The sequence below is a fragment of the Nuphar pumila genome, chromosome 12 (assembly GCF_984573655.1).
Source record: "Nuphar pumila chromosome 12, dmNupPumi1.hap1.1, whole genome shotgun sequence".
NCBI lineage: Eukaryota > Viridiplantae > Streptophyta > Magnoliopsida > Nymphaeales > Nymphaeaceae > Nuphar > Nuphar pumila.
This window is the reverse complement of record NC_143260.1, coordinates 106,399,871-106,471,959: the sequence shown is the minus strand read 5'-3', so window position 1 is coordinate 106,471,959 and position 72,089 is coordinate 106,399,871. Positions and strand designations below refer to the sequence as shown.

The window sequence follows — 72,089 nt, the reverse complement described above, 5'->3', positions numbered from 1 at the left end:
GGACTTGGGTATGGTTTTTCTTATGGCAAACTTGATCCGACCTGGGTCTAAACTTGATAGGTTCAGACTCACCTGGGTTAGAACCAAATCTAACCCGTTGACACCCTTACGGATTTAAACATTCTTGGGTATTATTGCATTATATTTGGAAACACTACCCCTTGGAGGGAATTTTAGAAGCATGCCTAGCTTAACCTGTGGTTATGTCCATTCTCATACGTATGTTGCTAATGAGACCCTACAACTGCTAATGAGATGGAGGACATTTTCAAGTTTTTTTTATAGGCAAACTGGGTTAGTTAGACTCCACCAGTAATACAACCATAGGATTTGAACTTGCAACGTCCCAACACTAGGTGACTCTTGCCAGACAACACAGGATCAGAGACCTAGCTACTCTGGCTCTGCCTGCAGTACATACAGTTGCTGTCCTGACAGCATGGGCTTTTCCGTGCTCTCAGAGAATCACCATGGATCTTGCCAGTTTCACTGTATTTCTGCATTTTTTTTATTGCTCGAAGAAACCACATTTGAGATGGAAGACCTGGTCGTGCTTGCTCAACTAGGTCAGGGTGAGGGGTCTAGATAAAATCAAGATACCCAAGCTTCTTGCTCAATTTCTTTAACTAGATAGTAGTTAATTTCTTGGAATATGCCTAAGGTACAACCAGCTAGCATTTGCAAAATGTATTCCACTCGAAGTTTGGTTCGGATCCATGTAGAACCAGACCCAAACCTGATTTGAGGTGTCCGTACTGGGTTCGGACCTGAATTCAATTGAACCCACCCCAAAAAAAAATTATACCCTGATCCTATAAGGATTACATGAACCAAACCTAAACCATACCCGGTAAAATAAACTTTTATCATGAAAATAACATATCTTTGTCGGAACTTGGGTTGATTCCGGGTCTGGTATGAAATTTCACAAACCATACCCGGATCCATATATTAATTGGACTCTTTGGGTCTGGCCCGAATTGTCAAACCCAACCCATTGACACCTCTATATTCCACCGATTGGAAGTTTGCCACCTAGTCTGTTTGCAGAAGTCATATCACCAAGTTATCATGTTTGGCCCAAATGAGAATCATTCTCTAACCATTGTGGGAAAACCGTTCTCGTTTGCCCTATTTATTACATGCAAGCAAATGTGAAAAAATGGGGTAGTGAGATTTGAAATCAGATTGGGGGCTATTTTGCTGGCTTCTCATCTAACTCCAAATCACATTATTCACCTTCTGATTTAGAACCATATGATTTTGAATCACTTGATATGGAATTCATGCAAACTTGCCCTGCATTTGGAGGTGTCGACACATTGGATAAAAAAAAAACTTTATATTAACAAAAGCAGGCATGCTAGATATTATATGACAGGTTATATGATTGGTCATTCAAACTTAAATTGCAAGGTACATGTGAGGGGTCCCAAGGGGGGTTGGCTTAGTGTGTGGGGCCTCGGCTGCTAGATAGGCAGTCAAGGTTCGATTCTCATGGGTATCACCAACTCATAACATAAGCCTTGGGGCAGGGGTCCTAGCCTCAGAGTATTACGATGTCGGCATGATGGCCAAATGTATGACAGGCTCAGCCAGCATGACCAGGTCTTTGTGCGGGGTGCAGTTTCTTCGGGTTATAAATCCAAAAGGGTACATGTGAGGGCGTCAAGATGAAGACACATGATCAAACCCTGTTGGTGTTCGGGTGTGTCTCCAGCTTTATCGTAGATGAGGCATGTAAGGCAGGGTGGTCATGTTCGTATCCAGAGTTTTATTGAAATTAGATCAATTTAACATTTTCCTATTCATTTCATTAGTTATATAATGTGTATAAACATCCTATTGCTGGTGTGCCCAAGCTTCATTGACCTTCTTCTGGTTTAGTTAGAGTCAGGGGTGTAGCTAGGATTCATGTGAGCAGGGGGCAAACAGGGGTGTAGCAAAAAAAAAAAAATTGGTGTGATAGTCTGGGATTCGGGGGGCAGCGCCCCCGAAAATTTGTTTTTGAAATAAAATAAAAAATGGCTACAATTATTAATAAAAATTTATTTCATATGGACAAATCAAACTATTTGCTGCAATCTTTCTCAACCTCAACGAAAAGTTCTTAAACAGTATCTAATGGCAATATATAATACTAGTGCAATAATTTGAAGTTCATAACAATGCATAAATTTTATTTATGACAAAATAAATCAAAATACAAAAGTACCAACTAAAATGGACCCCGACGGTTACCCACAGCATAAAATTCATCTATAAGAGAATCTATAACTAAAGTCATAGTATATTCTCGTTTGATGTACAATGTCATACAGTCAGCAAGAAAATCGTCGTCCATTTTGTTACGAATTTCCGTCTTCACATGCTTCATCACTGAAAATGCTCATTTTGTAGTCGTCGTAGAAACTGGTAATGTCAATACAAGACAAAATAATCTAGTTAGCATGACATAACTTTCTGACCTTCCACTTGTAACCAACTTTTGATACAAATCAGGTAGAGTAGGTACTTGAAATCGAGGATCAGAAACTACATCAATCTGATAATGTTGTAACTCTGCTTTCAAATAAAATATATCTTGTGGTGTAAAATCTTGAGGATAGAACTTCTCTACAAGCTTGCAAATATCAGCTATATTAAAGGATTCAAATGAGTTTCTAGGATCCAATGTCACACTGAGAGAAAAAAGTTCGACTGATATGTCATTAAATCTAGTATTTAACTCCACCAACAAGAAATCTATAGCTTTATTGAAAACATCAAAATGATAGTGATGCTCAACTGAGGGATACTCATAACCACAGGATCGACCAACCATATATGAACCACTGAAGTCAGGTAGGCAAATATCATTTATTGAACAAAATGATGTTACCTCTTGAAGGAATTCTTCCCAACCATCTTCTCTCAAAGCTTGAAGCATAGTCTTTGTAGTGTAGACAAATCTCATAGCAGTCAAGATATCTTGATTTTTCTTATAAAGGGCCTGACATAAAATATCAGTAACTGCAAATATTCGATTCATCAAATGCAAGACAAATACAAATTCGAAACTCGTAATGAAAGTGTATGCACCATCAACTTCAACCTGAGATCTAGTACTTGGAGAATTTTCAATCAGGCACTCTAATACTTTACATGTTGCAACGTACATATCCATCAAGCTCTTTACAAATTCATAATGAGAACTTCAACGAGTAGCTCCAGCTCTATGCAAGTTCCTAATCTGATTAGCCTCACTTCTTGTCGACCGTTTCTCAGTTTCTAACAAATGCTTAATTTTTTTTCTATGTGCAGCTTTTAACTCACCAACACGCTTAGGTGAAGAAGTATGATGTTAACAAAATTATCCAAATGAGAAAAGAATTGCCAAATGTCATGAACATCCTTAGCTGCAGAAACCAATGTTAATTACAAACGATCAGCAAAACAATTAACATAATATACATAATGACAATCCTTCAAGAATAAAGCTTGGAGCCCATTCCAAGCACTCCGCATATTACTAGCACCATCGTACCCTTGTCCTCGCTTATTCTGAATTTGAAGGTTGTGACTACTAAGAATATCAGAAATTTGATTTTTCAAATTCAACGAGGTAGTATCACTAACACTTTTAATTGCAAAAAAATATTCTCTTAAAATTCTCTCTTCATTGGAAAACTTCAATACAATGCACATTTGCTCTTGTTTAGATGCATCTCGTGTTTCATCAACAAGGATACAATATGGTACATCTCCAACTTCATTATGAATCATACTTTGTACTCGGTTTGCCATAATGTGCAAAATCTCCCTCTGGATATCTGGAGAAGTGTATGTGGCATTTCTTGGACCATTAGCCAAAACAATTTTACCAACATCTGCATTCATTTTCAAAATAATCAACCAGTTCAATAAAATTACCACAATTCAATGAAGATAAAGATTCATCATGGCCCCCAAATATGCAACCTTGGAGCGCTAACCACTGAAGAGCTAACATTTAGGTTCTTACTCTCAAATGAGCTTTCTGACGTTCCTCTTGGGATATAACATCCATCACTTTGTCAATGTGATGACCTGGTCTCATCAAAATCTCTGCATTTCTTACACATACATTATGATATGAAGACGCTGAAGAACCGACATGGGTAAGAAAAGCACATTTTTCTCCTTGACTAACCCTTTTCCAATTATTAAACAAAACCATTGTCAATGCTGAGAGATTCAAAGAAGGGCTATTATCAAGAAAAAGAAAGCAATAAAAATAATAAGCTTTATCTTCTGTCGAAGAATACTCTAGCCAACAAAACTTATCATACCAATGTTCTTGACATCGACGCACTTGTTTACCACATTGTCTACTTGGGTATTATGCAAGTTTTGGTTGAAAAGGTCCCACCATCAGATAAGTCTGTCTAATTCGATCTATTTCATTAACAGGGTGATCACACATACGCTTTCTTTTACCCGGATCTCTTCCAATATAAAAATCAGATTCTAAAGTTAGATTCGGAGATGGAATATGCTCAAGTGATGAATGAATGGTTGGAGTAGAACTTCAAGTTTTCTCGACTTATCCATCTGAAGAGTTGTCTAACTTCAAAAAAAAATGATAACAAGTTTTTTCTTTTCTTAGTGCTTGAAGATTGTCCTCTTTCCATTTCAAATTCTACAAATAAATAAGATGCTACATGAGCATAACTTTGATTGTTTCAACTTACAGAAGTATTACTTTAACTGTTCAATATAACAATTATACATAAGTACACCAAATCAGATACAATTACTGATTGGTGATAAATAATAAAAAAATAATTGAATAACATCATGTTAAGGTAGTGAAGAGAAAAGCAAGTATAAATTTTTCACCGAATCAGATACAATTACTGATTGGTGATAAAATTATTAATCAAACACATAAACTATCAATAATCTACACAATTAATCATTATAATTCTACACAAGTACATCGAATCAGATACAATTGTTGATTGGTGATACAATTATTAATCAAACACATAAACTATCAATAATCTACATAATTAATCATTACAATTCTACACAAGTATACCAAATCAGATACAGTTACTGATTGGTGATAAAATTATTAATCAAACAGGTAAACTATCAATAATCTACATAATTAATCATTACAATCTACACAAGTACACTGAATCAGATACAGTTACTGATTGGTGATAAATGACAGAAAAATATCAATATAACACTATAAGTCTAAACCAATTAACAAATTAACACTATAACAATTAACACTTACCAACTATAACAAACTAATAATCGTACATAGGGTATGGATCAGGACAAATAACAACAATAAATTTATAAATTATAACTAGATAAGAGTTAAGCATATACTCACAAGTCACTAGGAGAGTAACTAGATAAAAGTTAGCACTGCTAAAACGATATTTACTAATTTACAACCTTCAAATATATCTTCTTGTCCTTCAAATAAATTCACTGATTCACAACCTTCTCCTATTGTCCAAAGATAATTAATTTGGATATCAGAACATTAAAACAGAAGTTAGAAGTCAGGACTTTTCTATAATTATATATAATTAGAGTAGATAAAGTAGATAATTGATTCTATAATTCAGAAATGAGGACTTATTCTAAAATTCAAAAAACACTGATTCACAACCTTCTTCTAGCTTTGTTTCAACTAATTAAAATGAGTAGATAAAGTAGAATTATTGCACAAAAAAACATAAATTACCATCAACAGTCAACATCCATCTTTCACTTTAATTTAATTTGTGAGTCAAACAATTAACATGAGATAAAAGACTGAGCGACATCTGCATATATGTATATATGTATATAATATATACATATATACATAGGAATATATGCATAGGAGCTCATTCAGGAACAAAAAATAGGATTTATCCCCAAAATGGGTAAATTGTTTTTTTATTTTAAATAAAATTTGATAAAAAATAAATACAATGAATTGTTTCAGGTCAGAATCAACCCTACTTCAGAGTTGATTTGATTAAATCCACTCTAATCCACCTATAATTTGATTAAATCAAACTAGCACATATTTGATTAGTCAAATTACCCAAAAGATCGGTGTCTCGTTGTTGTGCTCGGTCGGCCTCTCGTCATCTCGCTCACTCAAAAGCACGGGAGCAGCATCGAAGGCTTGGAAGAGAAGCGTGGGCGACCGGCGTCGGAGGAGAAGCTCGGCCGACGTCAGAGAAGAAGTTGGGCGATGTTGGATCGGTCGTCTATCGTCGGGGGATTTGGGGAAGACGAGGGCAAGGGCTAGGTCACTCAAAATCAAGATCGAAGAAGAAGCGGGGCTGAGAGGTAATAAGTTAAACAGGTCAGATCCAGCACGGGTGGGTGCCCGCCCTCGCCAGGTGCTGGATTCGACTCGGGAATCAGGACTGGGCTAGGACTGGGCTTTTAAAAAAAAATTAACTAGGCCGGGAGGCAAAACTGGGCTACCCTCGCTGCCCCCCCCCCCCCCCCCCCCCAAGCTCCACCTTTGGAATCAGGGTTGGGCTAGGACTAGGCTTTAAAAATATATATATATATATATTTAACTCCACCGGGAGGCAGGACTGGGTACAGCCCAGTCCTGCCCCCCCCCCCCCCCCAGATCCGCCTTTAGTTGGAGTTACTATCTTTATCCTTACTCTATGTCAATGTTATCAATATCGGTGTGTATCAGCCTGTATCAGCTGATATGCATGGTATCAATAGAAAATTGATACACTTCACCCCTGAATCGGGTAAAAAATACTTTAAAAAAATTATATTATTTTAATGGGTTTAACATGTAAGATTATGATTGACACGTAATATGTTTTTATTATCTTCTAGAACTCTAGTATGACAATCTTTTGGAACTCTAGTATGACTAGAGTTCAATTTTCTTAACACTCCCCCTCAAACTGGTGCATGGAGATTGCACACACCAAGTTTGTCATGAAGATGAACAAACACTTCCTTTCCGAAGGCTTTGGTAAAGAGATCTTCCACTTGATCTTGGTTGCGAATATAAAAGGTTTGAATAACGCCTTGCACCAGTTTTTCTCTCACAGCGTGACAATCAATGTCTATGTGTTTGGTGCACTCATAGAACACTGGGTTTGCTGCAATGTGCATAGCCACTTGATTATCATAGAATATCGTGACCAATTGTGAGTGTTCAACACATAAGTCACTTAGTAATAGTTTAAGCCATACAATCTCATACAACATTCACCATGGCACAATACTCTGACTCAGGTGACAATCAAGAGAAAGTGGCTTGCTTCTTTGTTTTTCAGGAGATAGGAGAAGAACCCAAAAATATACAATACCCGGTTATAGAGCACCATGTCTGGGAACATGCTGCCCAATCTGAATCGCAGAATGCTGTAAGGTGAAGTGGATTATTGCTATGCAGCAATATTCCTTGTCCAGGTTGTGACTTCAAATATCGAACTACTCGGAGAGCGGCTTGTAAATGCAGGAGTCTTAGTTACTGCATGAATCGGCTCAGAACATGTACAGTGAGTTGGATGTCTGGCCATGTAACACTCAAATATATTAATCGTCTGACTAACCGACGATAGTGACGAGGATCATGATTCAAGTCCCCTTGTTCTGAGCTCAATCCATGTTTTTGTTCCATAAAAAAGGAGACGAGTTTGACACCAAGAAGGCCCATCTCAGTTATGATATCCAAGGCATACTTCTGTTGGGACAAATAGATTTCTTTATTTGAACGAGCGACTTCAATGCCCAAAAAGTACTTAAGAACTCCCAAATCTTTCATGTGAAATAACCATGAGAGATATAGTTTCAAATTATCAATTTCTCTTGGACTATTACCAGTAATGACAAGGTCATCCATATAGATTAAAACCACCACAATGGAATTTATTATATGTATAGAGTGAATGGTCTGCGTGAGATTGCTTAAACCCAAAACTTTCAAGAGCATTAGAAAGTTTTGTGGTGACTGCTTTAGACCATACAGAGATTTCTGTAATTTGCATACATGATTCTCCTCCTGTTGGACATATCCTGAAGGAATCTCCATATAAACATCATCATGCAAGTCTCTATATAGAAATGTGTTTTGAACATCCATCTGACAAAGTACTCAATTGCAAGCAGCCACAATTGCAAGTAAGGTTCTTACCATGACCATCTTCACAACCAAGGTAAAGGTCTCATTGTAGTCAAGGCTCTCTTGTTGTGAGTATCCTTTGGTGACCAATCACGCCTTATACCGTTCGATTGACCCGTCAGACTTATGTTTCACTTTATACACCCACTTACAACTGATAGGTTTTATGTTATCAGGTAAAGTGGTGATAGTCCAAGTATTATTTTCTTACAAAGCACATATTTCTTAGTGCATAGCATCTTGCCAAACTTGATACTGAAGTGCTTTTTCAAAAGTATCAGGTTCATGAGTAGAAACTATAGAGGCTAGAAAAAAAGAGTGTTCACTTAAATTTTTTTGAAAGAGACATACATTGACAATGAAAACTGAGTACTTAACTTAGAACCTTGTGTTGAAGATGTATTTGGACTTGGTGAAGAAATCAACAAACAATAGAAATCCTTTAACCATGTATTGGGTTTTCTTGGTCGGGATGATCTTCTAAGATCACTTTTGATGGAAGATGTGGGTTTTGTGTCGTTGGGGCTCACGACTTCTGATTGAGGCGCTGTAGAGGGATCTGGAGTTTCATGGGTTGCTATTTCAGGAACTAAATCCTGTAATGGGTGTGACATGATAACGGCTCCTTGATCTTCGACATAATCTATGGGCTTAGGCAACACGGTTATATCCTCCATTTCTTCAATGGATTTATAAGGAAATATGTTTTCATGAAAAATTACATCTCTACTGGTAAAACTTTGATGATTTTCTAAATCATTTACCGTATATGCCTTTTATCTTTTGAATAGCCAAGAAAAACACAATGTCAGGCTCTTGAGTCAAATTTGCTTTTATTTTGGCAGGTGTCTATTACATAACACAACGAACCAAAGACACATAAATATTTATAATTGGGTTTTTTATTATCCAGTTTTTTAAAAGGCATTTTTTCCTCAAGTTTGGGTGTTGGTGTTCCATTAATAAGATAGGTTGCGGCTATAACACACTCATCCCAAAAACGTATTGGTAAATCCGATTGAAAACGAAGAGCCTGGGCTACTTTAAGAAGATGACGATGTTTACATTCAACTACCCCATTCTGTTGGGGAGTGTAAACAAAGCTATGTTGATGTATCACACTGTTATGTTTGAAGAAGTCTTGGATCTCGTGTGAAAATAATTCTGACCCATTATCGGAATGGATGGTCTTGATTTGTTTAAGGAATTGAGTTTCTATAAGTTTAAAAAAATATTTTATATGAGCAAAGGTTTCATACTTGTGTCTCATAAGAAAAACCCAGGTTGTTGTTATAAAATCATGTATTATGCTTAAAAAATAATGTGCACCGAAAAAGGTGGACTTCGAATAGGGTCCCCATATATCACAATGAATCATATCAAAAGCATTTTTTGTTTTAATCTTACTCAAAGGAAACTTTAATCTAGTTTGTTTGGCTTTATGACAGGTATCACAATAATGAGATTCATCAAAATTAAAGGCTAAATTCAACTGTGACTTTACTAATTTCATTCTTGAAGATGAAAGATGTCTGAATCACCTATGCCACAATACATGATTGGTTTTTATAGTGAGACAGGCTTGGATATTATCATTTGGTCATAGGAAGTACAACACATTTCTTTCTTCACCTTGTCCAATCATCATCTTTGACTTCATGTCCTGAATAATACAAGAATTAGGATAAAAGGTTATTGAGCAATCCAGAGATTTAGTCAATTGACTTACTGATAGCAAATTCATTTTGAAGAAAGGAATACAAAGAACGTGATCCATATTAAATTAAGGAAGAAAATTTGAACCTTGATATGACACAAAAATATGTTTACTGTTGGGTAATGAAACAGGTATATTGCATGGAATCAAATTATGAAAATCAAGAGTTTTGGTTCACATATGTTGATTGGCACCAAAGTTGATTACCCAAACATGATTAGAGGAAACCATGAGTGGAGAAGTCATACCTACAAAGTTGACTGACACAGACTAATTTTTTACAAGTGACAGAAATTTATGATACTCGTCCATAGTGAATGCAAGAGCAATATTACTTAACCCATCATCCTTACCAGTAACATTGTGCATATCCGTTAAAGTGACCTGAAGATCATTGCAAAAAGATGCAGCAACAGTGCTAGGTTTAAAATTCGGGTCATATAGCCGATGGCCTGGAGGATAGCCTATCAGCTTGAAACACTTTTCTTTGAGGTGGCTGACACCATTGCAATAACTACACACGGGTCGATTCTGCCTGCTACCGCTGAATTTTTGAAATTGGGTTGTCAATTCTCGTTTGGCCCCATTTGATGGTTCTCGACTGAAGTTATTTCTATAGGGTACAACTAATGTTGTACCCATTTGGCCATTGATCAACATCGTGAACTTAACTTCACGTTGTTTTTCTTCTTGAAGCACCAGTGCATATACCTTAGTCACATTGGGCAAGGGTTCGAGTAAGAGGATTTGCCCTCTTATTGCATTATAGGAATCATTTAGTATCATCAAGAATTGAATAACCCTTTCCCTTTGTAACTGATCAGAAAATATTTTCATTGAGCCACATTTGCACATTGGCACTTGGGAGTACGAACTCAGTTCATCCCATAGAGATTTTATTTTGGTGAAATAAGTAGCAACTGACATGGTTTCTTATTGCAGGCAACAAATAAAGCTTTGGATCTGATAGATCTGTGGTGTCGGACTTTGAGTGTACATTTTTTGTATCTCTTTCCATACTTCATGAGCCGTGGTGGAATAGATTACACTATTGGCAATCTCTTTACTTACTGAATTCAAAATTCAGGATAATATCATGTTATTACAGTGGATCCAAGACGGGTGATCGACTGTTCCTTCTTCAGGTTCGATGATAGAGCCATCAATAAAACCAAGTTTATTTTTTGCACTAAGAGCCATCATCATGGCTCTACTCCAAGTGCCATAGTTATCTTCGGTCAACTGTTGGGAGACCAAAATGTTGTTGGGGTTATGAGAGTGATGAATGAAGAAAGGACTAGAAGCATCCTGACCTGATTCTGTCTTGGGAAACATATCTTTCGAACTTCCTTCTTCTTACGCCATTGACATAAAGAACAAAGCTCAGTTTTGGTAATGTTGCTCCTCACAACAATGAGGCTTAAGCAACAAGGATAGCGAGCAATGCAGGAAGCACCAATGCTGAAACCAGATCGACCTAAATACTCCTTGACTGATGAAGATGATCGAGCTCAGCGGTTGATGAATAACAACAAAGTTGTTGAATCACAGAAGTGATTTCTGCAACTATTTTCATGTGGATATGCTTGAAACTGATGGAGATCTTGACGGTGAATGTGCAGTCTATAAAAAAAACCAATATGGACGGTAGATATGCAAAGATCGGTTTGATAAAGGCAGATGCTAATAAACTTTGCAACTCAGCAAGTCGAATTCACAAACAAGATCAAGAATGTCAACAGAGAAAAAATTTGCTCAGAAAACCTGATGCTCTGATACCATGTGAAGAACAACTAATAGAGTGAATAAAGAATTGAAGGCAAAGCTAAGTTTGCATTGCATATACACACGGTGGGTACATGTATTTATACAAGAGAAATAAAGAAAACTTAAATGCCTAGAGTTTATCGATAGATGTTGATAACGATTGACAATAACATTTATCGATAAGCTATCTGGAACTTTCGATCTTCTGGAACTCTGGTAGGATGATCTTCTGGAACTCTAGTATGACTAAAGTTCGATTTTCTTAACACCCTCAGAGTTTAAAGCTGACATGGACAGAGATCGTAAGTACGACAGGTTGAGCCAACGTGGCTAGGTCTATGTGCCTGGGGCAGTTTCTTCGCAGTGTTTTAAAACTGGCTGAGTCAACTCGTTGACTCGGCTCGGCTCTCCAGCGAGTCAACCCAGCAAGGCAAACTCGGTTTGCCAAAACTCGGGCTTGACTTAGGCTGACTCGGCTTGACTCGGGCGAGTTTTGGGATGTTTGAAATTTGATTTTTTGGGTATTTCAGAATAAAAAAATTTGTTTCTTGCATCAATAGGGAATAATTAATTGGCTTGTATAATTTGATCAGTTGTCTTGAGAATTTCTTCTTTGATTTTGTTATGGATTTTCTCACACATAGTATGTAACCCATACTTTCTCTCAAATATCTTTCTATTTTTCAAATTACTGAAATGGCTATAATGTTAATTTATTTTTTATGACTGAATAGGATCATGACTTTGAAAAGAACTTGTCTTTAGCTATGTGTAGTTATGAAGTGTACACTACATGAGCAAGTTTCATGTGCTTGTTATGACTGTGATTCTTGAGCCTATAGTATGGCTGAATTTCTCTTACAAAGCACATTGGATATCCTTCACAGTTTCATCTCAAAAACTATAAGCCTCGGCCTCTCATTTTGTTGTTCAATATTGTCTTTTATTAGATGATTTTCTTGTGAGTCTATTCTGCATAATCAGATACTGTGGCCAATTTTTTCTGGCAGTCATCCTAGTGCAGCTTAAAAGTGTAATTCTATATTATACATGGTTACTTTTGATATGTGGGCATGTTTCATAAAGCACAAGTCCAATATTTTCTGAGCCAGGATCAAACTCTGATTTTGAAGTGGATTGGGCCTACAAAAGGTAGAACCTGGTGAACTGGCCATTACAACATTTATGAGTTGGTCAGGTCTCATCAACTTCAGTACAGACCAAGCATGGACCATTTTAAAAAGTCTCGACTACAGACATATTTTGCCTAACATGAGCCCCTGTATATGAGTTTGTGAGCTCTTGTTTACTGAAAAACATGGTTTGAGACAAATTATATATTATTTTCTTTTAAAATCAAAAGTTAACAAAACCCGGTCCGAGTCACCGAGTTGACCCGCCGAGTCACGAGTCGAGTCCTGAGTCACGGGTTTTAAAACCTTGTTTCTTCGAGTAAAAATTAAAAAAAAAATTTGTTTGTTCGTCCTGTCTCTCTTTGTCATAGAGATGCAATAGTGCACTCACTATTCAAATTCCATCTTTAAACCATCAAAGCTATGTCTTCACACTTTTGTCTTACTGTTATGTATTTGTCTTCTTCCTCAAGGCTAAACCTTTGCTTTACTCATGCTTCCTTCTTTTCATTTGTTCTATTTCTATTGCATGTTTTTGGCTTCTCCTTTTCCCTTCAAGTTCTTATTCCCTTTGTCTCTTTTCATCATCCTTATATTATTTTACTATCTTTAAGAAGGCAGTTCAAATTGTATGTATGTAGGAGAGAATATATATTCGGACATTATGTGGAACATACAGCCGTTGTTTCTTTAACATAATGGCTTACACTAAGCTTTCGAATGAATAAAATACAGGAAAGTGTGAAAACAGGCTTCTATGTGCCTCGACACCCTCTCTTTCTCATTACTTGTGCCGCTTTTGAGTTTTATACATTATAAAAACAGGCAAAAGTGGGAGAAGTCCAGCCTTTTCACTTGAGCACACCTGAAATAACATCAACTTTTGATCCGCAAGATTAGATGGAGTGATGATTCCCAAGCATACCTTTGCCAACTTTATTGTACAATTATTATACTGCAGCCCCTATTTGAAAATTTCTTCCCATAATAAATTAATTCTTCAACTATATAAAATACAACCCTTAAAATCTCTCAAGAATATTGTGAATCCCCAAGAAGCTATGCCTAGAAAATCATCCACATTCCCTCCATTTGTTTTGTCTTGCCATAGCAACATGCCAAACTTTGGATCCTACTTATATATATATATATATATATATATATATATATATATATATATATATATATATATATATATATATATATATATATATAGAGAGAGAGAGAGAGAGAGAGAGAGAGAGAGAGAGAGAGAGAGAGCTCGGAGCATCAACTCCCCACTTAATAGAAGCTTTAAATTTTTAAAATTTAAACACTTTTTTTATTTACCTGACCTTACAGATATGATCTACAATCATTATTTTGTAGAAAACAAGTTTTAGATCATGTGATTATGGCATACATGTATGTTTTTTAAGTTCTTCAAAAATCAACGGCTTACAATATAGCAAAAATTTCATGACTTGAAAAAACTTATACCGATGTCCAAAAAACATGATAAACATGATTCCTATCAAATAAATTGTGTGATTCCTTGAGAAGGTCTGCTTTAGAAGATGCAACCTACATCTATGATTTCTTGTAGGTGGGAGTAAGCACCGTAGTATATATATATATATATATATATATATATATATATATATATATATATATATAGAGAGAGAGAGAGAGAGAGAGAGAGAGTTAATATTGGCTACTAATGACAGTAAGGAACTAATGAATAGAAATCACTCTTTTCTTTCAACTATTTTCAATTTTTTGTAGATCAAATGTTAGGGATGTGATCTACATGGGTTGTTTAGCAAGAAACTTGTTTTGAATCATGTGATTATGACAAGTAATTAGGTTTTTGAAGGGGTCCAAAAATCAATGGCACGCAATGTGCCAAATTTTCATAACTCAAAAGATCATATTTTTTACATCAGTAAAGCATCCAGGCTTGACCCTTAACAAACAAACCATGTTGAACACATCTATGTGGTCCGATTGAGTCAATACAACTTGCACCTATGATTTCTAGTTCATTGGTTTAGTACCTTCATTAGTATTCAATATTTACCACATATATATATAGAGAGAGAGAAGACAGAGAGAGAGAGAGAGAAGGGCCACATGGTATGGTCATTATAGCATGTCACTTTTATGATCACGGTTCTCTTTTCCTTTTTTTTCCCTTACGTGGTAGCTCTGTATTTTACAGATCAATTTCTTCTGAATGCCCCTCTGACACCTAAACCAAGTTTCAGAGGCCTGTTGATAGAAATTACATGAAACAGAGAACCAAGAAATGTAGGAATGAAGTAGGTGGCTTTTATTCAATTGTATAGTGCATTTTTATTCATTTTGTTGAATTATAAAGGTACTCTATATACTTCCTGCCTTTTCTGGCCAATATCATAGGTAAATGTATTATTGTCAGGGATGCCAGAAAAAAGTGGGTGGATCAATCAAAGAATTTTTGGGTGCACCCATTGACTCAAAAGCCTGTAAAATCATGTCTTTCAAGATGAAGGTTGCCAGTGTGGGTGCAAATGGTCCAGTTATGCATTGCCATAGAGATTGAAGACTGAGTTTCGAACCATGTTCACCTAGTTTCCAATTATTCATTCCCTCAAAAAGATGGAGCAAGTCTTGGATCATAAGAGCTCAATTTCAATAAAAATCAGGTGAATTCAATTATGATTATTGTTTGGGTGCTAAAAATATAGGGCCAAAAGGGTTTATAAACACAATCAAACTCATTGGTTTTCTTTTTTTGGATAATCCAAGGAAACCCCCTTTCCCCCGAATCACTGCCGCACATTGGCTGGCCTCTGGTTGGTAAAACTCTTGAAGTCTCCTCTGCCCACCAGGGAGTACACCCAAGCTTAGACCTTCCTGCAAGGGATGCCACCCTGTGTTTCAAACTTGTTTTTCCTGTCAATTTGGTGACATTCAATAAGTCGCCCGCGGAGCCCTTGTGGGCAAACTCATTGGTTTTGATTATGATGCAACCTTCTTTGAGCGGTCCTATTTTCTTTTGGATAACAAGAAACCACCATTTTGTTGGGACATTTCATTATAGGCTTGAGAGATGCCATGTTAACTGTGGATTTATTTCAGTGTCCACGGTGTAAAACTTCACGAGTACTCTCCCTGACCACTGGGGGATAGTTTTCCATTGGCTTCGACTTTGCGTCCAGGAAAACAATTCCTGAGTATTCAAACTCCTGAAGTCCTTCAACTTGCACTCTTTAAGCGACCCACCTAACTAGTTGTTGTGGATGTTTTTGGGTAGTTTTTTTTTTTATTTACACAGAGAAAACAGTACCCCAAGATCAGACACCTAACCTTGCAGGCTTTGCCGGCGGTATTTACACAATGTAAAACTCCATTGGCTTACACCTTGCCTCGAGGGAGTCGCCATTTTGCGTGGTTGTTTGACATCAAGTCTTTTGAAGAAGCTCATAAGCATACAATCATGGATTACCTCAGGTGTAGTTATGGCTAGTGCATGGGGATGCAAATGGATCCTATCCGAAACTGCTAAATACAGGAGAAGTCCAAATCTAGAACAGCTAAAAAATCATAAAACCTCCATCCTGGATCCTACCCATTTGCATCCCTACTCATGTATGCAAAGGATTGAAATTAAAGACCAAGATAGAAGGAACTTGTTGGTGACAAACTGTAATTATTTAATCTTCATATGCTAATTTGTGTTAATTCTTATGAAATCATTGCATGCATGTATGTGAAATGGGGGGTGTGTAATTATTTATCAATGAAATTTTGATTATCTAATCTAGGGTTGTTTTCTTCATGTGGGTGTAGTTAAAAAAAATGAAACTAGGGAAATATGAGTGTCATTATTAAAAGAAAGAATGTAGGCCAACCGAATAAAGCTTCAAAGGAGACCAGCATCTGAGCAACGAATCTTACCTCAGGAATTTAAAAATCATCAAAATTACCGCGTATTCTACATGCCCCAACAGTTAGATCTGCTTTATATCTTCATGTATAATAAAACAAAAACAAAAAGTAAAAAAAACAAAGGCCTCTGTAAAATAACAAAAATATAATAAAATAACAGAACTTTTGGAACAGGAACTCTGGAAGCTTTGGGATCCACACGCTTGTGACAACCATGGCTCAATGACTTTGGCCAACTCAGCAGACCTGTGGTGGGTCTGGTGGGTCCATACCATGGATCAAATTGACCCCGTTTACTCATTTTCCTAACCATGCTGGAACTAAAAATAGGCAACTTTGATCTGAGTACTCTTGGCTGAATGTCCTTTAACCATTCTCTTTAAATTTTTTGTTTTTGAAAGGCAAGCAGAGGTTAGGCATACCCTCACCGGTTATTATTCAACATACCACTGGATTTTGAACCTGCAACCTCCCACCACAAAGAGACATGTACTGACAGCTCCTATCAACCACGTGGAGCCTCAGTTTTTCTTTTTTATAACTAAAGAAAACCATCTCACTTGCTCTTAAGATCATTAGTGTAAAAAACCCATATCTGCTTTTGTTCACTAGAGAGTACACTCAGTTTCACATTCATGCATATTGAATTTGTGATGTCCTTTCAACTTGATGATGTTCACAAGTCACTCATACTCATACCAGATGAATAGGTCTCTTGTGGGATGCATTTGCATTGAATTAGTATGTGGATAGACTAAAGCAGTTCTACAAGTGATCAGGAGGACTTGGCCCTTAACCATATACATCATTTTCTTCTTGATAATTTCTTTAAACCCCTTGGCAAAAAAACTTGGAAGAAAACCCGGCCAACATCTAAGAAGAAAAATAAAGAAAGAAGAAAAGAAAAGAGAAAAAAGAAGAAAGAAAGAAAGAAAGGGGAGTTGTAACCCCCCTCCCTTTCGTCTCATCCTTGCTCTCCCTATTTTACGCCCAAGTGTGCCATCTCCTCCACCACCACCAGGCTGGTGGGCCCCATTGACGCTGGACAACAGGTTTATTGGCGCTGCCATCACCACTGCCTTGTGAATTGTGCACTATCTTGAAAATTGTGTCATGCAGTGCCTCAAAATCCATGTGTACTACTTCGAGAACCACACTACTTGCACCCTTGAGTCACCGTTGTCGTTGCCTCGTTAGCCATGCTGAACGAGGAATGTGTTCTCTAGATGTATAATTTTGTAGTCCCTCACTAAAGTCCTACTTACCCATAAATGCGTAAGTAGACACCCGTGCACAAAAATGGGGTAAGTATTGCCTCAATTTTAAGTAGTGTTTTAAAACCCAAAGTGGGTCCTAAGGATACAAAAGTGTGCATTGTTAGTTATTGAATTAATTGGAGTTGAAAATTTGTGAACGTAAAATTGTAATTGTAGAACCAGGTTAATCTGGAACATTTTGAAGTGTTTTGGTTTACAGGTTGAACTTTTAATATAAAAAGATAAAATTGGCATATATTGTTAATTGGCTGTAGGTAACAGTGGACTTTAATTATGTATTATGTGAATATATGTCATCAAGGCATACACATTAAATATGTGCAATATGAATTGATACGTATGTGATTACGACATGCTTACGAGAATGCTTGTTTGCTTGTGTGTGTTTATTGTGTATATCTCTGTTGTACTCATTTTTTGAGGTCAAGCTTTTGTTATGGTTTATTCTCTTTGCGAATCGTATTCTAGTGGGCTAATATCTACTGGCGTTTACGCTCAGGCGAGCCCCTAGTGCTTAGTTTGGTTGGTGTGTCATCATAGATAAGGCCTCTCATCGTCAAAGAAAATTTGAGTGAATTGGTATATTCATGAGATTTATGCAATTGGAGTAGTTTGCAAATATCAAATAATATTGTGATGTGATACATATGTATACAGTTGAGGCATACATATGAATGTTTATGTGATGTGATTTGTACATATGCAGTTGAGGCATACATATGAATATTGTTGTGTTGTGATTTGTGTATAAAATTGATGCATTTGTATAAATGCTTATGTAATATGATGTGTGCATACGTAACTAATATACATACAAATAATTATGATATATGTTTATGATTATATGCAATGCGTTGAATAATATATGAAATGACATAAAATGCATGCATTAAAAATTAACGGTATAAGGTTGTTTGCAGGAATTAGAAGGCATATTATATATACATAGTGGATGACATATCTGTAATGGTTTAAAATTCTCATGTAAATATCGATCTCTTATGATGGTTTTAAATATGAAACCTTGTGATGTGTGTTTGACTTTGTAAATATGGTAAATGGTGAGTTATAAATTTAAAGCATGTTCAAAAAACATGTTTCATATCATGTATTGATCCAAATATTTGTTTAGTGTATTTAAATTATGATTTATATTTTAAATCTTGCAAGTATGGCAAATGTGATCTATGCACGATGTGTATGATCAAATAATATGAATTTGATGAGTATTAACCTAAGTGTTTATTTATATGTTAAAAGTTTGTCATTCAAGTTGAAATATGCATGTCTCGAATATAATGTGATGCATAAAGTGCATGGATGAATGACATGAATTTATGGGTATTGACCTAACTTATTTGTTTGTTGTATTAAATTTTTACTATTCATGATTTAATCTATACTTTTGGTATATGTGATGCATGATATGCATTATTGAATAACATGAAATTTATGGGTATTGACCCGAGTGTAATTGTTGACGTGATATTGCCTAGCATATATATTTACTGTGTAAAATGGCATGCATTAAGTAAAAGTTCTCAAAAATTAAGTCGTATTGTGTATCATTCTAAAAGATTGGGTGACATTGACTTGTACTATTGAGGTCGAGCAAATGAGTTAAATGTGAACCTGCATTTGCACCAACCTTATGAGAATTGTGGTCATATCAAACGTGGACTATGATAGTGTCGTTGGGTCAAATGTGAACTCTTCCACTACCATGGTGATTTAAGAGGACTTTCTGCTCCAAATCACATGGCAGAGTTTGAGCTATAGTTGTATGTCGAAAGTAGTGCACCTACAATATTCTAATACGAGGGATGATGTATCCCAGTTTTTTGTGCTAGTCTTATTTTTTTGGAAACTAAAATATGAAAAATACAAATTATGTTAATCAATACGCCTAAGGAGACTTGAGTACCCATAGTTAGTCGGGCATAGTGCACTTGGGTAACATGATGAAATTTAAGGTTTGATGTTTGCAAGCATAGCATAAAATACAAAAGAAAACTAAATCTAAAGAAAGGAAAAATAATAATACATGAAGCAAGTCATGACATGTCTGCATAATTATATTCATTTAAAGTGTTTATGAATGTATTTGTATGTTTAAATATGATATTTGTATAATTATATGCATGAGGTATGCGTGAGCATGATTGTATGTTTAAATGAAGTAGATATTTAACTGTATGCATGGATTGGTACGTGAGCGTAAGTCTATACTCGAATGACATGTGTGCATAACTGATCATGCACAATATTCACATTTTATTAATTATTATTTATGCATGATCCATGTTAAAATCGCTCTAAAACCCCATTTTTATTATTCGTTTTGAGAAATTGCATTGAATTGAATTTTATCAGAAAATCAGGTTTTTCAAAGTTTTCCCTGTGTTTTTAATGTTTTTATTAGATTTAGATTTTCTTAATTGTAGTTCAATTAGTTTAGGTTCGTATTAGCTAAATTTTAATTAGTTTAGTAAGTTTTGACTTTTAGAAAAATATGTTATTCATAAGAGACGTTATTTTGAAAATTATAAAAAATCTTTGGACTTTTTTTGAAAAAAACTTGTTTTAACCTAATTAGATCTTTATAAATACATTTGTTCCAACCAAGGAGGGGGGTTTTCCAGCAGCCTTCTTGCTTCCCCTCCTTGCCTCCCTCTTTTCTCTCTCCCTTACTTCTCCTCTCTCTTTTGTCGATTTCTTTTTCTCTTTCTCTCTTCTTCTTCTTCTCTCTCTTTTTCTTCAAGCTTCAAGCCCTTTTGTCATTGGCAACTTCTTCTTCATCGGGGCAGTGTGGATGCAACTGGATTCACCATCTTCTTCTCTCAACCCATCCGTCAGAGGCGAGCTGTTTGGGAAGCGTTGGAATGTGCGATAGAGCCATTTTCGTGCCCTCAAAGTACCTCAGAGGTCCCCACAAGCCCCTAGAAGTGCCCTCAGGAAGCCCTTTAGCAAACCATACAAAAATGTTCAACCTAAGTACCTAAATGGTACACAAAAGGAAGGACAAAGGGAAACAAAACAATTCAAAAGAAAACAAGCACTGAAGCATTTTCTTTTCTTTTTAGATTAGGGCTTTATTTCTGATATTTATTCATTTAATTGGGTCTGTAATAAAATCATTTATTTATTTTGTTTAAGCCCTCTGCGCAGGGCCGTACTCCCTTAGTTATCTTATTTAATTCATTTTTTATTCCTCAAGGCAATAAAGAGTAGTGTAGATTGTGTGTTTAAATACGAAGTATTTTTCGTTCCCTGAGATCGAACCAGACTCCACCACTAGTGCAACCTGGTTTTTATATTTTTGGTGTCTAGCTTTCACTTAGATTTTATCAAAAATATTGTTTTAAAAAGTATTTTCATAAAACTCACACCAAATTTTGGCGTCATTGCCGGGGAACGACAAAATACAAGTATTCACTTTATTGCCTAGTGTTTGCTTTTTGCATTTAGGTTTAGAACCACATGTGTGCATACTGTAGAGACGAGCTTACTTTTCTGCACAACCCACCTACTAGGATTCCCTTAGAGGTGACTGTGTACGATTGGTACCATGCACATAGATTTCATTTTTTGTGCATAATCCCTATTGTGTGCAACTGCGTGGTGTTTGTTTATTTCTCATTTTTTTAGTTTACTCGCTTTTTGGTTTATGTAGTTTGGCCGCTAGCGTATTAGTTAGGTAGAAAAACCCAAATTTAGGATGTGTATTGCACTGGTCTACGTCAAGGTGCATGCAAGGGCGACACTCGCTTGACCCCGAGCTGGTAGAGCCGATTGAGGACCTAGAGTCCCTTATTAGGAGAGCCCAGAGATATGCAACTATGGTTGAGGATCAGCAGATGATTTATCTTATTAGGGAGTACTTCATGCCCAACACCTATACTTCTGCCTTCTGCATCACAAGACCTGATGTAGGAGCGAACCACTTTGAGATTAAGGCCAGTGTGATCCAGATGCTACCTTTATTTTATGGTCTTAGTAATGAAGACTCATATCATCATCTCGACGAATTCCTTGAGATTTGCTCGACCGTGCGAATCAACAATTTTGGAGACGATGATATGAGGTTAACCTTATTTCTCTTCTCTCTGAAGGATAAAGCCAAGCATTGACTAAAAGCGTTAGATACGGTTCAAATTATCATTTGGGAACATATGCAAAGGAAGTTTCTAAAGAAATATTTTTCAATTGGTAAGACGAATCAGTATCGAAAGGTCATCACAAGCTTTTCGCAAATAGATGGAGAAATGTTTCACGAGACTTGGGAGAGGATGAAGGATCTTCTCCGCAAGTGTCCCCACCACCAGGTTCCTCGCTGGCAACTGGTGCAATATTTCTATAACGGTCTTACTGAGAAGAACCGTCAAATGGTTGATTCGTCACGTGGGGGCATTTTTATGCTCAAGAGTGAGGACGAGGCTTGGTCTTTATTTGAGACCTTGAGTGAAAACACAATGCATCATACCTCTTCACGACTCGATAGAACCATATCTATGCCTAGTGGTCCTAGGAAATGTGAGATTTCCAAAATAGGGTCCGAGTTAGAATTGCAAAGCAAAGTTGACCAGTTGACTAGGAAATTAGATCAATTTCTAGCAAATTTTTTGCGAAGTCCAGTAGAAAGAGTGTGTGAGCTATGCGCTAGCCCTGCACATTGTGTTTATGAGTGCCCGACAGCACCGTTATATCCTGAATTCATTTAGGAGTAGGTGAATGTCGCTCAAGCTTTTGCTAGGCCTGTGCACGATTCATTTGCACCCACTTATAACTTGGGATGGCGAAACCACCCCATCATCTCATCCCATCAGCCCTCCCAGGCACAACATAGACAGAGTAACCCTTTACAAGGTTACTCACGTCCCTTATTCCCATAGGTCCACCCCCTGTATAGTTTGCCTTCTCCTCATGAGCCCACTTCGAGCATATCATTTCAAGAGAAGATATTAGAGGCCTTTTCTGATATCAAAGCTACTCTTTGTTCCCACACGTAGTCAATAGCTATTGACTTAAATGGGACAGTTGGCTAAAGCCTTTAGTAGGTAAAGCGAGGAAAACCTATCTCGTCAGCCTGTTGTCATCCCCAAGGGAGAGGATTCTATGTCATTTGACTTGCACCCCACAGATCCATACCCTGCGTAGGTCAAATTTGTTACATCCCTTCAGAATGGGAAGGTGTATCACCCCGTTCAGAAATCAACTCAGGAACCCAATGTCATACCCACTGACGAGTCAATCTCCTCCATTAGGTCTCAGAAGAAGGGACAAGACCCGCAACATGCATTATCATCATATATTCATCGATCTCTAGTCTCCCAAGTGTTAGGACCGCTGATTGCTTTTAGCAAGCTAGAATTGCAGATGCAAAAGATGCTTAACCTAGTCAAGCAAGATCATGACCACCACTTGTTTGAGGTTACATACATCGATAGTCGATCAGTCCTAGACTCTCCTTTTGAGAGTAGTCTCCCAGAGGAGACTAACCTCTGTCATTCCTATAGTGAGAGTCATGATATTACTTTTAGGGGTCGAGTGGGCGGAAACACAGTGCACAGTGTCACAGATGACACTCTTTTTCTCAGAGAGCCCGATTAAGCACGACTTCACGTCCATTGATCTCATGGACGATGAAGGGTTTCCAAAGATCCGTCTGGCTGAAGACGTAAAGCTTAGCGCTTTATGGGAGGCAACCCATATTTGTGATGTACCATTAGTAGCTTTAATATTTTTTTTTATTTTTAGGTAGTTTTTCTTCATGAGCGTCAAGCCTAGATCATGTATGCATTGCATTCTTTTGCATATTTCTATAAGTTATAAACTGTGAGACAGGTGGAACCTACGCAGAGCCATTCACATGTCGTATCAGGTAAGGTTCCACAGTGTAGATCAGGTGACCTCTGCCCTTTTCGCCCATTCCTTTCGTTCACATATGCATTTCCTTAATTTCATGCAAGCATGGGGGAGTGCCACTGATGACAGTGTCATTCAAGCATGGGGGCGGGTGTAGTTGGCACACCCAAATTTTTTCTGTCTTAGTACTTGCACTTTTGATGACAACTCATAAAAACTGGGCTTTTAAGGAACAAGTTTGAACTTATATAACTTCTTTGCAAAATCTAATGTTTTTAGAGAATTTTTAAGCCCCACGAAAAAAAAATTCTGACACGGATCTAGAAAACCATGGTTGTTTATGTGGATTTCAAAGAAATGGCGATAGATGCATGTTAGAGTTTATTTTGAATCACAAGTATGGATATGCACAGTTTCATTTTTGAAAAACTAAGCAAATAAAAAATATTGCATTTATGAGCTCAAAAGGTGAAAAAGAGCATACGTTTAGTTGTTTGATATTTTCTTACTCCCTAGTAGCGGGGCTTAGACACAAGTTGAAGTGTTTGAGTTCTATGTTAAAAAGGATAACGAAGGAAGTCAATTCTTTATCTATGTTAATATCTGTGGCCTACTTTGTTCGAGCAAGTAGAGTCTGAGGGGTGTTTACACCTGGAGCCCTAAAGACATCTGGTTTGCGAGCCACCGGTCTGAAAGCCCGTTACATAGACTTTATAGAGAGCCTAATAGATATTGATATTGCACATGACAAAGAAGTAGACTATGCGTCAACTATAAAAATTTGAAGGTCTAGTGACTCAAGCAATTAAATCTGAGAGATACTTTGTATCTGGTGCCCTAAGGTCATCTGGTCTGGGAGTCACTGACCCAAAGCTCGTTACACGGGTTACGAAAACTAAAAATTTGATATAGTACTCAATAAAAGAAAGAAAGAAAAGAAAAAATTGTGAAAAAATGAAAATCAAGAAAAATAAAAAGAAAAGAATGTAAAAGAGAAAAGTTCACTGCTTAGAAGCAAATATTGAGAAAACCTGTGCAGAACACATATGAGTGAGGATAAGTAAATAATAACATGTATGTATTTGAATTTCTGAGAATGAAACATAAATGATTATGCTATTTAGAAAAGTTAAAGAAAATATTTTATTCTATGGTGGCAGGTAAAATACTCTAATCATGTTTTGATAATGTAATGTCATGAAATATTTGTGAAAACAAACTCCTTGACTGCCTAATAATTTTTAAAGTTGAATTTTATGTATACATGATATAGATGTTTGTAGGTGACATCACTGCAAACCCTCACAAGACCTTACTCATCCACTGGGGCAACCCAGGGGTTAAAAGAGCTTGTTGCATAAGCTAAATGCAACAGTGATTCCTACGAAAGTGAGTTACGTTTTTATTATGTCTAGTTTAGTATTTTTGTTTTTGCTTCAGTTTGCTCGAGGACTAGCAAACGATAAGCATGAGGGTATTTGATCATGCACCATATTCGTATTTTACTAATCATTATTTATGCATGATTTATGTTAAAATTGCTCTAAAAACCCATTTTTATCGTTAATTTTGAGAAATCACATTGAATTGAATTTTATCAGAAAATCAAATTTTTCAAAGCTTTCCCTACATTTTTAATGTTTTTATTAGATTTAGATTTTCTTATTTGTAGTTCAATTAGTTTAGGTTCGTATTAGCTAAATTTTAATTAGTTTAGTAAGTTTTGATTTTTAGAAAAATATGTTTTTCATAAGAGACCTTATTTTGAAAATTATAAAAAATCTTTGGACTTTTTTTGAAAAAAACTTGTTTTAACCTAATTAGATCTTTATAAATACATTTGTTCCAACCAAGGAGGGGGTTTTTCCAGCAACCTTCTTGCTTCCCCTCCTTCTTGCCTCCCTCTTTTCTCTCTCCCTTACTTCCCCTCTCTCTTTTGTCGATTTCTTTTTCTCTTTCTCTCTTCTTCATCTTCTCTCTCTTTTTCTTCAAGCTTCAAGCCCTTTTGTCATTGGCAACTTCTTCTTCATCGGGGCAGTGTGGATGCAGCTGGATTCACCGTCTTCTTCTCTCAACCCATCCGTCAGAGGCGAGCTGTTTGGGAAGCGTTGGAATGTGCGATAGAGCCATTTTTGTGCCCTCAAAGTACCTCAGAGGTCCCCACAAGCCCCTAGAAGTGCCCTCAGGAAGCCCTTTAGCAAACCATACAAAAATGTTCAACCTAAGTACCTAAATGGTACACAAAAGGAAGGACAAAGGGAAACAAATCAATTCAAAAGAAAACAAGCACTGAAGCATTTTCTTTTATTTTTAGATTAGGGCTTTATTTCTGATATTTATTCATTTAATTGGGTCTGTAATAAAATCATTTATTTAATTTGTTTAAGCCCTCTGCGTAGGGTCGTACTCCCTTAGTTATCTTATTTAATTCATTTTTTATTCTTCAAGGCAATAAAGAGTAATGTAGATTGTGTGTTTGAATATGAAGTATTTCTCGTTCCCTGAGATCGACCCAGACTCCACCACTAGTGCGAGCCGGTTTTTATATTTTTGGTGTCTAGTTTTTACTTAGATTTTATCAAAAATATTGTTTTAAAAAGTGTTTTAATAAAACTCACACAAATAGCTGTATGTGCAAATACAGACACATGATTATATGTTTGAATTATTTGTGTACATAAGAGTATGCTGAATTGTTTACTTATGCACGTATAAATATATGTGTGCATTATATGTTTGATATATGCACAAGATGGTGCATGCATAGTTTGTTTATGTATAATTTATTGGATCACATTGTTATAGTATGATGTAAGGATTACATTGGTTATATTGTAACTGTTATATGTTGTGTTATTTATTTATTGAAACCTATTAAGTGTCTGCAAAATTGTGCTGAGAAATTATGCATCATATGCTCTATTTTTTTTCCACTTTTCAGCTCCACGAAAATAGGTGAATGGATGTCAATGCACACAGGGACTACTGTATTGGATTGGACTGAACTCTTTTGTTTCCTTTGTTTTTTTGTGTACAAAATTTTCTTTATAAAGTAAATAAAATCCTTTTGTGATATTCGAATTGTTATGATTGGATTCTAACTCTGTGACGCACCCGAGTTTAGAGATAGTTTGAATTGGTTCAAAAAGTCTTTTGTTGTATTTAAAAAAAGTTCCTTGAATCAAGCAAGGCGTTACACGCTTTATTTATAAAAAATAAGGTTATAAATATTCCAATTATGAATCTCATAAAAAGTTTGATCTATGACATGATTAGACTCATGATTACTAGAAGCGTCACTTGCATGTGAGAAACCCATTTCTTGGGAAACCATTTTCAAAATATGAATCCAACTTGTTGGAAATTTGTAAAAAAAACTCATGGGAAAGACATTTTCCATCACGTGGGAAACATGTTCTCCATCACTTTTGAAGCCTATTTACTTTGTATATGTTTTATGTATTTTTCATGCATTTTACTTGATAAAAATTCTTTTTTGTTTGAAAAGTTGACACACACGCTTATTTCAAGGTTGAACATTTAAGAAAGATCAACTTTCTTAAATGTTACATATCTCTCTCATGCATATGTCAATGGACATGGATGATGACATGCTTACACATGAAGTAGATCTTTCTTAAATGCTCAGTTTACTTTTGTAAAGCATGCAATTATGATTTAAGTTGCATGCATATTTAAGATGCATCACAAATGTTGGATATAAAAAGATCAAATGGATATTAGAAAGGAATAGGTGCTTCGAGAGTACCATGTGTGTATATATAGAGAGGGAAAGAGAAATTGGATGGCATTCCCCCAATTTTGGTGTGCTCTTGTGTTCCCCAAGTTCAAGCACACCTCTTTGGTGAATTCTAACCCGGCAAATGCATTAAGAATAGTTTGTTTGGTAGGAATCATACCTTGGATTGTGTTTTCTAGAAATAAGATCATGATTTTTCAAGTGGTGAAATCTTGGTTTATTGTGAAGCATTGATTTTTCATGCCTTCAAAAATTATTCTTACACATCAGGATGATATGATTCAAGACAAGTTTTTTATTAAACAAACCTTGTAGATCATATTTGTAGGGTTGTTTTAACCATTGGATTGGGCAATTTAGGGTTGCGGCACATGAGGGCACATCAAAACTTGGGGCACACCATCCAATTTATATATGTGCAGAAAAATGAAAACCTCTTCAATGAACGTTTTATTGAATTTTTTGTATTTTTTTTATTTTGACCATGTGATATATATATGCCTGTTTTTATAGGAATCAGTTCTTAGAGCATTTGATTCTAATGCATGGATACCAAAATTCATTGTGAGTGTCGCTTTATGGTAAATTAATCATGCTGAACACATATGCACGTTCAAAATTTTGAAAAAAAAAACATCAAAAAATTTTCATTGGAGAGGTTTTGGAGGTTTTCCATTGAAGAGGTTTATATATATATATATATATATATATATATATATATATATATATATATATATAGAGAGAGAGAGAGAGAGAGAGAGAGAGAGAGAGAGAGAGAGAGAGAGAGAGAGAGGTGCTTGCGATACCTACTTGATGAGTTTTTTAAGGGTTTTTCGTGTTATTTTTTAATTTTGATGATATAAATGTGGTGTGTACTTGATTTTACAGGGATCAACTCCTGAAGTGTTCAATTTCCACACATGAGTGGGTTTTTATAAGGTTTGAAAAATCAAATGTTCAAAATATTTGCAAACTTTTTAGGCTCCGAATATCATTTTTTTCATCGAAAACACCTGATCCAGATGTGGATTTCGGAACTGCAAAAAATATAATGAAAGAGCGGAAAAACCTATCAAACACATAATGCAAGCACCTAATGTTCAAGCAACTACGCTCTACTATATATATATGTTCTCATCTTTGTTTAGCAAGACACTTCTCGTTCTCCTTTTCTTGGTGACAACCTTGCTTAGAAGTAATAAAGCTGTTGGTAAGAAAAGTTTGGCTAAAGTAGTTCTTCAATTTTTCAATTTATCTGAAAACCGACCTCCCTCTTGACCAACGACATAGAATGGGTCCCGGCTAATTCTACGTAAAGAACCCCATTGCATTCATGGGCCCCACTTAGAATCTATGTCAACCCCCCCCCCCCCCCCCCCACACACACACACACACACACACACCTGGTTCTTTTTCTTCCTTCAGGTTTTTGCCCCATGAGGTTTTAGCCCAGATGAATGAAGAGGCATGAATCCCTAAAAATAACGAGAGACAGGAGTTCATTTTTTTGGGTGTGAGTGAAAAGAGGGCAAACGTAAAAACAAAACCCCATTCAGGCTTTCAAAGAATTGGGGTCACATGAGTTGCCCTCCAAGCCCCCACCATGTCACCGTGGACCCCGTGATGACCGCCCCTAAAGCCTCCCCCCCCCCTTCCTCCTGACAAAATAATCCCTCCCCCCACTCCATTTATTGAACTAAGTTGACCTTACATCAATCAATCAAAGTCTATAATTTATTTTTCTTTTTAATTACCTAACTCCTCCGTACCTTTGATTTTTAGGGCATTATGTGGTTATGTCTAGAGACTCTAGACTTTAGATCTTCAACACGATTCCCACTCCCACACCTTCCTAGGACTGTCAACGGATCGGGTCGTGGCCAAGGTCAGTGTTGGCTTGGATCCACCCATATAATTAAAAACCAGGTTCGGGTTCGTGTTTGAGTTTTGTTGGGTTACAAAAATGGAATCTCAAAAGTAGATCCACATAATTTTAAAACTTTATTTTTATTAATATATATATAGGCTGGATCCGGTATCTAACAAAAAAGTTGGGTACAGTCGGGTACTCGCAAAAATCATGACCCAAATCCGGCCTGCATATTGCTCGAGTTGAGTTCAGGTTGACACTTTCCATGCCCATACTCAAGAATTCTGGTTTGGGTTAGGTTGAGAACCCGATAAAACCGGATCCACTGACAGCCCTACACCTTCCCAAACCTCCCACTATCCCTCCTCAGCCTAAACCCTTCACCCTTAGGTGGTGTGGTTGATTAAAAAATATAGGAAGAGGGCGTTTGATACACTCTTAAGCCTCTCTATTTTTTTTCATATAGGAACGGGGAAACCACCCTAGGGAGCCACCGGCTTCAGCTTATGCAAGGAGATTAATGCCTATGGGAATCGAACCCCGACTGCCCGTTTAACAGTCAAGGCACGTACCAGCAAGCCTCTTTCTTTTTAAAGAAGCCATTTTGAAGGAAAATTGCTTTTTCAAAAGGTGGTATGAATCCATTTTGGCAGAAAGCTGTTTTTTTTTTTTCTTTTGTTATGTGGGTTTTATCATATATATATATATATATGTTTGTTTGTTTTACTTTTTTTCCTTTTATTAAGTAGTTTTTACCATATATTTCTGATAGACGTGTTTGTTTTACTTTTTTCCTTTTATTAGGTAGGTTTTACCATATGTTTCTTCTAGACATGTTTGTCAAACCCTCCCCCCTAAAGTTAGGTTATAGCTATAGTGTCAAAAGTAGGAAAGCAAAAATAACAGCAACGAAAGTCTCATTTGAATTAGAAAATTTTCATTTTCTAATGCTTTTAATTGAAAATTTATTGGTAAAATGAAATAAAAACAAATGTATGAAAAAAAATAAAAATGAGTAAAATAAAGCAACATATTTTCTCCCACAAAATGGAGATTAAGAACATTAAATTTGTGATAAAAATCATGATATTTTTGTTATAACAATTTTATCACAGCATTTTGAACATGTCACGATATTTTGGCAGTTTAAACTGAAAAATCAAAACATCTCATTTTTTAATAAATATAAGAAATACTTAAATTTAATTTTTAATATTATTTTAATCACTTTAATACATGTCATATTCTGATTTACACAATATTTTTTAATTGTTTTTTGGCTGATTCAGAACGATTCACTTGAGTATCGGTATCGGTCCGATTCACCTGAATCATTAGACAAACTATACAGGGTCGATACCGATACCGACAATATTGGTTTTTCCTTAAGATTTAAAACAAAAAGCCATGTCATTCAAAAAGGTACACGGGTGTCTTTCACAGGTGAGCTCCATAAGGGCTTGGGTGTTGGTAACTCTCCATAAGGGCTTGGGTGTTGGTAACTCCACTAGAAGATTTCTAGCTTGGGCAGGAAACTTCAAAAAAAAAAAACAACAACAACTAGATAAGTTGAATTGGTTAGGAGAAAGAGAGCCCAGGAGATATTATTAACAACACAGAGTGGAAACAAAGTTTAGACTTAAATAAAAAAGAAATGCATAAATAGCATTGTGTGGATTGTTTTAGCTAAATTTATGGTAATGGCGACAGTACAATATACTGGCTTTAACAATCTTACTAATTCAGTTATGTCTAGTTTTAGAGATCCACTAATTAAAGAGGGTTGTGCTTTGCATGGTAGTATGCTAGGCCTAGGCCGGTGCAGGCCTAGTGTTCCTCGTGTAAAATTAAGAGAAATGTTCATTTAGGGCCAACTGTTGGACTTAATTTTAAAAAAATAAGCTTTATTTTTTAGAAAATTTCCTGAATTGGTTCTCTAATTTAGAAAAAATAACCCGCCAACCCGGCTGACCCGTTTAATAAACGGGTTAGGCGGGCGGGTCGACCCGCCAACCCGCCCGCTAACCCACCAACCCGTTTACCCGACCCAACCCGTTTATAAACGAGTTAGCGGGTCGTGTTGGGTTACCCATTTAATAAATGGGTCCGGTTCGTGTTTGCCACAGCCGACTAGTTTAATAAACAGGTCAGGTTAGGGTTGAGGTATGCTGACCTGCCAACCCGACCCGATTGCCACCCCTAGGGCTAGACCGTTTAATGGGCAGTATAGGTTCAAATCCCATGGGATCACCCTCCTGCCTAAGCTGAAACTTGACGATTGACAGAGGCCGTTACTACGGCAGGCTGAGCCAGCACAGCTAGGTCTCTGCGCCTGTGGCGGTTTCTCAGAGTATATGAGAAAAAAAGTTATGTCATGTTATGAGCAACCTTGCCTCTTTTTTTTTTTTTTGTAAGAATGAGCAACCCTGCCTTTTGTTGCTAGTGGAGTGATGTCTGAGACAGTCAGGCACAATTTTATGGGTTGTCCCTGTTTATGTCATGCTTGGACAGGGACTGCATGGCTTGTCAAGTTAACGTCATCAGCGTGCACACGTCCATTTTGTCCTCTTTCTCTCCTCATTGTCCCCTTCCCTTTGTGTTCTCATTGATGCTGTTTCATTCAGGCTTCTTTGTGAAATATGCTGGCCATTAATTAGGGATCCCATTGGATCAAGAGTATGTCTAGTGTCAATCTTGTCCTCATACTTTTAACCACTCCAAAAACACTAATCTAACTTGAAACCTTGTTGTCAGGTGTCAATGGGTTGGGCTTGACTCGGACTTGACCCGTACCAAACCATACAGTACCAGGGTTTGGTGATAAATAAGAAGGCCCGATTAGAATCTGGGTTGAACTCAAAGGGTTTGATTAATATATGGAGCTGGGTATAGTTTGTAAAATTTCATACAAGACCTGATTTTCAATTAAGATTCATAATCTTTCATTGTAAAAATGATAAAATTTATTATTTTATCGGATATGGTTAGGCTCATGTATTCTTTATAGGATCCAGGTATGGTTTCTCTTATGGTGGGTTTGATTAGACCCGAATCCATTCCAGGTACCATCATCTCAGATCAGCTTTGAGTCTAGTTTCACCTGAATCCGAACCAAACCCGACCTGTTGACACACCTGCACATAACCATAGAAATGAAAGTACCTTTGGTTTAAGGTGGATTAGGTATAAGTGTGAATTTTCATTGCAATGAAAGTTAAATTTGTACGACTCTATAAAAAAAAAGTGAAAATTAGTCTGATAATAAAGGGGTAGCTTTTGGGCATAGTATCCGGATTGGCCTCAATTAAAATATATGACAAATCTGGCCAATTGATTTTTTCCTGAAAGTTTTGCTCTTATGTTGCCTGAAAAAATTGGTGACCCAGTCCAACCACTTGTTTAAGTTATACGAAAAAATCAGGTGCCATGTAAGTTGTTGCCTGAAAAAATAAAAAAACTATGATTTTTACCAAGGCGCTTCATTTTTCAGGCAACAAACAAGCAAAACTGTCAAGAAAAAAATAAATTGGGCATGTTTGCCATATTTTCTAGTTCTCAATGATATTGTGCCAAAAGTTATTGCCATTTACATTATTTCTCAAAACTGAATGCGATTTCATTTCTCAAAAATAAAACTACTACCTTTACACAGTAGAAAATTAGATGAAAATGGTGGAAGCTTATGCTTGTCCTTGATTTTAGAAATTCAAAGGAAAATAGAGAAATGGGTCTTTTTTTATAACAATGGATATGGTTTGGACATCTCATGGTGACTGCTTCTAATAAGGATATCGGTATCAGACCTGAATCTGATTCAGGTGAATCAACCGATACTGATTCTCAAGTGAATCGTTTTGAATCAGCTAAAACTAATTAAAAAATATTTTGTGTCAATCAGAACATGACACATGTTAAAACAATTAAAATAATATTAAAAAATTAAATTTAAATATTTTTTTTTAGATTTATTGAAAACAGCCGATTCAGGTTAGTATGTATCCATTTTCTGCCAATACTGACAAGATTGGTCCTCTTCTCCCCTCCCCCCCACACCCAAATTCAAACAAAATGTTTTCTCTTTCCACCAAAAAAAATACCAGAGAACTACTTGATTACACATAATTGATGCAATATCCCAGTTTATCCCAGTTTTTTCTGAATCAGTGGGTGCATTCAAAAGTATAACACAAGAAAAGAGAAAAATCAATGAACCCCACGAAAAGAAAAAAATATATATACGTATTACAGACATAATTCCCTCGCATTTCAATCCTAACACACACGATTGGCACTCATTTTCCTAATTATGGTACGGACGTCACTCACACGCCAGCACACGCGTGCACCACCTTAATTTCAAGCTGAAAAAGAGACATGAAAAAATCACAGTATTTCTCATCACAGGAAGAAGAGGAAAGAAGACGTAAAAGAGACAAAAAAAAAAGTGCAAGAAATAAATAGTTTAAAGAATTTCGTTGGAGCAAAAAGAAAGGGGTGACAGGAAAGAAGGGTTTTTTTCCTTTTCTTTTTTATAACGGCTCCCCAAAAGATGTGACATTTTTTTCCTTTATTTTTCTAATTTTCCAACTTTCTTTTTCCTTTAAAAATAAACAAAATGCCATTTTCTTTAAAAAGAAATTCAAGAAAAAGTATAAAAAAGAAGAGAAAAAAAGAGGAGGGGTTTTTTCCTTTTTTTTAATAACGGCTCCCCAAAAGATGTGACATTTTTCTCTTTATTTTCCTTTATTTTTCTAATTTTCTAACTCTCTTTTTCCTTTAAAAATAAACAAAAATGCTGTTTTTTCCTTTTTTTATAACGGCTCCTCAAAAGATGTGACATTTTCTCTTTTATTTTCCTTTATTTTTCTAATTTTCTAACTTTCTTTTTCCTTTAAAAATAAAAAAATACAATTTTCTTTAAAAAGAAATTCAAGAAAAGGTATAAAAAAGGAAGATAGGTAAAAAAAAGGGGGTTTTTTCCTTTTTTTTAATAACGGCTCCCCAAAAGATGTGACATTTTTCTCTTTATTTTTCTAATTTTCCAACTATTTTTTTCCTTTACAAATAAACAAAATTGCTATTTTTTCCTTTTTTTATAACGGCTCCCCAAAAGATGTGATATTTTTCCCTTTATTTTTCTAATTTTCAAACTCTTTTTTTCTTTTAAAAATAAACAAAAATGTCATTTTATTTGAAAAATAAATTAAAAAAAAAGGTATAAAAAAAGGAAGAGAGAGAAAAAAAAAGCAGAAGTGGGGGCATGATTGCTTTTGCTTTTCTGCTTTGCAGGAATCTTTGAAAACGAAGCAAGAGTAAGAGAGAGAAAGAAAGAGTCTGTAATTTCTTTTTTTATTTTTTTCTCTCATAAGGCTTAAACTCTAAGCACGCAAGCATTCACTCGACTCACACAGACACACACACACACCCTCTCTCTCTTAAGTGAACAAGAAGAGATAGAGAGAGAGAGAGGAGGGAGGGAGGGGGGTTTGAAGGGATCGAACGGTGGATAGTGAGCGAGGGAGAGGAGGGTAGAGGCGATCGGACGGCTGAGATGAACGTGGACAATTTCCGACTCCCAGGGCCACCCCGACGCCCCGGCTGCTCCGCGCACCCCGACGAGGCCGTCACCGGCGTCTGCGCGTCATGCCTCCGGGAGCGGCTTGAAGGGTTCGACCCGGAGACCCGCCGGATGAAGCCGTCGGCCTCCGCCGGAGCGGCGGCGGTTGCGGCCAGCCTCAAGGCCGGGATATTCCGGGGCGGACGCGCCGCCGTTGCCGGGATCGCGCCGGAGCTCCGCCGGACGAGGTCTTTCTCGGCGAGGGGGCGGTCGGAGTGCTCGACGTCCGGGCACCTGGAGCCGCAGAGGAAGTCGTGTGACGTTAGGGTTCGGAACACGCTCTGGTCGCTCTTCCACCTCGACGACGAGAATGCCGTCGTCGGGAGGGAGGCCTGGGGCGAGATCGAGCTCGACCGGAACTCCGCCGCCGCCGGTGGCGCCGGGTTAGTCCGTACGGTGTTCGAGACCCGGGAGGAAGAGGAGCTGGAGGAGGAGAAGGAGGAGGAGGAGAGGGGAATGGAGGAATCTAGGGTTCCGGAGAGGGAGGTTCGGGCTCCTCCTCCGGAGGAGGTTAGGGTTTCGATGGAGGGAGATCGGGTGGAGGACCTCTGCGATGTGAGGACGATGAAGGCGCACATCGAACTCGACACTAGGACGCCATCCACGGCGAAGAAGCAGCCGTCAGAGAGGAGGAAGGACGCTGCCGGCGGCTTCTGGCTGGCTTCCGTCTTCACGAAGAGGATCCAGAAGTGGCGGAGGAAGCAGCGGAGCAAGAAGCCCGCGGCCACGGCGGTGGCTGCGTCGGAGATCACCGACACGGCGAGGCGGTCGTGCGACACGGAGCCGAGGTTCTCGCTCGATGCCGGCCGGAACTCGTGGGACTTGCCGCGGTTCTCCTTGGACGAGCCTAGGGCTTCTTGGGACGGGTACCTAATCGGGAGGATGTTCTCACGGCCGGCCGTCTCTGGCGGAGACGACACTGTCGGCCGACTCGACAACCTGATCCCCGTCCAGGAGGACGCGGCCACCCCCGGTGGGTCTACGCAGTCCAGGGACTATTACTCCGACTCGTCTTCTTCGCAGCGTCGGAAGAGCTTCTCCCGTAGCCAGAACATGGTAGCCGAGGAATTGCCGGTTGTGAGCTGCAATGCTCCTTCTCGGGTTTCTCTGGCGATTTCCGACGATTTTCAAGGTAGCGCCAACTTCCGTGATTACTCCATGAGGGATGATTTCTCCGGGAGCTTCGGAGAGATCGGCGGCGATTCCAAACGGATGAGGAAGTCCCGGAGGTGGAGCATTTGGGGGTTCATCCACCGGAGATCGAAGGAAGACGACCGTGATTGCAGAAGCAACGGCATTGAGCGCTCCTTCTCGGAGTCCTGGCAGGAACACCACAGTGGCGTCAATGGCGGTCACTTTGCCGGACTCAACCACAGGGACTTCCGGTGTAACAGCAGCATGAGTTCTAGGAGCTCTCGTAGCCGGAGTTCCTTTGGGGACTATCGGAATCAGGGGATGGAGATGAATGGGAGCTTCGGATTCTCGAAAGCCAGTTTACACAAGAAGAAAAAGTTGAAGAAGAGGGACGAGGCCGTCTTGGAACGGGACCGGAGCGCTCGCTACTCCCCAAGCCATATCGATAACGGGCTTCTCAGGTTCTACTTAACGCCATTGAGAAGCAGCAGGAAAAGCGGAAGCATGGGGAACAGAAGGGTGAAGAACTCACATTCGTTTGCAAGGAGCGTCCTGCGGCTTTATTGATTCGTTCTTAGGTGGGAATTGGAAGATCAAGCTGATGAATGGTTAAGTGGAGAATATGGAATAGATCAGGTTTCACCATTCATATAATGATTTTAATGTTAATCTATGTTGCCATATTATCTGTTATTGGAGGATAAATTTCTTGGTCTTTTCTTGTTAGACAGATAAGCGGATCAAATGCTCTAAAGTGACGGGCAGCTTCTTGTTTTGGAAGGATGTCTATATGTTTGAGTAATATTCCATGTTAATACCATGGTAAATAAGATTATCCTTGGCTAATTTTGTGTTTCTCAGCAATGTGGGTCATGGTGATGCAAATTTATCACTGGAGAGGTTCTTTTTGGCTTGAGGTTGCATTATGCTTTGCTAAAGCAAAGTTTGTAGCATGGAAGTATTCAGTATGTGGTTTGGTTTGTATTTGGTTGGAAGGTTCTATGTTTCTTTGGTGCTTGCTTTTATCTTTTTCCTTTTGTCACTGATTACCATTACCTTCACATGCCCATTAGGCGACATTTAATTAAAGAAACAGAAATGAAATAATTAAAAAGGGAGTGGTTCATTCGACCTGTGTTTTCATGCGACTCTATACTCCATTTAAAGGGTATTATTGTTTATGCTGTCATGTATTGCAGACAGTATAAAACTGCTTGTATATGTTGGCTTTCTGACTGTCCTGGTTAATTTCCACTTTTTGGTTTTGATATACACATCAGAGATTAGCTATTGATATATTTGTGGTTCATGATACTTCAATCTTTGATGAGAATGTGGTGGGTAAAAAGTGATAAAGTTTAGTATGAATATAGAGAATAAAGAAGCAGATTCTAGGTGCTTCATTGTTGGTAGTTGACTGGAGAATTTAAACAGGAGTTCTATTAAGACAAGATGTTTGCCTGGTCTAATCATGCTTCCACTTTTTTCAGCTCTTTTGTGGTTTCTAATCCATAAAGTGTTTGGAACTGTTTAACCAGTAGACATGTATAATGTGAATGGGTCATTCGATATGGAGGTGCTTAAAAAAGTGTCAGCATATGTCCATCTTTTGGGAACTTTATGTAAAAAAAAAAATTGTCAAAAGTATTGGTACTCCTTTTTGTATACGCTACCAACCTGGTTGCTATTTGTCAGCTATGGAAAGACTATATGCAAATTTTCTAATGGTTGTTCATTATAATGAACATTTCCTTTTTCACTGTGATGAAGTAAATGCTCATCGAAGACTCATGGTTGCTGTACTTTCATGATAATGAGATCTTTCAGTTTACAAGCCATTTTAATTATGCATTTTACAATAGCTTTTTTGTGGTTGGATGTCTAGCTCACTGACAACCCTCCTTCACGGTGCACCACAAAGACAAATGGATGTTACTGGTAAGTTGTGGAAGCATTGTTATGGTTTTCAAAACACTTTATCTCTGCCACGGGGACGCGCCACATGGCCGGCGGGGGTGATTGTGAAAGCGTTGAGATAAAGGCGCCTGATCAAACCTCACTGGTGCATGGGTGTATCCAAAGCTTTCAAAGGTGGGACACGTAAGGCATGGTGGTCGTGGGCCCCACCTGGGGTTTGTCTCGCTGGTAGGTGGGCCCATTAAGTGGCCCTGTTCTCGACTAGGGTTCCTTGTCATAAAAAAAGGCTTATAGCAGCATGCCATGCCCAGAGAAAATGAGAAGCGTATTCCTTGAATTCAGGTTTGAGCTGGTGTGGCATTGGGTGTTGCTTCATGTTTTTCATAGTTTTCTCTAGTTTCCCTATTTGCCTCCAAAGCATGCATGCAGTTAGATGGGGTGACGTTCCATCGTCATGTCATATTTACATTATGTATGTGCAGAAATAGTGGAGGAAAAAATATCAAATCAAGGATTAGCGCTGTTTTGAGGATATAGCATGGATTTATAGGATAAGATGGAGTAAAACTTCAAATTGTCTTCTAAATAATGCAGAAGAATTAAAGTCTTATGTCCTTGAAACTCATATATTGTGGGCTTTTCCTTGGGTTTAACTGTTCAGCTAAACTTTTCCATCAGGATATATATCCTATGCCTGTTTGGAAATTTGAATGTGCTAAAAGTTATGTTCTAAATTTCTAATTGTCTGATTTGAATGACTCAATTGGTTTGGCTACTTGACGTTCTAAACGGCCATTGATTGAACTATGGACACCAGGGCGATCATGAGATTGAAAATTTTTTTATCTGAGATATGTTCTTTACTTGACAAAATGTGAGGTTTTCCATTTGTTTTAGAACTTCGCTAAAGCAGGTTAGTTCTATAGTTGTTGGAACGTTTCATACAATTCATTTATTTTTGCGGGTCATGTTCCTGCTCTAAGTTTTTCACTTTCTTTTTTTATGGTGCTTCTCTTTATTATTTCTTCATTCTGAGATGTATCTTTTATCATGACTTCTAGCCGAGTCGTTTAGTTCTTTCTACTTTAGTTCTTGCTCAAATAATTTTGAGCCTAACCCGCATCACTTAGCTGCTTCTAGGTGCATGTCGGTATTTATATGTAAACTGTGCTTTTTTCTCGGTCAACGAGGTCTTTTCCACAGAATCAAAACATATTTTGGTCTCCCATCGTTGATTTTTCTTGTTGTGGGACTAGGCTTTCTTTCTCTGTTTATGCAGTTCAGATCTTTTATTATCCTTTCTGCACATGTTTGATGAGTTCACTTCTACCGTGTCAGCGTCTTAATATGTAAGCTTTCCTTGTAGACTAACAGCCTTGGAATGTGATTTCTTGGTGTTCAAATATGGTTGGTGTTGATTGCATAGTTCAATAATCAGTATAATACAATCCTATTGCAGTCTTCATCACGATAATGAGCTCAGAAACCATGCTATCATGAGATTGCCGTGGGATATGGTCACGCTTTCAATTTAACGAAATGCTATGCTGTATTTTGAAATGAAAATGCTAAAATCAGTAATTTTCTGAATGCAGTTTTACTGGATTATGCAAGCATTATGAAAAAAGAATACTGTCACACAATTGTTCAGTGACGGAAGAAATGAAACTCTAGAACAATTGATCAGCAATTGTGTCACTAATATGATCAAATGAGTCTCATTGTTATCCAACCAATTGTGTGAACAAACTAGGTAGGTTTTGGATCATATCTTATCCCAACCATTCCAAAAGTATACTGAAATCACATTTTCTATCCATCCATGCATATATACTGAAATCACAATCTCTCCTGCAGAAACAGCCAAAGAATATGAAACCAAATACACCCGTTTTTACAGAAGCATAATAGCATAATTGAGTTTCAAAAGCCCATTAATGCACATAAAATCTGACCAAGGAAGGAAGCTAAAGATATGGTACTGCCTAAACATATAATTCAGAGATCATAGTTCTTCTGATCTGCCAGAAATGACTCAGTTAAAGCCTCTTGGTGTCTTCTTGTACTTGTACCAGCTTGCAATCCACAAGCACACTGTTGAGAAGCACCGTTGCATATGGGTAGTTTAGTAATTACTCAAGAGGTCAAAGACATTATTGTAAATAAGGTGTTTTAGTCTAATCTCTCTATTTAAGTGAGATTAGACCTAATTAGCAACATACGATTCTCTCTCTCTCTCTCTCTCTCTCTCTCTCTCTCTCTCTTCTGATTTGCTTGAAACCCTAGCCGTCTTCAACATGGTATCTGAGCAAAACGTTGCTCTGGGCATCTGACTTGATCGACCCACATATGGATTGGGTTCAGCGTCGCAGCAGAAACGCAGATCTGAAGCCAGTGTACAACGTCTGATCTGATCAACCCATCTTCCTCCTCTAGCAGAAACGCAGATCGGGTGGTGATCGTTGACAGTGTCTACAACGATTGGTGTGCGTGTGGAAGCTGAGATCATTGTACATGGTAGGAGCAGGGAGACGTCTGTTTTTCGATCGGACGTCTGACCCAAACTGCAGCCTGGATCGCGTGATGACCCGACTGTTTTGGATCTGACTTCAGATTGTGTTGATGGTGGTAGTGTGGATGTCGAAGAAGCCTGCAGCGTCTGTCATAAACCAGTTGCATCTCGATCTTGATAGATTCTAAGGTTGCAGACGTGGATTAGATCAGATCTGATCTATATAATTCAGATATGAAATTGGTTGTGTGGTCGAGGTATGCAACTTGTCGCAGTTCCTTTGTGAGGTGGATGGTTTAGGTAAAGTTCAATTCAAGTTATATATGCAGGTTGTGGATCTGAACAACGTGTTACAGTCATTGTGTTACAGTCATTGGTCGTGTATATCAGTTTTATAAGTGTAATTAAAATATGATATAGTCGAGTTCATAGTTGGTAGTTGGTGCGCATCAGATCCGAGTTTCAGCAGGGTGTGTTTGCGTGTGGTTATACCTGCATTTTGGAACAAACCCATTATCTTATCCCATGGCTGAAACACAGAAGTCGGATATGAAGTCTGAAACAGTGGTTGATTATAAAGCCTTTGCAAATCCCTTTTCATATGGATCATCGGTAAAGCTGGATGAGACTAACTATGTTAGGTGGTCTCGTACGTTCATGATGTCTGTCTCAGGGCATCATAGAAAATATATTTTGTTGGAAAATGAGCCTAAAGACAAAACTGAAAAGTATGTTACATGGAAAGAGGACAATGATATTATCATGTCATGGATTATGAATAGTGTGCAACCTCATATAGCCGATGGGCTTATTTATTATACCACCGCAAAACAAATGTGGGATAATTTGCACGACACTTACTCTCAGGAAACTAATGTTAGTAGGATTCTTCAAGTAGAGCAGGAGATCTATAAATTGCAGCAAGGATAGCAAACTCTAGCCCAGTACTATGCCTCTGTGAAGGCAACCTTTGAGAGACTAAATGCACATAGACTATTGTGCTGTGACAAACAAAAACAATACCAGGAGCATACTATGGTTGCACGCCTGTCAGCTGAATTCTTAGTTGCCAAAGTTCAGATGTTGACAGGCTCAGATGTTCCCACTCTTACTTAGGCATATAATCGACTAAGCAGGCTTGCCATGTCCCTTTCTTCATCTCAATTGGAATCACAAACCTCTACTCTATATGTTTCCTATGGCCGAGGTTGAGGTTTTCTTCTTAATTCTCGAGGTCGTGGACATGATCGAGGCCTGGGAGGACAAGGCAAGCTCCATTGTACCTACTGCAAAAGATTTAGGCATTTAGAAGATAGATGTTTTGACAAGAATGGACGACCTCCCGCATCTTCAGCTAAAGTTGTTCCTATAGCACAAGTGGCCAAACCTGATTCCCCCACTGTTCCTCCTAGTAATTCGGTTATACTCACTCATGTTGAGTATGATGATTTGTTGGCACATATTCCATCTAGTTCCCCTGTGGTTGATATTGCATGTTATGCAGGTGATGAATTATCTTGCCAAGGTAGTAGGTGGATTATTGATTCTGGAGCATCTAGCCATTTGTGTGGAAATGAATATGATTTTTCAAAGTTAAATAGTGTTGCTAATCATAAAAAGGTTGTTTTTGTCGATAGGAGTTCCTCTCTCATTGTTGGCCAAAGAAATATCTCCATATCCCCTACTCTTCAGTTATCAAATGTTCTCCATGCCCCTTCATTCCCTCAAAATTTGTTATCTGTTACTCGTGTTGCAAAGGAATTAAATTGTTGAGTAATATTTGATCCTGCATGTTGCACTTTTCAGGACTTGCTGACAGGAAAGACAATTGGTGGAGGCTATGAGGAAGGTGAAGTCTATTATCTACACCAACCAGTTAGCTCTGTTCATTCCGCAGTTGAGTCTTCTTCTAGTCCGCTGCTTTAGCATCATCGTCTTGGTCATCTTTCGTTGCTTAAATTGCGTAGAGTTATTCCTCACATCTCGCCATCCACTACTCTGCTATGTGAAGCATGTCAGCTTGGAAAGCATCATAGGAGTTCATTTCCGTCCGGTCAGAGTCCTTCAAGTCAAAATTTGTTTGATCTTCTTCATGTTGATGTTTGAGGTCCAAGTAGAATTCCTAGTCATTCTAAGTGTCATTATTTAGTCATTGTAGATGATTTTTTCAGATTATCTTGGGTATTCTTGTTAAAAGATAAGGCTAAAGCCCCCATTATTCTTAAATCCTTGATTATTGAAATAAAAACCTATTTTAATTCTTGTGTCGAAGTTGTTCGCACTGACAATGCTCTTGAATTCAAATCCTCTGAATTATTACAATTTTACAAAAATCTTGGGATCCAACCTCAGACTTCTTGTCTTCATACCTTGCAACAGAATGGAGTAGCGGAGCGCAGGCATAGACACATTCTAAATGTTGCCCGTTGCCTTATGATTCAATCTAATATGCCTGCATCTTACTAGGGAGATGCGGTTCTAATTGCGGGATACCTAATAAACCGTATGCCTTCAACCTCTGTAGGGGATCATATTCTCATTCAAATTCTCAGACCCGAAGCTCCTTTGTTTCCTATCTCACCAAAGGTGTTTGGTTGTGTGTGCTTTGTTCATAAACTTGGTCCCAAAATTGTCACCCCAATCTATAAAATATATTTTTGTTGGGTATCCCAAGAATAAAAAAGGATATCGATGTTATGATCCCATATCCCAAAGAGAGTATGTCAGTGCGAATGTTTCCTTTTTTGAGTCCATCCCATATTTTTCTAGTACTTCTTCGAGAATACATGCTAGTCAAGGTGATTCATTCCCTCTTCCTGTTCCTCCTTTTCCATTAGAGTCTGTTAGTTTTGAGTCTCTTGTTCTCAGTCTGACTTTGTCTAGTTACAAAAATCCTCCTGTGGTGTATACACATCGAGCTCCACCCAACTTTATGCCTGTGTCATCAGCTTCTCCAGAGGTGAGTGTTCCTAACTCTACTGATTCTCTTGTTGATGGTGATTTACCTATTTCTCTTCGGAAAGGAAAAAGGCAATATACGCTTCATCCTATTTCTTTGGTGAAAATATGAAGAATTTTGTATTAGCATTATCTGCTACCTCAGTTCCTCTCAATCATCATCATGCTCTTCTAGACCCCACATGGGCAAAGACCATGCAGGATGAAATGAATGCACTGCTTTCTCAGAGAACATAGGACTTAGTTGATCCTCCACCTGAGGCTGAAATTGTTGGTTGTAAATGGGTCTATACTATTAAGTATAACTCAGATGGATCGCTTGAAAAGTTTAAAGTTCACCTTGTTGTGAAAGGCTACACTCAAACTTATGGGGTGGACTTCTTTGAAACTTTCTCTCTTGTTGCTCGTCTTGGGACTATTCATCTTGTTTTGTCAGTCGCAGTGCACCATGGTTAGTCTCTATATCAGTTTGATGTAAAAAATGTCTTTCTGTATGGAGACTTGGAGGAGACAGTTTACATGCAGCAACCTCTGGGGTTCAAAGTTTCGGGGGAGTGTCAAAAGGTGTGCAAGTTGAACAAGGCAATCTATGGTCTCAAACAGAGTCCCCGTGTGTAGTTCTCCAAGCTGGCTGAGGTCATGTCAGCATTTGGGTTTGTTCGCTCTACCTCAGATCACTCTCTTTTTATTAAAAAGACCCGCACAAAGATTGTGGTCATGATAGTATATGTTAATGACATTATAGTCACATGAAGCAGTGAAAAAGATATTTCTGACATAAAGTCCCATCTTTAGAAATACTTTGTGACTAAGGATATGGGACCACTCATATATTTCTTAGTCATAGAGGTTGCAAGGAGTAAAGATGGACTGGTTCTGTCACAACGAAAATATGTCTTGGACCTGCTGAAGGAGACAGGGATGTTAGGTGCCAAACTTACAAGGATTCATATGGATCCCAAGTCTCATCTGTTTGATGAAAAATCAGAGTATGTGGACTATAGTCGTTATCGCTCCTTGGTTGGCAAGCTATTATATGTGACTGTGACTAGACCTAACATATCTTTAGCCGTGAGCAAGATAAGTCAATTTATGGACAAACCTACAAATACTCACTAGGATGTTACAATGATGATTCTCAAATATCTAAAGTTCTCCCCTGGTAAAGGACTATGGCTTAAACAAAACCCGCCTTTAGATGTTACTGCCTATTAAGATGCAGATTATACAGGGTCAGTTGTTGACAGAAAATCCACAACTGGATTTTGTGTGTTTGTTGGAGGGAATATGGTTACTTGGAGAAGTAAGAAACAAACTGTTGTTGCCAGGTCGAGCACTGATTCAGAATATCGGGCTATGGCTCAAACTGCTGCTGAGATGATGTGGGTTAAATCTATGCTGACTGATCTTCAAGTGAAAGTCTTATTACCTATGGAGATGATATGTGATAATAAAGTTGCCACTTATATTGCTAATAACCCAGTATTTCATGAACGAACAAAGCATATTGAGGTGGATTGTCACTATGTACGTGACCTAGTTCAGACTTGATACATTTGCACCAAGCACATATCTTCAGATAACCAAATTGCTGATGTCTTCACAAAACCCTTAATGAGTTCAATTTTTTTCAAAATGTTGTGACAAGCTGAGCATTATTAATATATATGCTCCAGCTAGAGGGGGAGTGTTGAGAAGCAATCATCGTTGCATATGGGTAGTTTAGTAACTACTCAAGAGGTCAGGGGCATTATTGTAAATAAGGTATTTTAGTCTAATCTCTTTATTTAAGTGAGATTAGACCTAATTAGCAATATACGATTCTTTCTTTCTCTCTCTCTCTTTTCTGATTTGCTTGAAACCCACATGTCGTCTTCAACATACACCATGAAGTTCAGAACACTTAAGATGTCAAACAACCAAAAGAAGTAATCAAGATGACCACGATTGACATTATCAGGTATCCAACCCGTTTTTCATGCTGCGTCGTCACAATGGTTACTATAATGACCAGAAGAGTGCCCAAGTAGTTGCCCAGTGCATTCATACTAAGCGACAGTGTGCGGTACAAGCTCCTCATAGCATCCGGTGCTTGGTCATAGAAGAACTCCAACTGTTCGATAAACGTGAAGACCTCCGCAGCACCAATGAGGAAGTACTGAGAAACTAGCCAGAAAATTTGACATTGGCATATGCTTTGGTTCATAGTAGTTATGCTTTTTTACCACATCAAGTCTGATGATCTCAATAATTGCATCAACAATTATGGAGAAGATAGAGATGACTAGCCCAATTCCCATCCGTTGGAGCTGGGTGAAGCCTCTCTCACTGCCTGTGTGCTTTCTAACAAGCGGCACAATTATCCGATCATAGATCGGAGCCCAGGCGATGACACTGAGTGTGTCAAATATGGAGAGAGCTACAGCCGGGATGTTAAAGTGCGGACCAATGCTGGGATCCATTTTGTCACCTTGCTCGACGAACATGGTGGATATCTGACTGTATACTGTGGAAAAAATAATGCCACAGGCCCAGATGGGAAGAATCCTGATGAGGGACTTGAGCTCCTCTACCTGTGTCACTGTGCATAGTCTCCATGGATTAGGGATACCCTTCACTTGATCATGTTCTGTCTGAACAGATGCTCTATCAAAAAAGCTGCACGGAGATTGTAACTTGTTAACTTGAGCACATAAAAAGAATTAGCAAAACACATGCAACGGCAGCTTAGTTCTGACTATAATTTGAGGTTGTTCTACTCATTTATTATAAAGCAGTTATCACTCCAAAACAAAATATTTTCTTCGCAAGTAAACGAAACACATGCAATTTTATTGCATAAAATTCATCAAATTTCATATCTGAAAACATCGAACAAAGATCAAGCAACATGCCAATCATCCTTGAAAATGGAAGCAGATATTCTTAAAGAGGTCTGAAAATGAAGAAACATCCACATGCATACAACAAATAAAAACATAAAAAGCATATAAACATGATTTAAATGGAAAGTTGCAGATGGAGAGAACAGCAACAGTTAGGGCTGTGCCCACAAGCCAAGCCAAGCCAAGGCAAGCCCGAGTCTAGGCTGTTCAAGCTCAGATCAACAGAAGAATAAGGGGTTTGAGCTTGGCTTAAGTTCAAGCTGTGCTTAAGCATGGGTGCTTGATCTCGCCTGGGTCAAGCTTAACCAAACTTGAGTTCAGCTCAGTTAACCCATATGTGCAGCTTACAATGTGTTCCTCTGTGCTGTCTTTGCCTCTTAGTTTGGTTGTTGGCTGAGTTTCACTAAGCTTATTGCAACTGTATTTGAAGTCAGTTTTCTGTATGGTGTTCTCAGGCAAAAATGATGCTCCATTTTCTCATAGATTGAGTGGTCGAAGATGAAAAATATGTACTGTTGGTGAATGGAACTAGGTGAGCTAATTGACTCTGAATAACGTCTAGAGCCAGAACTGTCAACTGCAAGTGGAAGAGATCATTCTTCTTTTTCATGGGAGAATGCACAAAGAATAAAATGTGACAGTAAGTTTTGATACTAGTAAAAGAAGGTTATCAAGGAATATGGACAATGTGTATAGCTAAGTCTAATCCATTTGAGATACGGACACTATTTTGCTGATGCTTTTATGCTTCTCTTTTTTGGTTTTTAACTTCCAAGCACTATCAGCTTCTTTCACTCTGCCTGCTCGTGCATCTTTAAATGATTATTGTTCTTTGACAAAATTGACGGCATGATTATGCAAATGTAGGTGCTCATTTTTCAACAATATTTTCCATTTTATAATCTGGGCACCTATTTTCTCATGCACGTCTGGTCCATAATATCTAGCTAAACGACAATTCGGATAACAGGTAAGCGCAGTGGTACGCACTTTTTTAAGATGCTTCTTCATATTATATGATACATGAATTTTATTACTACAAATCTGTTCTATTTTTCTTTAAAGAAAAGCAGCAGAAAATTTCTTAGTTTTTGGCTCCTTTACTTTGTTGTCATCAATGGTGGTTTTCATTTGGAGTGATATCTTTGGATATGATTTATCACTTGTTAACCACTGTTGTGAATGCCATTAACACAAATAATAGATTTTTTGTAGCATTAGTGAAATTTCATGTAGCTTGGCCTTTTTGCTGCAATTCACATGCATAACAGCTTTTATATTCAGAAAATATAACAATTTGTTTCTCTTTACTCAAGAGAGATCTAATAGTGTAGCTCTTATTCCATTAATTCTTTCTCCATTCTCGTCTTATCCAATCATAATGGTCAGTATGTGGATTGGACCATCTTGAGTCATCTGCTTCTCTTGAATAATGTATTTCTAGTGTTCTGTCTTGGACTCCCGCTGAACATGTCACCATAATATATACTACTGCTTTTATTCTTTCTATATTCTTATTTTCTTATTCAGAATTCTGTGCACCCTTATATTAGACAACAAACGACATCTGTTTCGGGTAGATACTTTCATGGAGACTCATCTGTAATCCTTAAGCAGAATCATTGTAGAATTTATTTCTATTTTTTATTTAAGAATACATGATTTGTGTAGCACTGTAGCATCTTGGTGAACCAGTAGATACCATCTTGCTATTAATTGTTCACTTTGTATCATCTGAATTGTAGGCCAATAAGCACATATGGCAGACAATGATATATACACAGGAGATGGGATTGTGGATATCAAAGGCAACCCTGCCAGCAGGAGTAAAACTGGAAATTGGAAAACTTGCCCCTTCATCCTAGGTATACTGTATCAATCATTCTCTGGGCTAGTGCATGCTGCCATTTTGTGCTATACACTCTGATTTGCATGCCTGCTTTACAGGAAACGAATGCTGAGAAAGATTTGCATACTATGGAATGAACACAAATCTGGTGAACTATTTGATCGATCGTCTTAATCAGGGCAGTGCCCAAGCATCCAAAAATGTCACAAATTGGTCAGGAACATGCTACGTCGCTCCACTGATTGGAGCCTTTCTTGCCGATGCATACTTGGGGCGATTCTGGGTTATGCTATTTTCTCTTCCATTCACGTTTTGGTAAGATTTGTGTGGACATGAAGCATTCAGAAACTTTTATTCAAGTTAGCCCAATTTTACTTAATAATCACATTGAGTAAAATGAGGAAGAATTGGATTTGTTACAGGGAATGACACTGTTGACTCTATCTGCATCAGTAAATGGACTGAAGCCAGCATGCCATGATGGCAAATGCCATGCAACAAGTGGAAATGTAGCTGTGTTCTTTGTGGCTTTTTATCTAATTGCTCTGGGGACTGGTGGAATTAAGCCTTGTGTGTCATCCTTTGGAGTATATCAGTTTGATGAAACTGACCAGGAAGAAAAGAAAAGGAAGAGTTCCTTCTTCAATTGGTTCTACTTTTTTATCCATTTGGTGCACTTGTTGCCTCTATTTTGGTCTACATCCAAGAGAATGTAGGCTTGGGGTTTGGGATTCCAGCAGTTATGTGTAATGAAACAAGGATGAGTAAATATAATGCCAACAAAGGGCTTATACACACACGAATTGAGGTTCAAATGAACCGATTACAATCTCATACGAGATGAAATATAAAACAGCAAAAAGGCATAAAGAGCCTATTGGAAAAGAGAGAGAGAGAGCCTTTGTATAAAATATCAAAATGCTTCAAAGAGCATTACAATACACTTAGGGAGTGAGGCTCTATTTATAGCGCCTCACTCAAGGAGTGGGAGGCAGTCCAACAGTAACGGTCATAAATATGATTGCTACAAAGTTTGAAAAAACAAAAAAACTAAAAAGAAAGACAAGTATTACACTTAAGTCCCTAGTGGACTGCACTACATACAAAAAATATAGAAATACCCTTGTTGGGTATTTGTATACATATAATTTTAACACTCCTCCTCAAACTTACGGTGAAATCACCGAAAGTTTGCTAAGATACAAAAAAATGGGGTAGTGGAAGAGCTTTGGTGAAGAAGTTTGCAATCTGAAATTCAAACTGGGCATATGGCAACGTAATAGTCTCATTCAAAATTTCTTTTTTTGTGAACATAGTGACAATCCATCTCAATGTGTTTCGTTCGCTCATGAAATGTGTGTTTGCTGGCTATATAGATGATACTTTTGTTATCACATCATAGTTTTGAAGATTCAGAGACATCAACACCCATATTGGAAAGTAGTGCTCTCATCCACACTCCTTCAGGGGTTGTGGTAGCCATTGCTCTGTACTTAGCTTCCATAGAGGATAAAGATATTTTCTGTTGTTTTTTGCATCGCCAAGAAATGAGGAAATCACCTAAAAATATACAAAAGCCAGTAGTTGTGTGACGGTTATTGGGATCTCCTCCCCAGTCAGAATCAATATAAACAATAAGATTTAAGGATGAAGAAGAGGATAAGAATAACGCTTTAGATATGGTTATCTTAATGTATTGAACTATTTTTAATATTATACTCATGTGAACCATCATGGGCGCATGTTGAAATTGACTCCTAGAGTGTACGACATGTGCAATATCTGGCCTTGTAATGGACATGTACATTAATGATCTAATAAGTTGTCGATAAGGAGTTGGATCATCTAATAGCACTTCATCTTCAACTCATATTTTCGCATTTATCATTTTAAGAGTATCATCTTATTTTGTGTCAGTGATTCCTGAATGCTCAACAATATCAGCTGCAAATTTTATTTGAGATAAAATGTATCCTCTTAGTGAATAGGCTACTTCAATTTCTAAGAAGTATCTAAAAACCAAGGTCAGTCATATCAAAGGATTTTTTAAGCAAAATTTTAATATCTTCAATTTCTTTTTTATCACTCTCAGTGATGATCATATCATCAACATACAAAAGAAGACTGATCAATGAGGTACTTATAGATCTCACAAAAAGAGCAGTGTCAATATAACAAGATTTAAATTCAAGTTTTAACATCGTACCACTAAATCGATCATACCATGCTTTAGGGGCTTGTTTAATCCCATATAGAGTCTTTTGAAGATGAAGAACCATGTCATTTTCAATAGTTAGACCAAGGAGAGGATCCTTGTATACTTCATTTAAGTTTTTATTTAAGAATACATTTTTAACATCTAACTGATATATCGACCATTTTCTAATGGATGCTACTGCAACTAGAGTCCTAACTATAGTCATACGAGATACTGGGGCAAAGGTCTTCTCGTAATCTATACCATATTCTTGAGAATATCGTTTTGCAACTAGCCTTGCTTTATATCTCTCAAGAGACCCATCACTTTTTTGTTTTAATTTTAAACACATATCTACACCCTATTGTCTTTTTTTCGATAGTAAAATGTTGAATTGTCCAAGTGTGAGCCTAAGTTTGAGGGAGGGTGTTAAATTATGTATTGTATCTTTTATATATATTTGTATATAGAGAGAGAGATACATATACATATATATCTCATATATATATATATATATATATGTATATGTATCTATCTAATTATATATATATATATATTCATAAACGATAAGGGTATATTCATCTTTTCTCCTCCTTTTACGCATATTCTTTCTTATAAGAATATGTATGTAATTTTTAGTTTTTTTTATTTCTTTATTTCTTTTTATTTTATTTTTTTATCTTTTTGCTTTTTAGCACATGGAGAGGCCCACCCAATATAATCGTTGGGCCCTCCAACAGTCCTAATTATGACCGTTGAAGGGGTCCCAATGATCATATTGGGAGCCCCTCCATGGTCTCCCATTGTATAAATAGGGGTGTTCCCCCTTGAGTTCTATATAGCTTTAGTAAAGCCCCTTTTGGGATTTCATATATCAAAGTTTATATTTTTTATGCCCTTGTGCATGTGTAGCCATGCCTTTGTGCACTTGTGAGTGTTCTCCTTTGTGCCTTTGTGCACTCTTTGTGTTTCTAGCATTGTGTTTATACCTAGTTTCTTTGTATAGAGATTTTTATAGGTACCTGCTGACAAGTCTATGTTGTATGAAACTGAAGATGCTGAATTTGGAATCCAAGAGAGTTGAAAGCTTGATGATACAAAATAACTTAGGCAAGTTAATAACCTTGTATTTCTTTGTTCTGCTTTGCTGTTGTTAGGAGTTGGCAAAGAATGACAAAGAACTTGAGCTCAATTAGAACACGCTATGCTAAAGCGTGTTTTATAATAAATGCACTAAAACTTAATTAAATATGCTCAGTGCATATCTACAAATTTGTGTATGCTTGTCTTGTTGGCAGATGAGGCACATTCGCACATACCCCTCTACATCTTCTCTCATATGTGGCCAATAGTAGCCACGCTCAAGGAGTGCTAAGGTTCGATTCTGACCTAGATGACTGGCCTATAATGTATCATGGCACTCCTTAAGCAATTCGCGATGAAGGCTTTCCCACCGCGGCACGAAGATGTGTTCTTCTTTAGTTACAAGGAGGTCATCCTTTAGCCAGAATCGTCGAGTCTTTCCCACTTGCACAAGAGAAACAAGGTGTTGCGTCGTTGTGTTCTGCTGTATTCTTTCACGGATATGGTTCAACAACGCACCCTCCAAGTGAACTTCGGAAGGTTGCACCCATGCAATCGCTAGTTCATCCTTGCAGCTCAAGGCGTTAGTAATAATATTGGTCTTCCCCACCTTATACTCTAAAGCAAAGTCAAACTCAGCTAGGAACATTTGCCATCGAGTTTGCTTGGGCATTAGCTTCTTCTGTATCTAGAAATAGCTCATGGTGATATTGTCTGTCTTGATGACAAACTAGGCACCCAAAAGATAGTGATGCCAGGTCCTGAGGTAGTGCATGATGGTCGTCATCTCACACTTGTGTACCGTATAGTGCCTATCCACATCCTTTAACTTTCGACTCTCGTAAGCAATTGGATGTCCCTCCTGCATAATAACTCCACCGATAGAGAAGTCTGAAGCATCTGTGTGGACTTCAAAGGGTCTTGAGTGGTCCAGCATTCGCAACACGGTTCCCTCACCAAGGCCTTCTTCAAGCCATTGATGACATCTTGGCAAGCTCCTGTCCAGAGTCATACTAGATTCTTCTTCAGCAAATCCATGGGGGGCACAACAATAAGAGAGTAGCCTTTGATACACCACCGATAGTAGTTTGTCAGGCCAAGGAATCACCGCAACTCTGGTACTTTGGTTGGCAGACTCTATTCTTGAATGACTTATCTTCTACCCGTCTATGCGCAAAAAAACATGCCCTACGACATAGCCAAGGGAGATGATCTCCTCATGTCCGAAAAGACACTTCTCTCACTTAACATAAAGGTCATTCTCCTTCAACACCTGAAACACTATTTGCAAGTGCCCGACATATCCCTCTATGTTGCTGTTGTAAATCATGATATTATCACGATAGACTATCACGAAATTGTCTAAGGGTAGAAGATCTTGTTCGTCAATGTTGTGAATGTGGCTGAGGCATTAGTCAACCCGAATGGCATCACCAGAAATTCATAAGCACCATAGTGAGTGACATAAGTTGTTTTTGGCTCATCATCGTCAGCAATTCTCACTTGCCAGTAACTCGATCATAAATCTAGCTTTGAAAAGACATGGGCATTGCCTAGCTAGTCGAACAAGTCTATAATCAATGGCAACAAATACTTGTTCTTCACCGTGACCTTGTTCAATGCACGGTAATCCACACATAGCCTTCTGGAACCATCATGATTCACCTGAAAGAGTACAAGGGCACCAAAGGGTACTTTCGAAGGACAAATAATGTCTGCCTCTAGCATCTCGTCCAGCTGCCTGCACAGCTCCTTCAATTCAGTCGGTCTCATGCAATAAGGGACCATGGCAGAGGTCTTTGCTCCCGAAGTCAACTCTATCTTGTGGTCGACCTCGCATCTCGATAGCAGACGCTTTGGCAGTTCTATGGGCATCACTCCTCGAAACTTCGCTAATAGTAGGGCAAGGATCGGCAACACTGCTGCTTCCACCTTCCTTTCTTTGGTGCACACGGCCACTAGGAATGTTTGTTGTCCCCACTTGACACCCTTCTTCAATTGCATAGTAGATAACATTGAAGTCTTGCCTCCAAGAGTAAGACATTTCACTGTGTACAATGAGTTTGACCCCATGATCATCAATGAGTTAAACTTTGACAACATCATCACATTTTGGCTGTGAAGAAACTCCATGCCCAAAATCATTCAAAAATTGTTCAAGGACACTACTGAGAAGTTAGTTTTGTCGGTCTAACTCCCAATTTGGATAGCCACATCCCTTGCTTCACCAAGGATGGGCTTGGCCTCAAAGTTCCCAATCTCGATGGTCCTCTGCTTTGGCATGGGCTTCAAGCCCAACTGCTTTGCCTCTTTCCACGAGACAAAGTTATGTGATCATGCATAATATATGCATTTTATTTATCTTTATTTATGCATGATCCATGATAAAATCACATTAAAAACCCGTCTTTATTGTTGTTTTCGAGAATTTGCTTCGAAACTCAATTTTCAGGAAAAACCATATTTTTCGATTTGGCCCTGTGTTTTTTGGTATTTTTATTAGATAGAACCTTTCTAATTCATAATTTAGCTTAGATTAGAACTTAATTAATTGTTTCTAATTAGTTTTAGGAAAAACCCTTTTGAAAAATTTATTTTTCAAGAAAAGACCTTTTTAGAATTATTGGAAATTTCATGTATCTCTTTTGAAAATCTGGTTTTTAACCTAATTAGGGATTATAAATAGGATTAAGAGGGCTGAAGAAGATGTTTTTTCCAGCAGCCCTCTTGCTTCCTCTCTTTCTTGCCCCCCTCTTCTCTCTCTCCCTTGCTTCTCCTCTCTCTTTTGCCGATTTCTTTCTCTATTATTCTCTTCTTCTTCTTCCTCTTCTCCTTTTTCTTTAAGCTTCAAACCCTTTCATCATCGGCAACAACTTCTTCGTCGGGGCCGTGTGGATGCAGCTAGATCAACCATCTTCTCTTCTCAACTCCTCCATCGGAGGCGAATCACGGTTAATCTCTTTCTCCCCCATCTCCATAGTTTAGGATCATTGCATGCACGTTTCTGGGTTTTCTGTATTTTTATCACATATAGCATCATCTGAAATTTTTTTTAGCGTAGTTTAGCATATTACAATCATTCATGTGCATTGCATATGACATAGGCTATTTTCTTGTATTCTTATCGTCGTAGTAGTGAATTTCTTTTTTTTTAGCAGATAGTCGATTTATTTCTGTAGTTAGGGTGGTGGCTTGTGCATGCTGTTTCAATACAAGGCACAAGATAGAATATGATCAGATATTGTTCACGCCATAAGAGGCATAACGCGTGCTGTGTGAATCAACTGCGTGGGGGTGGATCTGCACCTTCATGAGCCAACGTTTTCAAGATCCATCATCAAGCCCGACTGATCAAGTATTGAAGAGCATAATACCATGATTTTTGAATCACGATATTGTTGTAGATTAATTCATGCATGTTGTGAGCCGTTTGTTTTCATTAACGCCAATCACACATAGTGTGGTGGACGTTAATGAAAACGTTGATTCTCTTTATATCACGTGTGCACTAGTGGGTAGTTCACATGATAGGTGATTAACGTTTCCAGAATTAAAAATTTTGTAGTAGTGTCTTTTGTCTTATAGTTTTTTTTTTATTACTTAAATTAATAGGTTAGCAAATAACGTTTTCATATAGGTTAGCAATTAATTTATTTTATCTAGGATAGGTACAGGATTCATTGTAGGTATTGAAGTTAATTCCTTCTCATAGATTGGGTATTCACGTTGTTTTATGTTTTATAGATTAAGCTTGAATGTTGATTGCCATTGTGATTGACCATATACTATTTCAAATGCCTTTACATAGCTCACATATTCAATTATCATAGCTGTGTTTTGTTTTTAGTTGATGTAGTTTGATTTGTAATAGTTGCATAGTTTTATTTGTTAGTTTATCTTTAAGGTAGAGTTATAAGTTTTATTGACCAGCTAGTTCTGTTACCATTCACATTATTAGTGTATTGCATTGGTATTTACAACATATATATGTGTTTTATTTTTATTAGTTGTTTTAGTTAATTTGGTTTGAGCATAGTTAATATACTTTAGTGTTTTACTAATAATATGTTTAATTTTCTGCTAGTTTTAATTCGTGTAGTCTCTTATAATAGTTGGATTAATTTTTAGTTTAGTTATTTGTTTACAATCATCAGTGCTTTTCTTGTTTCCTGGTTGTTAGTTAGTTAGGCTATTTTGTCTTTTAGTTTAGTTAGTGTTTAGTTTAATTTAATTCTTTCGATGAATTTTTAGTGAATTAACCTTAGTTTTTGTTTAGTTTAGTTTCATCGCTGTTGCGTTTTGTGTTTTGTCTTTGCAGGAAACAATCGGACATGCGGTGAAGCCCTTTTTGTGCCCTTGAAGTACCCTTTGAGGTCCCCTCAAGCCCTCAAAAGTGTCCTTAGGGAGCCCTCAGAGGGCAAAAAAAAACATGCATTACCTGTTTCATTGAGGGAACAAAAAAAGGGAAGGACAAAGGGAAGCAAATCAATTCAAAGGGAACAATGACTCAAGCACTAAAGACACTTGCTTTTCTTTTTAGATTATGATTTTATTTCTCTTATTTATTAATTGGGTCTGTAATAAAACCATTTATTATTCTTTTGTTTAAGCCCTCTGCGTAGGGCAGCACTCCCTTAGTTAGTTAATTATTTAATTAATTCTTTTTATTTTGGCAATAAAGAGTAGTTTAGCTTGTATGTTTGAATACAAGTATCTTCTGTTTCATGAGTTCGACATGGACTCCACCACTCGTGCAAGCCGGTTTTTATATTTTTTGTGTCTGACTTTCATATTGTTTTTATACAAAATATCATTTCTAAAATTGTTTTCACAAAATTGACATCATTATGCCTGGCCTCAGAGTCTACCATTATTGCAGTAGACTTTCTATTTGCAATGACTTCTGGGTACATGAGCTTCTTGTTAACCGGCATGCTCTCGGCTGCACAACTTCTAATTGTGTTGACCAATTGCATGGCTCTCATCCTTGTTTGCACGACCTCAGTGACACTACTCTCTTCTTGCGCTGCATTGGCATGCCTGTCGTCCTTCATGAGACACTTTGGATATTGCTTTGCGATATGTCTATCGCCACAGAACCAACAAGTCACAACCCGCCCTTTATTGTCGTTATTATTGTACTTCTTATAGTTTTGCTTCTTGTTGAAATGGTGTTGGGTTGATGCCTCATCCTTGTTGCCACGTCGATCTTCCTTCTTGCCTCAATGGTCCAGCTTCTTCCCGGCCTTGGTCAATGGAGTAATGGGCTTGTGTTGAATATCCACTAGGCGATTGACCATCACACACACACATCTTTTAAAGTCTCAAGATTGCTTTTTTCTACTTTGGATTGTGCCCACGATTATAGTCTCACTATAAACCAGTTGAGTTTGTCTTCATCTGGCATATTAGATACCTCTAGCATGAGCTTCTGAAACGTTCTGATATAGTCTTGCAACAATTCGGTATCTTAAGTTCTACCACCATCCAATAAGCTTATCTATGTATGTTCCTTGGCATAAAGTAGTTGTGTATCTCATTTTTGAAGGCTTCAAAGGTATCAATTATGCAGTGCCCTCTTTCCATATCATTGTGTTTCCTTCTCTATCAGGCTATGACATTTTCATCAAGTAGAGTTGTTGCAGCTTTCACACTGAGGTCCTTGGCCAATATGCTTTGAATGTCCAAGTAGTCTTCCACCTGTAACAGAAAAATCTCCATGGGCTTGCTATCTCTGGAACCATTGAACTTCGTTGACCTTGGCACATCTATCTTTGATGACCTATCACCATTTTCGCCATTTAGGGTCACTGTTCGCTGCAAAGTATGGTTCTTTAACAAAGCTCTCCTACTTTAGTCTGTAAGGCAGTCACTGTCATAGTCAGCGAAGCAACATGTCCCATCAACAAGTTCATCTGCTCTCGTAGGCTATTCACCTTGTTGTTCAGTCTTTCAAATGACTCAAATATGCATGAAATAGCTTTCTTATGCGAAGTCACATCAGCCACCAGTCTATTGACAGACTCAACCATCTGCTCTTGGCCCCGAGGTGAACCCATCTCTTCGGTCTCGGCAAGTGACTTACCTTTGGTGCTACACAAATTGTATTGGGGCACCATGATATCTTGCTCACAAATCACGGCTTGTTGGCGCATCTGTCGACACTAACTCTGGAGTCCCTTCCCCAACTCGAGAACGGGTTTTGGTACCACTTGTCATGGGCCTATTTCTTTAATAGGCCAGTGTGGCACAGCGGTCCTTCCATACCACTGCAAGCCTTCTGGTCGCTCGTTTGCCGCTTGCGGAAGCTTAGATAACTCAGAGTGCAAGAGCGTGAAAGAAGAGAGAGTGAGAGAAATTGCAATCACTTAAAAGTAATCACAATGAGGGTGAACAAAAGAAAGCTCAACGCATTTGCATTCATTCACAATTTTGCCTGCAGGCTCATTACAGTTCAGATCTATGGGCTAACCCTTCAGTGTATTGATCAACCTGAACCAAGGTGTAAGGTTGGCCCAGAAAAAGTTACAAGTGACTCAACACTTACATCATGACTCAACCAAAGCAAAATAGACTCTAGACACAACTGTATAAAGTAGATCAAATTCCACTATTATCTAGTGCACATTATTTTTTGACTATTGTGGATGATTATACTCGTTCTACTTGGGTTTATTTGATGCACTATAAATCTAAAACTTTTTATTTAATTCAAGACTTCTTTGCTATGGTCAAAACTCAATTCAAAGTCCAAATTCAAAAGGTCAGAAGTGACAATGGGAGTGAATTCTTTTCTAATGATATGCAATCATACTTTCGTAAACAAGGTATACTTCACCAACATAGTTGTGTTTCAACACCTTAATAAAATGGGGTGGTTGAATGTAAAAATTGAGACCTCCAAAATATGACATGTGTTTTGCATTTTCAAGCTCATCTTTCTATAAAATTTTGAGGGAATGCATATTGACAGTGACCTACCTTATTAATTTAGTCCCTAGCAAGGCTCTAGCTGGGAAAACACCACATGAACTATTATTCTGCAAAAACCCTAACTATAAACATCTAAAGGTTTTGGGATGTTTATATTATGCTCACAACATAAATCATTCTCACAAGGTTGATATCAGAACCAAAAGATGCATGGTTATCAGTTACCCTTATGTGCAAGCAACATATTGTTTATATGATCTCTAATCTCATACTACCTTCACCAGTCAAGATGTTGTCTTTCATGAACACATTTTTTTATTTCAGTCTGCCATATTGCATGCATCGAACAATGATGACATTGTTGTCCTACCCATATCCATTTCTGAGTCCATACCAGCAGATTTCTCTAAAAAACGAATAGTCGACACCCACTATGCCAATGTTCCTACACCATGCCCTAATATCGAACATGCACCATCTAGTCCTGATATCAAACCAACACAATCTAGTCCTAATGTTGAACCAACATAATCCAGTACACCCCAACCTAAACCTCCTCATCCCATCCCAACTAGATGTTCCACTAGGGAACGATCTAAACATGTTCATCTCAAAGATTACAAGTGCTATGTTGCAACTTGCCTACACTTGTCGAACGTCAAAAGTGTCACCCAGAAAGGTATAAGGTACCCTCTCACCCATTATCTCACCTATGAAAATGTTTCTACTTCTCATTGTGCCTTCCTTGTAGCTATCATTCAAAATTTTGAACATCAGTCATTTGCCCAAGCTATGAAATGTGCATATTGGCAAGAGGTTGTGGTAGTCAAAATTTGGGCTCTGGAAGACAATCACACTTAGATGATCACTCGTCTTCCTCCCAACAAACAACTTAATGGCTATAAATAGGTTTATAAAGTCAAACATAAATCAGATGGTTCTATCGAGCATTACAAAGCACGACTTGTAGCAAAGAGATACACTCAAATTGAGGGATTCTACTACCATGAAACCTTTGCTCACATGACCAAACTTGTCATTATTCGGTGTCTCTTGGCAATGGCTGCCATTAAAAACTGGGTGCTTCACTAGTTTGACGTTAATAATGCCTTTTTACATAGATATCTCAATGAAGAGATTCACATGACCTTGCCTCTGGGGTTTGGTCGACAGAGAGAGCAACATGTTTTTCAGTTCAACAAATCTATTTACGGACTCAAGCAATCATCTTGTAACTAGTTTGCAAAATTATCTACTTTTCTCAAAGGAATTAGCTTCACGTGGTCTAAAGTCAATTACTCTTTATTTTCATGCATCACCAAGCAAGGATGTGTATTGATCAAAGATGATGTGATGCAACTTGATCAATTAAAAACACTTCTCAATAATGTGTTCCATATCAAACATCTAAGGGGTGCTCAATTTTTTTTTTGAAAATTGAGGTGACAAATCAAGAAAGGGCATATTCTTGTCACAACACAAATACACATTAGACATCCTTGGAGATCATGGTTATTTGGGAGACAAGTCATCAAAGTTTCCTATGAAAAAACATTTGAAACTATATTCAAAAGAAGGGGAGTTTTTGAAGGATCCAACTCATTATCGTCGTCCGGTGAGAAGATTAATATATCTTACGTACCATAACTCGGCCAGATATAGTCTATTGCGTATATATACTAAACCAGTTTATGCATAAACCGAGAAGACCCTATCTTGATGCTGCCATATGTCTTTTGCATTATCTCAAATTCATGCCTGAACAAGAAATTTTGTTATCATCAAGCAGTCAGGACAATTATCAGGGTATTGTGATTCGGATTGGGCATCATGTTCACAGACCTAAAAATTCACCTTAGGATATTGCACTATGTTGAGAAGGAGTCCCATATCCTGAAAAGCCAAGAAGTAGATGATTGTGTCAAGGTCATTAGCTGAAGCAGAATATAGATCAATGACTCTTGCCAGTTATCAGGCAGCACTTCACATTGCAACAAATCCCATTTTTCACAAACGTACCAAGCATATAAAAATCGATTGTCATGTTATAAGAGAGAAAATTAAGAATGGCTTGATTAAGGTGCAATTCATCCCTACTTCAATGCAATGTGCAGAACGTGACCAATTCATACAACTTAAAATCAAGTTTGGCGTTATCAATCCCCACATGAGAGGGAGCATGTTGGTATAAAATGGATATGGATGGAACCAATGCATTTGGTTGTTGCCTTTATCATCTATTCTTATTGTTTTGTTCTTACAGATGAGTTTCTATTTTTGTGTAGCTTAGTTTCTATTTGTTCATCCCTGGAATTATGGGATTCTAGTATCATGGTTGTATATGTATTCGTTGTACACTGATATTGAATATCAAGATACAGAAACTCGTAGGTAATTTCCTTCCTTCTTACACCTAACAGAGGGTGCCATTAGTGGGACAAATCATTTGGTGCGGGAGAAACCATAGTTACCAGAGTAAGAAGTGAGTCCTACAACCGATGCTTAAATCTTGAACCAGGAAGCAAGTGCTTAAAAGGTGACTTAATAACAGCTTAAAATTATTAGGAAGCATAAAAAAAAAGATTGAGAAGTGATGATTGAAGCAAGTACAGAAAAAAAAAACAAGGTTTTAGAGAAAAAAAGAAGTAATTAGTCAAATACATCTTTAAACATTTTGCCACAAGATACCCACTAGACATATGATTTAGAAAAATAAATTTTAGAAGAAAACCAATTCCTCTAACATGATAAACGTGGTCCGAATATTAGAAGACTGAAAAGATCAGTGCAACATGATTGCACAAATATTTGTGCATTAAGCACCTCATCACCCTCCATCTTGGGACAGGGCCTGTCAGGTGTGGTACTCAAGACCAGGGTGATAGGGTGCTTAATGCACAAATTTTTGTGCAATCATATTGCACTCCATCCTGACTTCATATTCACATCGATCACATATGGTTTTGGAAGCATGAAAGAAGTGTGTGGCTTTGAGCTAATTTCAATGCAAGCTTCCGTGGTCTTTAGAATGTTATGATAACTATGGGAGAAATATTCTTATGGGTGGCAAACTGTCTGATTTTTTTTTTCAAGAAAAAAAAATAGATAAAAAGATATTCTGATGACTACATCAGCCATGACGCAAGCAATGCCCAAAAAAAAGTGGGATTTAATGTTATTAAAATAAGTCTGAATCGGACCCGCATCAGCTGATTCAGTTCGAATCGGTCCTCCAGCAATTCTAAAAAGAGCTCATTCAGATGAGTGTTTTAATATTCTTTTAAGGGGTTTAAAATTTTCTTAATATTTGTATTTTCAAATGACACGTGCCATCTGATGGTAAAAAGTTGTTGATTCACACGATTTGGTTTGATTCTTAGGTTTTCTTAAGAAAACAATTCACCTAGTGGACTAATTTTAACAGCATTGCCTGCTACCTAGGGGTGTCAACGGGTCGGGTTTACCGAGACCCGACCCTTACCAAACCCTATAGGGTCTGAGTATGGTGATAAATAAGAAGACCCAGGTCCAAACCTGAAGGTTACATCAATACATGGATCTGAGTATAGTTTGAGTAATTTTATAACAGATCCGGGCCAGGCCTGAGTTCTGATTAAGACCCGCATTTTTTCAATGTAAAAATGATAGAAAATAGTATCTTACTGGGTATGGCCCAGGTCTGGTTCATGTAGTTCTTATTGGGTCTGGGTATGGTTTCTCTTATGATGAGTGATTAAACCGGGTCTGGACTCGATATCATACACAAAAATTCAGACCAGGTCTGGTTTCATTTGGGTCCGAACCAAACTCGGCCCGTTGACACCCCTACTGCTACCAATACTTGAGTCGTTGAACCTCGAAACCTAACCCAAGATATGCACCTTGACCAAAGAGAAAGAGCAACAAAAACAGAAAAATTGCAACTTAGTGATTTACATAGAGTTGACATTGATCAACATCTCCACTTCCCTCCTCCTGGGCAAACCACCTGAATTAATTGAAGGCCAAAAACCACGAGCTTTGATAGTTTCAACTAGGGGTGTCAATGGGTTGGGTTTGACCCGGACCTGACCGTACCATATCTTATAGGGTCAGGATTTGGTGATAAATAAGAAGCTCAGATTAGAATCTGGGTTGAACCAGAAGGGTCCATCAATATATGGAGCCGGGTATGGTTTGTGAAATTTTATTCTACACCCATGCCCAACCCAATTCTGATTAACATCCATAATTTTTCAGTGTAAAAAAGATTAAAAAAAATATTTTACCATGAATAGTCTGGGTCTGGTTCATGGAATCCTTATAGGATCTGAGTCTGATTAAACTCGGGCCTGAACCTGATACCATCATCTCAAATCAAGTCTGAGTTTGGTTCCACCTGGGTCTGAACCAAACCGACCAATTGACACCCCTAGTTTTAACCCTCCCTCTGCTGGTTTAATTTCCAGTCTCTTAATTGCTAGAAACTACTGCTCCCACTGGGTGGCAGCAAACAGGTTAGCTCCCCCACTGTAACTTAGAGGGTCAGCCAACTAACCTTATCACCTCACTAGATTAGCGTAAATTGAAAAGTTGTTGCCATTGAGAAAAAAGTAAAATATATGGGAATTGATACATACCGTGTACATTGGAGAACGGCAGGTGGTATGCACAAAACCCTTCAACAAAAAGTCTTCATTTAAAATCATGCAATGCACACTTTTAAGGACCAAGTAGTAGTGGATGATTCGTTAGCATGTTCCCAAGGCAGGAGCACCATTCTTGATATCATGATATCGGTTGGTAATTGAAATAAATGAAGATGCAGCTGCTTCTCCAAAAATAACATAAAATATGACAGAACGATCTCATGTTTAGCTTGTCTTTTGCCTACACAATGCTTAAATCTCTTTTAAAAGAAGACCTAGTGCTCATGTTAATGGATCCTTCCACAACTTATCAATCTCTTATAATACAATGTGAAGATACCACAATAAATGTATGATTTTGAGAACTCTCTCTCTCTCTCTCTCTCTCTCTCTCTCTCTCTCTATATATATATATATATATATATATATATATATATATAGTGGACAACAGGATGCTAGGATTGGGTCCATGTACTTTCCAACAGAATTAGAACTTCAAACAAGCCATTTGAGTGAAACTCAGACTTGAGGGAGTCAGACGACATATAAATCTGGAATGCATTTTCCGTTGCTTCAAAAAAAAAATCTGCTGAAGCAAAGCGGTGAAAGGGTGTGCACGGGTTTACACTGTCAGGAAAACGACTGTAAGTAGAGCAGGACACTTGTTCTCCTTACTGTAAGGAAGATGCCTTACGTAACCTTGCAGCTCTTTCATCAAACTTATAGCTAAAGGGCAGAAGAAGGTGGATAATTTGATTACGGAAAACAAATCCTCCAATGTGAGTAGAATTGGAAACCCAGATGAACATAAACATTGTAGGATTGAAGATCTTACGGTCCAGTTTTCATCAAACTCCTAGTGATCTTAATGCCAAACATGCACATCTATAACACTATTCTTTCATTGTTGTTCACCATAATTTTAATCCTCACACTATTCCATGGTTTCATCGGCATTATGGTGCAATCATAGCCAAAACGGCAGGTCTCCCAAAGGGATTCATAAGGTTAATTGGTATTTCTAAATTGCAATCAATCATAACTATAAACGATACCGATAATTATGTCATTATAACCTACATAAGCCTGGTTTACAGTTTACCTAGATGGATTTTAGATAACAAAGGAAACCGCTCATACGCTAGCAGAATCAATGATCAGACCGAACACCTATAGGAGGCATTTGCGTGACAAAAAAAATCCCCTTCACATGGTAAATGGGGCTTTTCTGTGGAGCCCACACAAAGTTGATATGGACGCACACAAGAAACTGTTGGATATAATGGATTTGAGTCTAACCCATTAGGTGACTCGGTTTAACACCATTAGTGGGCCACATAATGAGGTTAGTGGGTGTGAGGTTAGTGGATGGAAGTAACTCCCATATTAGTGGGCCTACCCGAGTCCAGTTTGAACCGTGTCGGACCCATGCCTCAATAGGGTCTGGATCATGATTAGACCGGATTGGATCCATAACAGGGTCCAAATACTATTTGAACTTGAACCCGATCAAGTATTAATATGACTCTTTTTTATACCGATTTAAAGTCATTTTTGACCGGTTTCTTTCAGTTTTCACCGGTTTCGAGATGCTAAGACCATATTTTCATACATGCATTAAAATGTGTGTATGGGCATGCTCCATACTAAGAATATATTTTTGGTAAAAGATCTTGATTGACCAATTCATGTAATCATCAAAGTGATATGAGTCATGTTGATTAAAGATTCTTTAGACCGTATTAAGATTCGTTATTATAATTGTATATGAGTTTATAAAACATCGATTCTATCTAAAAGTAAGTTGTGTTTCAAATTCAAACAGGGTGTAATAGTAGATATGTATTCTAGCCCATGAAGCATGTTTGTACCTAAAGGTATAGTGTTGAATTGCATCTGGTTACATGATCTGTTAGTTTTACCAACTGAAGTTAATTCCTTAAGAATTGAAGAGACAGAGCAACTATGAGTATTGTTGTTTCCACCAAAATGGAACGATAATTACTCAACTATGCTTGTCTCAGAAAAGGTGAATAATAAGATGTCTCATATTTACCTTTTCAATATGAATCTCGTATAGAGCGATTTATCTTTCACTCATACGGAGAATAGAATAGTCATTTTGAAGGATGTCCATAAGAAGTTGGAGTGTTCGAATATCTTAGCATGTTGTTTTTGCAATCGCGAGTGACTAAGAATATTTGAGGTGTCATCTCTCACTGTAGGATAGTGAAGAAATTTTTGAAATTCATTGGGAAATAAATTATTGATTTTATACAAGATTTTATCTCAGGCCGTATGGATTAAGAAACTTCATTATAGGTCTTGGTATTGTGAACTATTTTCAGAGACCACTAAAGATCTTTTGTGATAATGAAGCAGCCGTGTCCTTTTCAAATAACAACAAGAGTTCAACCTCATGTCGACACATGGAGTTAAAATACTTTATTGTTAAAGAAATGACTGAGAATCATCTGGTATGTATTGATACAATTGGGATGAAGAAAATGACTGCAGATCCCCTTACTAAAGGGCTAGCACCGAGATTGTATTCCCAACATGTAAAGGGGATGAGTCTTTTTTATTTCTTCTGATGTATGGCAATACATTTTGTGATCACATTTGTGTATATGAATTTGATTCTCTATAGCTTTGTATATTGTTGATTTTGCATAAAGAATCTCTCATATGGGTTAAAGAGAATAGCAGAATAACAATATTAAAGGACCAATAGAATAGGTAAGAGACCAACCTATTCATAAAAGTAATTTCAACATACTAAAGCACTGAATATGAATTATAGTGTAGTACATAAAAATATAATATTTTATAAAGGAGTGTTCATCTCCATAACTCATATGATTCATTTTTTTGATAAAAGGCAGCATGTGAACCCACATGAAAAATTAAATCGAGATAACGGTATAACCTCAATTTAGTACACTTTTGATGTCAATGGGTCAAGTGGGAGAATGTTGGATATAACGGATTTGGGTCCAACTCATTAGGTGACCCGGTTCGACACCATTAGTGGGTCACATTAGTGGGCTACATAATGAGGTTAGTGGGTGGGAGTTACGTGAATGTGGAAAGACCACATTCACGTAAATTTCTATTTCTCCCATTATATAAGGGGTAGGCTGTCATGAAAACGATGAGAGATTCATAGCAATTAGCCTACTCCAAATACAACATAAGGCTTACATGGTAAAGGGTCCTACTCACCGTCAACCTAAGGTATGGGCTCATCGTGGGCGTCGACTGGCTGAGGAGAACGCCAAGCATCTGCACTCGCACACCATGGCATTATCAGGTATAGCTTATGTGATTGTTTTTTTGTAGGAAACGCTAACAAAAACAACTTCTGCAAGAAAATTACTTTGATCTAAGCTACAATAAAATTATTATACTGGCACAGTACATCTAACACCAGTATATGGGGCTAAGTACAATGGCACCAGTAAAAGAGATTTTTCTTGTAGTGCTTGAAGGTCTCATTTTATTTTGATAAGTAAGCTGGGTTGGGATTTGAACTTTCAACATCCCAACACAAGGTGATGTGCACTAGCTGCTTCCTCCCAGACAAAGTGCCCCCATTGGAAACGGTCTGATGGTTTCTATTGTAACATTTTTCATGCTATTTTGTGCATGGAGAGTTTTAGTGTGACACACAAACGCCCCCCATAACGTGTCCAGCCCTAACTAGCATGTAGTGGTTGTCCCCCTCCATTAATAAGGGGGGCCATGCCTTCCCCCTATTCAAAAGGGACCTGATCACTCAACCATATCTCCTTATTATGGCTGGTAAACGAGCTGAATGAGATGAGCTTGAAGTGTTCAAGCTCGGCTCACTTTTGTGGTGAACCAAGCTGAGCTCAAGCTTATAATCAGTCTGAGTAAAACAAACTGAGTTTGAGCTGGCTTGTTTATAGAAAAAATACATTGTTTTAGAGATGAAAGAAATTGAATTACAAAAAAAACATGTAAATTATATCTAAAATATATTTTTGACTGCACAACAAGCATATACAAGTCGAGCGAGCCAAGTACCTATTGTTCATATTCAGTTTGCCAAGTGTATTACGAGCTTGAACAAACGTTTTAGGAGCTGAGCCACGAGCGGTTTATCTTGTTTCCCAGCTCTACTCCTCATGCATGACTGTTGGAAAGGGATTCATGGCCTCAACTGTCCCTTCACCAAGATAGTATCCCCTCACCCCTTGCAGCAAGGAATGTAATCAAATTATCAATGTCTTTCAGCTTGAATGTCTTAACCTTAAGTCAACCCACCAAGCCAGGTGCGAGAGGCTTTCTTGGGCCATGTCATATACATGTAAAGATGGTGCTTGATGATGATGATGACAATCAATCATGATGATCCTTGGAGCAGGTAGGTCCTTAGGGGTGTCAATGGGTTGGTTTGACCTGGACCTGACCCGTACCAAACCTTATAGGTTTAGGGTTTGGTGATAAAGGTTCAATTAGAATCTCGGTCGAACCTGAAGGGTCCAACTAATATATGAAGCCGGGTATGGTATGTGAAATTTCATACCAGACCCAGACCCGACTCGAGTTCCAACTAAGATACGCAATTTTTCAATGTAAAAAGATTTTAAAAAATATATTACTTTTCTGGGTCTGGTTCATGTAATCCTTATAAAATCCATGTATGGTTTCTCTTAAGGTGGATCCGATTGGACCTGAGTTTGGACCTAATACTGTCATCTCAAATCAGATCTGGTTCTACCTAGGTCCAAACCTAACCTGACCCGTTGACACCCCTATAGGTCCTACTGGAGAGAACCCTATCATGCCTTAGCCCACAGAAAATACTCTCCATGCATGACATGAGCAGCATCCCATGACAGAGACTGGGGTGGTGCACCCATATGTTCTGAAGCAGACCTGTGGTCATTGTCTTAAAATGCCTCAGGACACCACTATACCCTACCATTGTATATGTGATCTAACTCATTTCTTGAGATGATCTAGGGTCATTTCCTCACAAGAATTTACAAGGACAAATGCAATAGGATACGGGGGTGCATGTGCGTGCCCTTTGAATCATGTATTGCTATAGTAGAATATGGTAGGAGCAATTTGAGAGTGCATGTAGGCAATGTTGTCAGTATCGGTGAAAATCAATACGATACTGACTTGAATCGGCTATATTTTAATAAATGTAAAAAAAAAACTTAAAATTAAAATTGTTTATATTATTTTAATGGATTTAACATGTGTCACGATCTGATTAACACATAATATTTTTTAATTATTTTTTTGGCCGATACACCTGAATCGTTGGCCAAACGATACAGGTCCGATTCCGACAGTGACAACATTGCATGTAGGTATCCTTTGAATCGTTTAGTCACTCATGAGAAAAAGGGTGCATTTATAGATGCAAAGTTAATGCAATAGACACCTAAAAATGCTGTTGGGCAAGTGCACTAGCACCAAGTTGGCAATTATTGGCTTGGAGCATGAAAGAACTCTCCTTCATAATGGAGCAAAAAGTAATGCAATCCATCCATGGAAGGAATCATTATTTACCATATGGTGTGCCTTTGTGTCTCCTAGTGACTTTGAGGCAATGTTGTCAAAATCCTCTTCTGATTCCAATGGGTTTAGAAAAAGAATCAGAAAATCAGCCCCAATCAGATCCAATCGAATCATTTTGAATTGGTGTATTAAAAATTTTGATTTTTAATCCAAAAATCATATAAAATCAGAAAATTTAGGAAAATTTATCTAAAAAAGAAAATATGCAAATGTAATAATTAAATGATGTCTTATAGAGTTCAATCAAATTGTAAAATATGAATTGTATGCTTAAACAATACAGTAACAATAGAAAACAAGTAATATATGCTACTTATAAAGGAGTGATGAGGGGCACATTAGGGGGGGGGGGCAAAAATTTGTTGCGTTATAACATTTTAAAAATAACATAAATATTTTTTTTTTATGAGTACCCACGGCATGCAACATTATGTAAAATGACAAGGTGAGTGTAGTGATTTTTAATGTTATTTACTAAATTTGGTTATGGTATAAATGTAGTTTAATAGAGAGATTAGGAAAGCTATTTATATAAGATCTTATGAGAGAGAAAAATTAGAAAAGCTACTTAAATAGGCACCCTATAAGGAAGAGAGAGAGAGAGAGCTATTTATAAGGAGGATCTTATGGAGGAGAATTCAAGAAATCTATTTACATGGGGATTTTATAACGGGGATGAGAGAGAGAGAGAGAGGGTACGTGACCCATTAGTAAGGATGGGTCGTTTTATAGTATATATATTATGTATGAAATATATAAATAGCATTGTTTATACATTAAAAAAATTGATTCAGGCAGAATCAGTCATTTTTTATCCCCACTGAATTGCCCCCTCTGGCAAAACAGTGGGGGGCTGGCCAATTTGATTTGATTCTGATAAGCACTGTTTTGAAGTGTTAGGTTAACCCAAGGGATTTGGCGTAGTGGGATGGGTCCTAGGCCACTAGGTTGTGTGCGACTTCCTGAGGTCAAGGGATAATCCCTCAGAATTTTATGCTGCTAGGACTGCGATCATAAGTATTGCAGGCAGAGCCAATGTGACTAAGTCTCTGTTCGTGGCACGGTTTCTCCCACTAAAAATCTCCCCCCCCCCCCCCCCCCCCCCCCCCAAAAAAAAAAAAAAAGTGTTAAGTTGTCAAACAATATTTTATGGAGTAGCATGTATAATCAAGATCATGGATGACCTATATTCCTCCTCTCGTTTCCCATCAAGTAATGATTGAAAAAAACAAAAAAAAAAAATTGCATGAGGAAAACCAAGTGGGTGCAAACCTAAAACTCGTCATTGCTCTTGCTTGGACAAGAAAACACTAAATCGTGGTTTGAATGTGCAGGAGACAGGGGTGCACACATATTTTTCAGATGCATCTAAGTCAAACCACAATAAGTAATACTTTGAAAGTTGAGTAATTAATTATTTCCTTTAAGACCTTTCTCCCTAAATTTCATGATATGACTTGAACCCACTTTTGTAATATTTAGATTCTAGCTTCTGTTCCACGGTCAAGCTTGAGCAGTTTGTGCTCTAAACAAGTCTCCTGTGAAGTAAACCCCAGAAGGGGTCACCAACACCCAAGCCCTTACGAATCCCAACAGTTAAAAGGTCGCCACTTTCTAAGCAAATTTTTATGTTGGAAAAGAACAAGCTCAGACTAACAGGGGCTCTGCTTGTCTGACAGGAGCAGTTAGTGCATGTCACCTTGTGTTGGGACGTTGCAAGTTCGAATCACAGTAGTATTGTTGCACAGCTGGTAGGGGTCTGCCCAACCCCAACTTTCTCTGTCCAAAAAAACAAGCTCAGAGATCAAGATCTTGCTTCAGGTACAAAATCCATCACACACGACCAAGCCACTCCGGTCCATTGGGTTCAATACTCAAATGGACCATACATAGGCATTTGAGCAAGCATGGGCTAGGCCTAGCTCATGATTCATACTCACAGCTAGGTGTGGGATCAGATCCGGTTCGAATATCTGACCCGACTAAAGGTACTTGAGGTGAATACAATTCATCAAACAGTATATTTTTTGTAAATGAGTTGGATTTCAAACAAATAATGTCTGGTTCAGTTAAACTGATATGGTTATTATAAATGAGTCGAATTTGAAACAAATAAAGTCCGGTGTAGTCATATCCAATCCAGAATTGGATAAGTAAATAGATTAGAAACCGGATCTGGCCTAACCATTTTATATATTTCACATGAAAACTGATATACTTGGCCCGTTTTCTGCCGGTGCAGTATCAGAGTGAATTGGATCATCCGCGGAGTTGAAATTCTACCATGTGTTATGAGTTGAATCCAGATTTAAAAATCAGGCCAACGCATCGAGAGTTGGATCCAGTGTTGGTTCAATGTTGACCTGACCCATATCCAACCCGTTTTCAATCCTACCCACAGCTTCCATATCCAAACTAATAGGTATAACTTTCATCTTTGCATCACCAATGTCAGAATTCACGGACCTATCTAGATGCTTCCCAAAGATCCCATCAAACCAAAAGTTTATTGGTTTTCATCACATTCCATATTCCAATATTCTTATGGTTGGACAAAGCTAAGGCAGAAAGGAAGCATAAAGATTCAAGCATGACAGGGAAAAGTTGTACTTGTGGCCAAAATTGCATGAGTCCATACCACATAGGTCCCAGGTTATTAGGTCGTGGTCCTTTAGTTTTATTGGTGGAGCTCTAGAAGGAAGAGTATGGTACCATAGCGCCCATAGGTTGGGGTCTCGAATGGTCGGGTTTTATCCGGACCCGATCTGTACCAAACCCTATAGGGTCAGGGTTTAGTGATAAATAATAAGGACCCTAGTTTGGACCCGAAGGGTCCGATTAATATAAGGAGCTGGGTATGGTTTGTGAAATTTCATACCAGACCCGGGCAAAGATCCACAATTTTTTAATGTAAAAAAGATAAAATATATCATTTTACCGGGTATGGACCGGGTCTGGCTCATGTAATCCTTATAAGATTCGGGTATAGTTTCTCTTAAGGTAGGTCTGATTAACACTACAAGAAAATTGTTAATTAGCGACGGAAATTAGCGACGGATTTTTCCCGTCGCTACTTAGCGACAGATTAGCTAGAGATAGAATCTGTCGCTAATTTGCGACGGATTAGCGAGGAAACGACTTTTATCGCTAATCTGTCGCTACTTAGCGACGGATTAGCGACTGCATGTTTTTGTCGCTACTTTTGATTACAAGAACACCATTTTAGCGACGGATTTAGAGAGGGAACTCTGTCGTCGCTAATCCGTCGCTAATTAGCGACGGCTTAGCGACAGAATATATTCCGTCGCTTTTTTGGTATTTGGGTTTCGCGACGGCTTAGCGACGGAATTTTTCCGTCGCTAAGCCG

The 72,089-nt window shown here is 37.8% G+C and overlaps 1 protein-coding gene and 1 pseudogene across 1 annotated transcript; one reads left to right on the top strand and one right to left on the bottom strand.

Annotated features, from left to right (window-relative positions):
• The first annotated feature begins 34,998 nt into the window (after positions 1 to 34,998).
• LOC149821486 (protein OCTOPUS-like) lies at positions 34,999 to 36,765 on the top strand. Its single transcript, XM_089981957.1, has one exon. The coding sequence runs from the start codon at positions 34,999 to 35,001 to the stop codon at positions 36,763 to 36,765; it is 1,767 nt and encodes a 588-aa protein (XP_089838083.1).
• An 8,723-nt stretch (positions 36,766 to 45,488) lies between these two features.
• Positions 45,489 to 52,611, bottom strand: LOC149821485 (protein NRT1/ PTR FAMILY 8.1 pseudogene; annotated as a pseudogene).
• Positions 52,612 to 72,089: the final 19,478 nt, after the last annotated feature.

Excerpts from the sequence above, each read along its gene's own strand:
- LOC149821486 (XM_089981957.1), top strand. The coding sequence starts at position 34,999 with ATGAACGTGGACAATTTCCGACTCCCAGGGCCACCCCGACGCCCCGGC.